The sequence below is a fragment of the Lagenorhynchus albirostris genome, chromosome 20 (genome assembly GCF_949774975.1).
Source record: "Lagenorhynchus albirostris chromosome 20, mLagAlb1.1, whole genome shotgun sequence".
Lineage (NCBI taxonomy): Eukaryota > Metazoa > Chordata > Mammalia > Artiodactyla > Delphinidae > Lagenorhynchus > Lagenorhynchus albirostris.
Window position 1 is genome coordinate 40363100 of NC_083114.1, and position 60948 is coordinate 40424047.

Consider the following 60948-nt stretch of genomic DNA (forward strand, 5'->3'; position numbering starts at 1 on the left):
AACTGAATTACTTTGCTGTACACCTAAAACTACACAACATTGTTAATCAAATATACTCCAATATAAAATAAAAATTTTTTAAAGGAATCTCAGTAATTGTGTTGCTACAGATCCCACAGTGCTAGAAATATCTGTGTTGGACAAGAATTTCATGTGAAGTCTCTGGGAAATCCCAATAAGAGAACTGCAGTGCAGACCCCTAGGGCTGGCGAACTTCTTTTAAAGGGCCAGATGGAAAATATTTTAGGCTTTGCAGGCCAAGAGGCAAAATCAGGGACATTGCATAGGTACTCAAATAACCATTCAAAGTGTACCCATTTAAACTATAAAAAACATTCTTAGCTTGCAGGCCAAACAAAAACAGGTGACGGGCCAGATTTGGCCCATGGGTTATAGTTTGCTGACCCCTGTTCTAGAGTCAAGGGCATGCTATCTACAGAAGAGAATTATTTACTGTTAAAAAAGCCACTCCCAGCATGCTACTGGGCCCTAGTAGGGAATGAGCACTTGACCACTGGACATTAAGTTACTATGCAATCAGAGTTGCCCACCCTGAGCTGGGTGTTTTCAGACTCACCACGTCATAAGGTTGGATGGGCCAAGCAGTGATTCAGTTTAGGATGAAATTGTACACTTGAGATTGGGCCTGAGGAAGGCCAGAGGGTACAAACAAGTTAGTCAGTCACCCACACCCCCAGGCCACCTATGTCTACTGCACCAGTGCCTCTTCCTCGGCTTACCCCTATAGCCTCACTGGAGGTTCCCTATGGCCAGCTCATACAGGAGGAAAAATTCAGACCTGGTTCACGAGGAGGTAGACTTGAAAAGCCGGTAAAAACTGAAAATGAACTGCTGCTGAACCACGGCTCACTCTGGGTGGCCCTGGAAGACGGTGGTGAAGGGCAGTCTTTCAGGTGGGTAGAGCTTCACGTTCTGGACCTGGGCATCCACTTGGTGTGGAGGGAGAAGCGGTTTGGTGGAAGAACACACACAGACCTCCGGGCAGCAGCAGGTCGGTCAGGGGACATGCAAGAGGAAGACTAGAAATTCCAAGACGAAGACAACTGGGAAAGAGGCAAGTAGATAGATCCATGGAGGGCGGCACAGGGCCTGTGGACTTCCGTGTCTCACACCAGTGCCCACCCGAGAGCATCCACTGAAACGACCAGGTGGTCAGGATGTCTCACCCAATGGAGGTCAGCTAGGTGCAGTCTTTGGCCACTCCCTACTTGCACTATGGGCCCATGAATAAAGTGACCATGGTGCCAGAGACAGAGGTCAGGCATGGAACCGATCGTCAATCCAGCTACTACCTCTGCTGCACATCTGACTTGTGAGCAGCAGAGGCCATTTCTGAGCCCTGGCTGTGGGACCACGCCCTTAGGGGACCAACAAGCCACTTGGTAAATTGATTCCATCAGACACCTTCCACCCTAGAAGGGGCATTGAACCATCCTGGTGGGGAGTGGTTCACGTTCTGAATGTAGGCTTTCCCTTCTGCCTGCAGTGCCTCCCCCAGCACTACAGGACGACAGAGCATCTAAGGACGTACAGCGTGTGACATGCCATCACAGGATCCCCTAAAACATGACCTCATATCACCTCACACGGGTCAGAATGGCCGTCACCCAAAACTCTACAAACAAGAAATGCTGGAGAGGGTGTGGAGAAGAGGGAACCCTCTTGCACTGTTGGTGGGAATGTAAATTGGTACAGCCACTATGGAGAACAGTATGGAGATTCCTTAAAAAACTAAAAATAGAACTACCATACGACCCAGCAATCCCACTACTGGGCATATACCCTGTGAAAACCATAATTCAAAAAGAGTCATGTACCACAATGTTCATTGCAGCACTATTTACAATAGCCAGGACATGGAAGCAACCTAAGTGTCTATTGACAGATGAATGGCTAAAGATGTGGCACATATATACAATGGAATATTACTCAGCCATAAAAAGAAATGAAACTGAGTTATTTGTAGTGAGGTGGATGGACCTAGAGTCTGTCATACAGAGCGAAGTAAGTCAGAAAGAGAAAAACAAATGCCGTATGCTAACACATATATATGGAATCTAAAAAAAAAAAAAGGTTCTGATGAACCTAGGGGCAAGACAGGAATAAAGACGCAGATGTAGAGAATGGACTTGAGGACACGGGGAGGAGGAAGGGTAAGCTGGGACGAAGTGAGAGAGTAGCATTGACATATATACACTACCAAGTGTAAAATAGATAGTTAGTGAGAAGCAGCTGCATAGCACAGGGAGATCAGCTCGGTGCTTTGTGTCCACCTAGAGGGGTGGGATAGGGAGGGTGGGAGGGAGATGCAAGATGGAGGGGATATGGGGATATATGCATATATATAGCTGATTCACTGTTATACAGCAGAACCTAACACAACATTATAAAGCAATTATACTCCAATAAAGATGTTAAGTTAAAAAAAAATTAAAAAATAAAAAAACAGGACCTCAGACAAGGGACCTGCTTTATAGTGAAGGAGGTGCAGCAATGAGCACATGACCATGGGATCCACTTGTCCTACCAGACACCATGCGACCCAGAGACCGCAGGCCTAAAAGAATGTCGGAATTAAAGGCGCAGCTAAGGCACTAACTTGGGGATGCACCCTGGAGGGTGGGGTGCAGGATATACTTTGAGCCAGAGGTTCTCAAACAATGCTTTGTCCCTGACAGCCAGAACACATGGGATAGGGAACCTAGGGGGAGAGTGGAAGTGGTCCCTATGACCACCATTGCCAGTGGCCCACCTCAGAAATTTGTACTTCCCGTCCCCACGATTCTAGACACTCCTGGACTAGAAATCCTGGTTCCTGGGGAAAGATGCTTCCACCAGGGAGAACAGTAAAGGTTCTCCTAAATCTAAAGTTATAGGGGCTTGCGAATTCCCTGGTGGTCCAGTGGTTAGCACCCTGTGCTCCCACTACGGGGGGCCCAGTTTCCATCCCTAGTCAGGGAACTAAGATCTTGCAAGCCACACAGTGCGGCCAAAAACAAAAAAACAAAAAAAGAAAGAAAAAGAAAAAAATAAAGTTATAGGGGCTGCCTGGCCATTTTTGGTTCACGTCATTAGACCATCAGGCAAAGAAAAGTCAATTATTAGCAGGGGTTACTGATTCTGATTAACATGAGGGGTTAGGATCACTGCCTCATAGTGGGGACAGGAAGGAGTATTCAGGGTCTGGAACTCAGGGGGATTCACTGAGGTGCGTCTTGGGACTTCCTGCCTGGCAATAACCATAAACAGGCAGTTGCAGTAACAATAGCCTGACCAGGGCCGATGACCAAGTGTTCAGACCTCTCAGGAATTACGATCTAGGTTACTTCACCAGGAAAGCAACCTGGACCAGCTGAAGTGCTGACCAAGGAAGAGGGGAATATAGGATGGGTGGTAGAGGAAGGAGATGAGAAGTATCATCTAGGGATTCAGGAGCAATTGCAGCTGAGGACCACAGCTTATACCATTCATCCTCCAGGTGTAATTCTTCTTCCTAAGACACTGTGACCAGCCGCCATCTTGGGCCAGAGTGAACTCCACATGGGGCTTGAGCGCATCTGAGCGGCACAAAGGGTGGACTGTAGCAGACTGTCAGTGACCTGCCCGCCTCCTCGGCACTCACCATTCTAGCACACGCTGACCACGGTCCATGACAAGCACAGTTAGTCTCTGCCAGGGGGCTTTTCCCCAGCGTATGTGTGGAGAGGCCAGAGCACCATTGAGTTAATAACCCCCGGAGCAGACCTCAGCCAATGACAAACAAAACTTGGAGGATGCCTGCCCCAGCTTCCTCGCCCCTTGGATGGGGTAACTGAAATGGGTTCTAGACTGGTGCATCTCCGACTTCAATATGCATTGAAGGTCAAGGTCTTGGGGACCTTGTCAACATGCAGATTCCGACAATATAGGTGTTGGGTGAGACCTGAGACTCTGCATTTCTGATAAACTCCCAGGAGATGTTAATGATGCCGGTCCACAGACCACACGTTGAGTTGCAACGGGCTACACTCCCTCCCAGGGTTCCCCGGTAGGACTGAGCCTCTGTTGCCTAAAACTCCCTTTCGTTAGCTTCCTTCTGTTCTCAATTCCCCACTCCCCCACCAGGAGGGCTTCCTGGGATCATCTTCTAAATAAACTACTTGGGTTTTTTTTTTTTCATGATTGAAATCTTTATTATCAATGCTCTGGAAACACCAAGAATTAGAAGGTGACTAAACCGCTCTGAGAATTGAGCTCTTATTTTCCAAAATGATAAACTCTAAACTGGAAATTGAACATGTCAAGCCAGACTCATAACAAAAGTTCTGGGACCCTCTGATCTCATACTGTTTTCTGTCCCTCTCTGCCTGCATGTTTGAGAATCCTGCCTTGGCAAGAGTCAGTCCAACAGCCTCATTTAACGGAATAAACGACGTGTTTTCACATGTTGTTCTGGGGGACCTCTGCCTAAGACAGTGGTGACTTCATTCCTGCTTTACCCTTTGCAGCTAGGCACTGAGTCAGGATCCCAGGAACAGAAAGGATCGGGGAAGGGGGCCTGCCCAAGCATGGGCTCTGGAGGCCTGAGGGCTTGGGTTCAAATCCCAGCTCCACAACCAGCTGTTCCACTCTTGGGAGGGTCACTTCACCTGCCTAGGTGTCAGTTTCATCACCTGACCACCATTTATCAGATCACCCACCAACCCCCCAGGGGTTGTTGAAATGATTATGTGTTTAATCAAAGCCCCTGGCACGTAATTCACTACTGGAGCCCATCCTCTCGCCACAGCTTTGCCGCACCAAAGTACACATGCACACGCACACATTGCACACACACACACACACACGTGCACTCCCTGAGAAAGACAGCAGAGGCTGGGCCAGGTAGCGCACAGGTCCTTTATTTCCTTCACCGGCACGTACACGGTCTGACAAGCAACAGAAGCATGAGAAGCACTGTGGGGAGGTGGGCAGATACCGACGGGGGCCTGAGCCCCCGACTCCAGGTGTTTATGAGTAAAGGGTGGGAAAGGGCGAAACATCTAGAACAAGGAAACAAGGGGCACTGAGGAGAGGATGTGGTGGGGAGTGACAGGGCCTTGGGAGGGAGCCTGGACACTCACAGGCCACAGGTGGGGAGGTGGGGAGGGCAGGGGAGGGGAGGGAGCCCTGCACCCCCATCCCGGGCAGAGGGAGTCCTCGCCCACACAGACAGATGCTTCTGGTTACACACAGCAATTAGGGACTGAGAAGAAAGAGCTAAGAACCGGGAAAGACGACCAGGTCCCTAAAAGTCACCAAGGACTGGGAAGCCACCTTTGATTGGGGGTCAAGGGGTGAGGGGCATGTAGTGACCGAGGTGCTCAAAACAACTTCCTACACCCCGGGCCTGAGCCCTGCCCCAGCTCAGAGCCGAGTCTGGTAGCTGGTGGGCCTCCCCCTGGGCTTCTTACGCCCCCTGAGCTTCTTACACCCCTGGGGCCACCAAGTGATCCAGGCCCAGCAGCCACAGCTTTTGCACCAGCTGCAGAACGAGGGCCGGGGTTCCTTCAGCCTGTCCCAGAAGAGGGTCAAGGCTTGGGCCCTCAAGTTCCGGCCCAGGTTCATCAGGACAGCGGGTGGGCTGGTGACAGATCGGGGGTTCGGTTTCTGAGCAAGGGAAGGGAGGTCTGGGGAGGGTGGGGCTTGGCCAGGCAGCGCAAGGAGGGGCCTCAGGCTGTCTATGGGGCCTCTGCAGGCTGCTGGGAAACAGCAAAGCCTGGAAAAGAAGTGGGTGGACGTGAACTGGGGGCCTGAGGACCACAGGTCTGGCCTGGGCAGCAGGCAGGGGCTACGCCTCGCCAGCTTATCAGAAAGAGACAGCCACCATTGAGAGTTATGCAGGATGTCCAGCCATAGAGGTCACCATTCAGTTTACAACCTGCACAACCTTACATGGCGACCCTGATGAGGCCACCCAGCAGTGACCAAACGGCCATCAGAGTCAGGGCAGATCAGATATAATGGTGAGGCTGCCAACAGGTTATAAACATCACAGCTCACCCAGGAGGCCAAGAAGGCACCAGGACAGGGTTAGAGGGGAGGGATGGGTCAGGGAAGTCGTTATGGCATAGCAGTGACGAAAACGGGTTCAGTGGCCTTGAACAAATTATTTTGCTCTCTGAACCTCCGTTTCCTCTCCAAATGGGGATAATACATACCTACAGGGGTGTGAGGATTAGAGAAGATAATTCGCATCACTAAATCATCTTTGATATCTCCATGAACTCCTCAAGGCAGGGCTCTCACGGCCTAGCACAAGGCCTGTACTCAGCAGGTGTTACTCCCCAACCTTTGGGGCTTCCAGCTGGGGAGAGGAGACCTTAACCGCCCCCCATCACCCTGTAGGAGCCCCTAGCCCACCTTCAGACTCACCCAGGGGACTGGTCCGACTGTGGCCCTTGCTGGCAGAGGCTTTTGTCCTAATGGCCTGGGAATGTCCTCCCAGGCCCTGGGAGGGTGATTGGCCCTTTCCTCCTCCAGCCTCCGAAAGTCCTGGGTCGGCCCCCCCAGCTGCTGCTCCACGACCCCGCCCACCATGTTTGTTTTGGCTGCTGCCCCTGCTGCAGGGTTGAGGAGCCTTGGGGATGGGGGAGGTGGGGGTGGGGGGGACGCGGGAAGGGGGCGGGCCGAGACAGGAAGCTGAGACGCAGTGAGGGGCTACAGTCCGCGCCCTGACCCCCAGCCCAGCCCCAGGAGCAAAAAGGGTGAAGATCTGGAATCCTATGCACACTCCATGTAAATAAGCATTGGGGCCACAGTTCCCACTGAGGGGGACCTGAGGTGCCTATGTAAATGATATGCAAAGTCCATGCAAATCAGCACGCTGGGTGGGGCCGGGCTGGGGTAAGTGAGCGTCTGGGGGGCTCACCTACCCTCACCTTTCGTCGGCTTGACGATCTGCAGCTTGTCCGGCTGGCCGGAGGGAGGCCCCCACGGGAGCACTCACCTTTCTGGAGCATCTTCTGCCGCAGCTGCTGCCTGTAATGGGCGTCCTGCCAGTTGGCCAGTTGCTGGAGGACATACTTCACGTCCAGGCATGAGGGGCCCAAGCCGCTGGCATCCAGGGCTGACGTGACCACATTCATCCGCGTTGCCTCATCCAGCTCGGGCTCCGCCTCTTCCCAGGCCTCAGCCTCCTCAGACACCAGCTCTGCCTCTTCCGTCACCCCCTCGTCAGCTGGCAGCGCCTCTCCTGTGGCCCCCAGCTCCTCCTCAGGCACCAGCTCCTCCGCAGGCGAGAAATCCTCGGCCGACATCAGCCCCTCCTCTGCCTCAAGCCCCTGCTCCCGCTCTCGATCTTCACTGTAGTGCAGCTCATAGCTGGGCAGGGAGACAGGAAAGTCCTTCCCTAACCCCCCAAAGCCAGAGCCACCGCTCTCCACTGCCCCAGGGCACCTCCAGCCACTGGGGCTCCTGCTCTCCGCCCCGGCCTGCACACAGACCCTGATGGTTACTCCCCAGTTCTGTCCCAGCCAGGGGAGAGGGCAGCTGGGTACCAGCCTCAAGGCTTCAAATACCCAGCCCATGACCCTGGTAGAAAGAAGAATGGTCACCAACAATGCCTAGGCCCCGCCTTCCCCCAGTAACCCCACCCTGCTGCACGGAACAGACCAGCAGGAATAACATCCCCTCTGCCCCCCTCCTTCCTTATTTAACATTCACAACCCATCCCACACCTAGTTGCCATGGGAACAAATCCATTTTAGTAAGGCCCAGACAGGTCAAGTGACTTGCCCAAGGACACACAGCCAGTAAAGGGATCAAGCTGGGACTCAGTCCCAGTTGTTTCCAGCTCCTAGGCCAGTGCCCATTCGCCTCTCAGTCCCTGGTCAGGTGAAGGGAAGGCTTCAGCTCCCACTTGGAGAAGCCTCAAATCAGATGGCCACCCATGGGGCAAAATTTGAAGGCAAAGCGGGCAGCTCCTTCCCAGAACAACTCTTAGCCCAGCCGGCCCGAGAGCAGGGGCTTCTCCAGGGTTGTAGGGCCACAGAACCAGCTGCAGGGGGTTGTCTGGCTGCTGAAAGGTGAGGGCAGGTGGGGACTTCCCTGGTGGCGCGGTGGTTAAGAATCCGCTTGCCAATGCACGGGACATGGGTTCAAGCCCTGGTTGGGGAACTAAGATCCCACATGCCACAGAGCAACTAAGCCCATGTGCCACAACTACTGAGCCTGCACTCTAGAGCCTGCGAGCCACAACTACTGAGCCCGTGCACCACAACTACTGAAGCCCACGCACCTAGAGCCCGTGCTCCTCAACAAGAGAAGCCACCGCAACGAGAAGCCCACGCACCACAACGAAGAGTAGCCCCCACTCGCCGCAAGGAGAGAAAGCCTGTCCAGCAACAAAGACCCAACGCAGCCAAAAACATAATAATATTTTTTAAAAAAAGGTGAGGGCAGGTGAAGGGGGAGCCCCTGGTCGGCGTACCCCAGATCTGAGGTCTCCTCTGGAGTCACTTCATAATTCCTTCAACATAGAAAAGGGCCTTCACTGTCCCGAGGCAACGGGAAGCTGAAAGTGTGAAATCCCTGGGACCCCATCATGCAGAAAAATCCCAGGGAGAAATGTTACACCCAGAACGTGTGCACAGAGGAAAGGTGTTGAGTGGAAGGGGCCAAGGACAAATGAGGCAGGAGGAGGGGCATGGGGTGGGGGGGGGGAAGGAGCGGGGGAGGGAGGTCAGAGCCGGGTGTGAGGTGAACTCCCTCCCACTACCAGAAAGGCTGCTGCCTACCAGGTAGGCAAGAGTGAGTGCAGGGCAGGCAAAGGTCTGGGGCCCAGAGTGCACCTTTCCATAAAAAACACAGGGTCTGAGATAATCCTCCTTGTAGACGTTCTGAGCTCCTCAGCCAGGGTCTCCTGGAAATCAGGAAGTGCTTCCTACGGTGGAGAGGGGGCACATCACCGGAAGATCCCCACAGAACCCCCCACCCATACCCCCAGGCACAGGAAAGGACTGCGGATAGACACAGATCGCACAGAGGTAAAAAGGCAGGCAGCCAGGGGGCCCTCACCAGAGGTACAGTGTCCGTGTAGTGGGTGACAGAGCCCGTGGACGCCGGGGCTTGCTGGCGGAGGGGCTTCACCTCCTCCTGGGCCTCAGTCAGCATGCTCCCACGCTCAGGGTACTTCTCCCGTAGGTCCTGCAGCTGGGAACCCGCCCCCAGGCTCTGCTGGGGCGCAGGCACACCCAGCCCAGACGCCTTGCCCACTCTCTCCCCAGGGGACGGGGAAGCCTGGGCAAAGAGGCAAGAGGCCCAGACTCTAGACCCCCATAATGATATGCAGGGTGATCCCCGGACTCCACTCCACTCAGACCCCAAATGAACTGCCACCTGCCAGGCCCTGTACCAGAGGCTGAGGGTATGGAAAGGACAGACCCAGTCCCTGCTGCGAGGAGCTTGTCCTCTCAGGAGAGCAGGCAGCTGCCCAAGGGTCCCAGGTCCCCCAGGAGCCCAGGGTAGCCTCACCTCATCCTGGAGCTGCGTCTGGATTTCTTTCTCCGAAGCCAGCTGCTGCTGCAACTTCTCAACCTCAGCCCCATACTGGAAGGACCCAAGACCAGAGAACTTCACCCCAGACCTCCCCGCTCCCGCGCACACCCTGCTTCCGGCAAGTCTTCCCAGGCTCATCGGTGAGTCTCTGGCAGCTCTTCCGAAAAGAAGTCACGTGGAATAAGGCCAAAGAACGTGGGGAGTCACGTGGCCTGTTTCCTGGAACACCCTGTATCTCTCTTTGGGCTCGGTCCCCAACTTGGGACGAGGGGACAGGATGAGGCGCTCTCTGATGTCTCCTCCAACACTGACTCTGACACAGAGAGGGGCCTTGGGCCTCTGAGCTCCATGGGGTGGGGGTCCCATGGGGCCACGACAGGAGCAAGGAGCCCCGCACACACCCCGACGCACCGCCTGGCAGCACTGCTGCAGCTTCGTGACCTGGGCCCGCAGCTGGGCAGCCTCCCTCTGCTGCTGTTCAGAGTTCTGCATCCTGAGCGCCAGCACCTCCGACAGCTCGGCCATCTGCTGGCTGGCCTCCGCTGGGGAGGAGTGAGGAGAGGTCAGCCCTGGTTCCCTGGGTCCGTCCTCAGTCTCCCAGATGCCTCCGTCCACCTGTACCCCTCAGCTCGCGCCAAGTACCCGAGGTTCCACAGGGCTTAGCATCCCTCACTCGGGTCTTCTTTTCAATAAACATTTACTGACTGACACAGAGCAGGGTGTTGGACAAGCAGTCAGCAAGACCTGGCCCCAGCCCACACTGAGCTCAAGACTAGTGTGGAGACTGAGGGAAAAAGAAATCACCATAGTGCACATTGGGTGCATCGGGGGTCACAGCTGCCGCACCCAGGCCAGCCTGGCAAGGTCTGAGATGCTAGGACCTCCCCGGGGAAATGGGGCTCGCCCAGCACAAGGGAAGACGGCCCAGGCAGGGTGTGAAGAGGCCCAGAGGACACCAGGAGGGAGTGGCTGGGGCGGTGGGCAGGGCCCAGATCACTAGGGCTGGGGTAGGGAGGGTGGGGTTTATCCTTTGGCCAATGGGGAGTTATTTGGGTGTTTTAGGCAGGGGAGTGACATAGATTTGGTTTTAGAAAACTCCTTTGCGCTGTGTGCAGAAGGGCCTGGAAGGGTAGGAGTGGAGGCAGAGAGACCAATTAAGAGTTGGCCTGGGCTAGAGGCAGCTGGGGTGGGAAAAGGAAAGAGACGTGAGCCTTTCCTAGCCTTTCCTGTTGTAGAAGCAACAGAATGTGGGGACTGGCTCCTACTCCGGGGGCCTGGGACCGGGGGGGGGGGCCATTCAGGGAACCCAGGGGGAAGGAAGGCCAGATTTGGGGTGAGCGGAACAGCACGAGTTCATCTGTTCCCACCTTGAGTATGCATCTCCCCAGCTAGGCCTGAGCTCCTCAGGGACAAACGCTGTGCCTCACTCCTCTTCAGGACCACACAGTGCCAGGCACAGCCTCTGCCTAATAATGCAGTGCCTGAGGAGGGAGGGGGGCCCCGGTCTCTGGCGGTTCATGGCTCCCTCCATTCCTCGCTCCCAGCCCCCTCCCTCCCCCTTCTCAAATAACAAAAGGAGACAAGCTTAGAGGATCCCCATAGCATCCGCACAGCTCTTTACAGTTTGCACAAAGCACTTCCTCAGCTGTAACCCCTGGAGAGGTCAGCAGGGCCAAGTTTATGAACCCACATTCTAAAGATGAAGTTTCAGAGAGGTTAAGGAACTTGTCCAAGGTAACACAGCTAGGAGGTGTCAGAGCTGCGACATGAGCTCAAGTCTCCAAACTCCAAATCCCAGGTTCTTGTCTCTGCTCCTCTGGACAGCGCCCCCTACCCCCAGTTACAAGTTCACGTACAAAACTGCTCCACACAACCCAGGATGAACATCTGTCCCTCCTCCTCAAGGTCATCGAGTTGAGAGACCTGGAGAGCGGGAGAGAGGAAGGGGCAGGGGCGTCAACACCCCCTGCCCACGGGCACGCCCTCCTCCCCCGTCCTCACCTCCTCTCGCAGCTGCTCGTTCTCCTCCTCCAGCAGCCGCAGCCGCTCCTGCAGAGCCTCCAGCTGCGGGCAGTGGTGTGCCTCTGACTCTGTCAGAGGAGTCCTAGGGGAGGGAGTGATGGGAGTCGGGGTGCAGGGGCTCGGGGGACCCAGTTCCCAGCCCACCCAGGGCTCCCCCACCCCAGGCTGACTGCGGTGGTCTCAGTTAGCTCCAGCAACCCCAGTGGCAGGTACATGGTGTCCCTGTTTGCGAACAAGGAAACTGAGGCTCGGAGAAGGGGCCGCCCAGGTGCAAAGGCAGGACACTTGCGGGGAGTTCCCTGGCGGTCCAGTGGTTAGGATTGGCACTTTCACTGCCGTGGCCCAGGTTCAATCCCTGGTTGGGGAACTGAGATCTCGCAAGCCGCGTGGCGCAGCGAAAAATTAAAAAAAAAAAAAAAAAAAAAAAAGGCAGGACACTGACGGATCTGAGGCTTCGTAGGGATGACCATGCCCCCGCTCTTCTTCTTCATCCTCCTCGTCCTCCTCCTCTTCATCATCAGAGTCTGAGTAAAGCTGAAGGAGGTCATCCCGCAGGCTCACCTGGTGTCTGAGATGTAAAATCTGGCAGGAGGAAGAGAAGCCCTGGGGCGGGGTATGGGCAGGGGCAGGCACACAGCCCAGCACAGTGGGATGGAGGCCGGCCTGAGATACGCCTCCCGCTGCCCTCCCCACCCAGGTACCTCCTCCCTGGCCGAGCCCAGCATGGCTTCCAGCTTGCTGTTCTCCTCCGTCAGAACACTGTTCTGTTTCACCAGGGACTGGCCAATGCGAGCTGCCGTGTTCAGGTCCCGCTCTCTCTGCAGAGAGACCCCCATCCATGGGGAATATGTTCCTGGTTTCTGGGATCTCCCAGACAGATGGGAGGAGCTAGCGTCCAGAGGAAAGCTAGGCCACTACTGGAGACCCTCTCCATTCCCTAGTTCTCCAAGGTACTAGACAAGAGCCTGCCATGAACCCACTGTGGGACCTGACTCAGTTTCCCCCTATGGAAAAAGAGATCAGACCGGAAGGTGCTAAGAGCTCTTGCAGCCTGGACATCCCACATCTACCTGTCTTCCGTAAGAGGGACCTCCAGCTTGGCCCCCAGAGAGGTAGCCAGGCAGGAACACTCCTACCCCTACAGACATAATTAAAACGGGAGCCTGGCTAAAGCTGGGGCTGTCCCGGGCGGGGAAGGCAGCACACACCTCCTCTAGCAAACTCAACATCACTTTGACATCTTCTTGGGTGATTTTCTTGACTGGTGGGTGTAGGTCAGGACACAGCGCTGCAAGAGAAAGCGGGAAGCCGCATCAGGGAAAAGGGGGCCCATGCTACCTTCCACCCTACTGTTTCCTGCCCTCAACAGCAAGGATCAGCAACAAGGAAGAAGACTGAGTTCCCTTTCTGCCCCCAATATCCTCTCCATACCCCCAGTAATCAGCACTCCCTTCCCTGCTCCCAGGGCCAGCTGGACTCTTGTTTGTTTGTTTGATTGATTGTTTGTTTTTTCTGGAGGGGCCTGGGAGGGGTAAGGAGATCCCAGTCCTACAGCTCGGAGGGAAGAGGAGAGGCAGCTTCTGTCTGAGGCTCCGCCCACCCCCAAGATTGTTTGGAAGCCCGATCTTGACCCCAGCAGCCAGGAGGTTGGCAAAACCTCCCCTCTGCCCACCCACCTCCCCGTCGCTGGCGCGGCGGGCCAGCGCAGGCTCAGAGCGCACCGGGCAGAGCCCTCCCGCAGCCCCCCGCCCCTCTCCTGGCACTGCGGTAGCCTCGGGAGGGGGGCACTGAGAGTGCGCAGATCTGCTGCAGCAACAGGCGTGAAGAGGGGGGCAGGGGAGCGCGAGCCCCGGGGATCTTACCCACCGACGGAAATAGGGAACGAGAGAAGGGGAGAAGGAGGTGGGGAAAAGGGGACCGGAGAGGCGCCGCAGACCATGACTTCGCAAGGGTGGGCGGAGGGGTGGGACTGAGGGCCAGAGGGGACCGGGCGCCCGGACCCGACGGGGCCCCCTCCTCCCTGCTGCTGCCCTAGTCCCACCTGCTCCGGGGGTCCGGGGACCCAGTTTACCTTCCTCCAGCTCCCGAATAAAGGAGGCGCGCTCGGGGCCCGACACCCCAGGCCGCCGGCCGATGTAGGCAGCCGGCGTCTTCCAGATGCCCGCTGCCTTTCCAGTCCCCAAGCCAGCGGCCCGGGGGCCAAATGGACCTTGGAATATGAAGCGAGTCCGCGGCGCGTCCGAGTTGTCGGGCACGGACTGGGCATTCCCCTGGACTGCCGAGAATGCGGACGCGCGCTGGACTCCTGCCTCCGATCCAGCCTTGGAGGCCGGGCGAGCTCCCGCTGAGGGTCCCGAGACGGTTGCGGATCCGGATCCTGCTGCCTGTCCTGCCGCCGGTACCTGCACAGGGGCGGGTTCAGGCTCGGCGGAGGGCTCTGGAGCGGGATTGGCTGCGGGCGGAGGAGCTGGGGTGACTGCTGCCGGATCGCCGGGTCCCGGCCAGTCGACGGCTGAACCCTGCCCCAACTCTTGCGGGCCAAGTTGACCCCGCAGTCGGCTGCCGCAGCAGGGCCTTTATAACCTGTGCCTGGATGCGCGCCCGCCGGGCCGTACCACGCGCGGGAGGGGGCGGCCGAGGAGCAACTGGTGGTGCCCGGCACTGGCGGGCGCTCAGGAGGCGAGCCAATGAGGCGAAACAGAGCGCAAAAGTAAGAGAAGAGCGAGGAGAAGAGGCGAGTGGCGTTCCAGCTGGTTCAGCGGACTTGGGCTCCGAGTGCTGGCCTTCTCTCCCCTCTCCACCTCCGGAGAATGGTTTTGCCCAAAGCCGCCGCTTCCCGGGGTTTCGGTTACCGGGACTTGGAAGTCCCTAACTGGGGGAACCCCCTCGCTCCGCTCCAGCCAGAGGCTTTTCGGCTGCCTTCCCTGGATCTGACCTGTAAGTTGGGGCCGTATTGTGTCTCTCCCGCGTGGGCTGGGAGATAAATCCAAACTCCAGTACGGCCTCCACGCGCTGCCCAGTCTGGGACATCATGATCCCGGCGCTCACACCCACGGTGTTCCAGCCGCTTGACAGACCTCTTTCTTATTTCTTAAGTCGTTTTATTGCCTTTCCTAGTGCTTTACCTCCGCCCTTATTCGCTTTGCCCACCTCATACCACGGTAGCAAACACCTGTTCTTCCGGGAGACCCCACTTAGGTGTCTCCGCGTAAAGACTCATCCGACCCCGTCCTTCTCGGCCCCAGAGCATCCTTTATGCGATGGCCGCAGTGGTCGCACTGTGTCTGTCTCCGAGACCAGACGTGCGCCCCTTCAACACAGGGAGCGTGTTCCTCAGAGCGCAGCACGTGACGGGATACCTGTGAGGGTCGCCGTAAGTCCTGAATGAACTGTGGAGCGGCAGAGGAGTCCAGTGGCCATTTCTGTGCCTTTGGACCGGAGGAACCTACAGGCCAAAAAGAAATGGCTGCGGCACTGATTCTTTTAAAGCCTTGGGATTATTCTTGGTGCCCCAATTCCCTTCTCTTCAATACCGTCAATCACCAAATCCTGCTTAATTTACCTCCTAAATAGTTCTCACATGTGCCACCTCCTTTTCAGCCCTTCTGCTCTTGAGGCCTCATTCTCTCTTCTAGATTGTTGTGAGTCTATCCTCCCACCCACCCGACCCCCATCCACATGACTCCATCTCTAACCCATCTCTCTCACTCATACCCCTATCCTAGCTAAGGAATTCCAGGAGCCCTTTTCCTACCGCACTCAAAGCCGGAGCCCAGGACAGAGGCTGTGCCCAAGGTGTGCCCCTGGGACAGAGGCTCTTCGTGCTGACAGCGTGCTTTGGGGACCAGGTGTCCATGACACAGCCTGGAACAAGAAGCATAACCCAGGAAGGAGGATCAGAGTGCCCCATCCCCAGCCGTCCAGTGGAGAAGCAGTGTGATTAGAGTATTTCCTTCTGTCTGGGTTCATTCATTCCTTTGACAAATATTTCTTGAGCACCTACTATATATACTAGGCACCGTGCTAGACTCTCAGGCTAGACCAGGGAACAAGGGAAACTAGATCCCTGCTCTCCTGGAGTTTAGAGTCTAGAAGGGGAGGCAGATAAACAAGAGAACAAGTAAGGTAGTTACAGAGTGTGGGGAGTTCTCTGAAAGAAACAAACGGAGCTGTGACTGAGAAAAATGGAAAGTGCTACTGACAGGGTGGTCTGGGCCGTGGCAGAGGAGAAATCATTAACTGCGTAGTATTTTGCGTCTCAACCCACACCTCCACCTTCACAGCCCATTCATACCCACCCCCCTCCAGTGGCAGCCTCTCTCCCCAGAAGCCTGTGTTTCTTATTCCTGATTGGTGAGTGAACCCTGGAGCCAGTTCACCACCCCTTCCCCAAATCCTGCATACCCACATGGGGATTCATCTGCCAGTTTATCAAAGGAGCAGTCTGCACTAGTTACGTTGTTTCTGAAACAGTGGCTCAAATGCAGCCCCCTCATTGGCTGGGAAGTAAGAAGTGGTTCCCCTGTGGAACCAGACCCCTCCCAACCCTTGCCCACCTGGCCCCTGCTCCCTCTTCCTCTCCTCTCCTCCCATCCAGACTCCAGGGCCCTTCTGCCAAGTTGTTAAAGGTGGCTCAGGCCAGAGGCTTTGCATAAAAAGATGGGGCACCTAAGCTCCACGGCCATTTTTTATGGTCATAATCCTTAACAACCTTAATATTTGTTGGCTTCATTTCTTCTTTCATCTCAGCTCTTCTCGTCCCCCTAACTTACCTTCTACTCCTTATTCATTCAACAAATATTTATTTATTTATTTATTATTAAAGTATAGTTGATTGACAATGTGTTAATTTCTGCTGCACAGCAAAGTAACTCAGTTATACACATATATACATTCTTTTTTACATTCTTTTCCATTATGATTTATCCCAAGATATTGGATGTAGTTCCCTGTGCTATACAGTGGGACCTTGCTGTTTATCCATTCTATATGAAATAGTTTGCATCTACTAACCCCAAACTCCCACTCCATCCCTCCCCCATTCCCCCTCCCCCTTGGCAACCACAAGTCTGTTCTCTGTCTGTGAGTCTGTTTCTGTTTTGTGGATAGATTAATTTGTGCCATATTTTAGATTCCACATATAAGTGATATCATATGGTATTTATCTTTCTCTTTCTGACTTACTTCACTTAGTATGATAATCTCTAGTTGCATCCATGTTGCTGCAAATGGCATTATTTTGTTATTTTTATGGCCGAGTAATATTCCACTGTATATATGTACCACGTCTTCTTTATCCATTCATCTGTTGATGGACATTTAGGTTGTTTCCATGTCTTGGCTATTGTGAATAGTGCTGCTATGAACATAGGTGTGAATTCAACAAACATTTATCAAGCACCTGGTGCCAGGCATTGTGACAGGTGTTGGGGACACATCAGTGAGACAAAACAAAGATCTTTGCCCTCCTAGGGCCCACATGCAATGCAGAGCTACAAATAATAAACAAAGAAGTAGAGCACATAGCATAAATGATGTGAAAAGTGCTGGGAGAAGAAAAGAAAGCAGGAGGAGGACCTGGGAGGGGTGGGTGGGCTGTGGGTTGCAAGTTTAAATATTTGGGTGGTCAGGGAAGCTCTCACTGAAGAGTCACTTAAGTCCAAAGCTGAAGGAGGGAGGGAGCTGGGGAGAATATTCACCAACAGAGGGTTCGAAGCAGCAACAGCAAATGCAAAGACTCGAGGCCAGAGAAGGAGCCACAGTTGCTAAAATGACATGAACAAAAGGGACTATAGATGAGGGAGGTGGAGAGGTAACAGCAGGGCCCGATGGGCTAGACCTAAGTTGAGTCAGTGGAGGACTTTACATCAGAGGAGTGATGTCACCTGGCTTAAGCTTTAACAGGAAGGCGCTGGCTGTTTGGCTGAGAATAGACAGCCAGCAGGGGGTGTCTTAGTCCGTTCAGATTGCTCTAACAAAATACCATAGACTGGATGGCTTACAAACAACAGAAATTTACTCCTCAGAGTTCTGGAGGCTGGAAGTCCAAGATCCAGATGCCGGCATGTTCTGTGTCTGGTGAGAGGTCCAATTTCTTGTTCATAGACAGCGCTCTTCCCTTCTCACTGTGTCCTCACCTGGTAAGGGAGCTCTCTGGGGTCTCTTTTATAAGGCTGCAGTTCCCATTCAGGAGGGCTCCACCCTCATGGCATAATCACTTCCTCAAAGCCTCCTCCTCTTAATACTATCACATTGGGGCTGAAGTTTCAGCCTACGAATTGCAGAGGGAGGTGGAGGACAAAACAGTCTGTAACAACCCTATCACTCTTTTAAAAAAAAAATAAAAGCTTTTTTGAGATATAACTCACGTGCCATAAAATTCACCATTTAAAAGTGTCCAGGGGCTTCCCTGGTGGCGCAATGGTTGAGAGTCCGCCTGCCGATGCAGGGGACACGGGTTCGGGCCCCAGTCCGGGAAGATCCCACATGCCGCGGAGCGGCTGGGCCCGTGAGCCATGGCCGCTGAGCCTGCGCGTCCGGAGCCTGTGCTCCGCAACGGGAGAGGCCACAACAGTGAGGCTCGCGTAATCGCAAAAAAAAAAAAAAAAAAAAAGTGTCCAATCTGGACTTCCCTGGTGGCACAGTGGTTAAGAATCTGCTGCCAGTGCAGGGGACACAGGTTCAAGCCCTGGTCCGGGAAGATACCACATGCCGCGGAGCAACTAGGCCTGTGCGCCACAACTCCTGAACCTGCGCTCTAGAGCCCACGAGCCACAACTACTGAAGCCTGCACGCCTGGAGCCCGTGCTCCGCAACAAGAGAAGCCACCGCAGTGAGAAGCCTGCACACCAGACCGAAGAGCAGCCCCCGCTCGACACAACTAGAGAAAGCCCGCACGCAACAACGAAGACCCAACACAGCCAAAGTAAATAAATAAATTTTTTAAATAAATAAATAAAAATAAATTAAAAATAAATAATTTTAAGAATTAAAAGATAGAACCAAAAAAAAGAAAAAATGTTTAATCTCTGGTTTTAGTATATTCACAGAACTGTACAACCAACACCACTACCTAATTTCAGAACATTTTCATCAAACCAGAATGAAACCCATACCCATTGGTAGTCATTCCCCATTCCCCTCCCCCACAAGCCCCAGCTCTATGGATTGCCTATTCCGGACACTTCATATTAATGGAATCATATAATATGTGGCCTCTGTGTCTGGCTTCTTTCACTTAGCATCATGTTTTTAAGGTTCATCTAAGGTGTAGAATATATCAATACTTCATTCCTTTTTTTGTAACCAGACTTATTGAGGTATAATTGACAATTCTAACTGAACATACTTAAAGTGGAACATACTTAAATAGGGTAAGTTTTGATAGACTTATAATACTCATGAAGCCATCATCACAATCAAGATAATGAACATATCCATCACTCCATATTTTATCTTTCAAAAAAAATAGAGTTTATATTTTAGAGCAGTTTTAGGTTCACAGCAAAATTGAGCTTAGAAAGTACAAAGAGTTCCCTATATATCCCCTCCCACAACACACGCATAGCTTTCCTCATTATCAGCATCTCCCCCCAGAGTGGGACATTTGTTACAACTGATGAGCCTAAACTGACACATCATCATCACCCAAAGTCCATAGTTTACATTAGGGGTCACTCTTGGTGTTTTACATTCTATGGATTTGGACAAATGTATGACATGTAGCCAACATTATGGTATCATACAGCACATTTTCATTGCCCTAAGAATCCTCTGCAACATGGATAGGCTCAGAGATTATCATACTGAGTGAAGTAAGTCAGACAGAAAAAGACAAATACCATAGGATATCACTTATATGTGGAATCTAAAATATGACACACATGAACTTATTTACGAAACAGAAGTAGGCTCACAGACGTAGAGAACAGATTTGTGGTGGACAAGGGGGAGGAAGGATGCGGGAGGGATGGACTAGGAGTTTGGGATTAGATGGCGCAAACTATTACATATAAAATGGATAACAACCTTGGATAACCTTGTTGTTTAACAAGGTCCTACTGTATAGCACAGGGAATTACATTCAAATCCTGTGATAAACCATAATGGAAAAGAATATACAAAAGAATGTATACATATATGTATAACTGAATCACTGTGCTGTACAGCAATAATTAACACATTATAAATCAACTATGCTTCAATTTAAAAAAAATCCCCTGGGCTCCACCTTTCATCCCTCCCTCTACCTCAACCCTGGCAACCATAGATATTTTCACAATCTCATAGTTTGGCCTTTTCCAGAATGTCATATAGTTGGAATCACACAATATCTAGCCTTTTTGGATTGGCTTCTTTCACTTACTAATATGTATTTAAGGTTCTTCCATGACTTTTCATGTCTCGATATCTCATTCTTTTTTTGCACTGAATAATATTTTATCATCTGGATGTACCATGGTTTATTAATCTATTCACCTACTGATGTCCTTTCATTTTTGTTTGATTTATTATTTATTTATGTATTTTGGCCGCGCCAGATCTTAGTTGCAGCACACGGGATCTTTGTTGCGGCATGCAGTATATTTAGTTGAGGCATGTGGACTTCTTAGTTGGGGCATGTGGGCTTCTTAGTTGCAGGAATGCATGCAGGATCTAGTTTCACAACCAGGGATCAAACCCGGACCCCCTGCATTGGGAGCGCGGAGTCTTACCCACTGGACCACCAGGGAAGTCCCCTTATGTTTTTGAAAAGAGCCTTTTTTTTTTTTGGTACGCGGGCCTCTCACTGTTGTGGCCTCTCCCGTTGCGGAGCACAGGCTCCGGACGCGCAGGCTCAGCGGCCATGGCTCACGGGCCCAGCCGCTCCGCGGCATGTGGGATCTTCCTGGACAGGGGCACGAACCCGTGTCCCCTGAATCGGCAGGCGGACTCTCAACCACTGTGCCACCAGGGAAGCCTGAGCCTTTATTTTTTAAAGATAGATACCGAACTTTTTGTATATGAAACAATGTCTGGGATTTGCTTCAAAATAACACAGGAGGGGGAAGCCGATGGGGACATAGATGAAACAAGGTCGGCCATGAGTTGGTAACTAGTGTCGTCATCATGGGATAAACACAGGCGGTGTGCAGGCTTCTCACTGCGGTGGCTTCTCTTGTTGCGGAGCACGGGCTCCAGGCGTGCAGGCTCATTAGTTGTGGCTCGTGGGCTCTAGAGCCCAGGCCCAGTAGTTGTGGTGCACGGGCTTAGTTGCCCTGTGGCACGTGGGATCTTCCCAGACCAGGGCTCGAACCCGTGTCCCCTGCATTGGCAGGCGGATTCTCAACTACTGCATCACCAGGGAAGTCCCCCACTGATCTTTTTTAAAAAAACAAAAAAAATTTCTTTCTTGTGATGAGAACTCTTAGGCTTTACTCGCTTAACGACTTTCACAGATAGCATAAAACAGTGTTACTTCTATTTATCATGTTAGACATCACATCCCAGGAACTTCTTTATCTTGTAACTGGAAGTCTGTACCTTTTGACTGACTTCCCCTACTTCCCCCTTCCCCTACCCCCCATCTCTGTTAACCACAAATCTGATTTCTTTTTCTGTGTTTGTTTTTAAAGTATAATCGACCTACGACACTGTGTTAATTCCTGTTGCACAATACAGTGATTCAATATTTCTATGCATTTCAAAATGATCACCATGGGAGTTCCCTGGTGGCATAGTGGTTAGGATTCCAGGTTTTCACTGCCATGGCCCAGGTTCAGTCCCTCGTCGGGGAACTGAGATCCCGCAAGTCCCGCAATGCGGCACCCCCCCCCAAATATATATATATATATATATATATCTCACCATGATAAGTCTAGTCACCATCTGTCACCATACAAAGATATTACATAGTTATTGACTAGATCCCTCACTGTGCATTTCATACCCATGACTCATTTATTTTGCAACTGAAAATTTGTACCTCTTAATCTCCCTCAACTTTTTGTTTCCTCCCCTCTGACAACCACCTGTTTGTATCTCTTATCTATAACCTTGCTTTCTGTTTTGTTATGTTTGTTCATTTTTTTTTTTTTAGATTCCACATATGGGTGAAATCATAGGTATTTACCTTTCTGTCCGACTTATTTCACTTAGCGTAATACCCTCTAGGTCCATCCATGTTGTTGAAAATGGCAAGATTTCGTTCTCTTTTATGGCTGAGTAATATTTCATTTTATACATATATATATATATACGTGTGTGTGTGTATATATCACATCTTCTTTATACATTCATCTGTTGATGGACACTTTGCTTCCATATCTTGGCTATTGTAAATAATGCTGCTGTGAACATAGAGGTGCATAAAGTGTGCACGTCTTTCCTACAGTTTGTTTGTCAGCAAAAAGTTTTTTATTATTTTTTTATTGAAGTAGAGTTGATTTACAATGTTGCGTTAGATTCTGGTGTACAGCAAAGTGGTTCAGTTATACATATATATATTCTTTTTCATTATGTTATTACAAGATATTGAATATATTTCCCTGTGCTATACAGTAGGACCTTGTTGTTTATCTGTTTTATGTATAGTAGTTGGTGTCTGCTAATCCCAAACTCCTAATTTATCCCTCCGCCCCTCCTTTGGTAACCATAAGTTTGTTTTTTATGTCAGCGAGTCTGCTTGTTTTGTAAATAAGTCCATTCGTGGACTTATTTACATATAAGACTGTACATATAAGTGATATCATTTGATATCTGTCTTTCTCTGTCTGTCAACAAGAAGTTTTAAGAAGACACAACCCGACCCCAAGGGCTTGCTGTGGACAGGGAGGGTGGAGAATACCAGGAGGTGGCCATGACCTGGCATCAGCACAGCCCGGACTACATGAGGCTGCAGCTCTGTCGAGTGGTTCCCCCACTAGCCACTAGCTTCCTGGACAGTCTTACTAGAGACATCTCTGTAGCTCCAACACCAAGCACAGAACAGGACATAGAGTAGGGGCCCATTTAATTTTTGCTGAATAGATGTTTGCTGAACTGAATTATCCCAGTCCTTGAGAAAGTAACCCTGAGACCCCTGGGAAGTGTGGGGTAAAGAAGAAGGAAGTGGGATGGAGAAGACAGAGTTGAAGGGGACTCATGAGGCTCCCAGGTAACAACACCCTCTAGGACCAGGCACTAGTGCCTGGCAACTCTCACTGTAGCCACCAGAGGGCAGTGCCAGTCCACATGCCCCCCCCACACCCCACCCCACCCCAGCTCCCTCGCCTGCAGGGTCATCACCCCTCAGAAGAGGCAGTGCAGGGATGGTGACTCCATTTTTCAGATGGAAAAACCAGGGCTCAGACCCGCAGTTCGTCCGCAATAAGCATTTCGGTCTGGCTGTTGGGTTTCTGCCGCTTTCTGCCCAGGTCTGCCAGGCATACTCCTCACCGCAGCCATGAACTTGGGGCACAGACACTCTGATCCCCAGCCTTGGGCGACACACACCCAGCTCAGGCCACCTCCCCTGGCCTGAACCTGGAAAAAGCCACCTGGGACAGGGTTCCCCGTGGAAAGAGCCCCTGAGGTTGAATGCAGGGACCCGGGCAGGGCCAGGCACCAGGCCTACCTTCTGCATCAGACTGGGGGGCAGGACGGAGGGGTGCCCTGGACGTGGGACAGCACAGACCTCTCACCCCCACCCCCACTCCTGCTCGTCTCCCGCAGGCCTCCGGGGAGCCCTCCTCCCTCTCCTGGTCACACTTCCCCAGCAGAACCAGGCAATGGCCACGACAGTGTAACCCCCGATCCCCCGGGTCCCTCCACCCCTCAGCGCCCCCTTTCCCTTACTCCGCTTCCCAGGATCCCAGCCAGACTCCTGGGGCACTGAGCCTTCCAAGCCCTCCCCTGAGCCGGGGTGAGGACGTGGGGATGCACTGAGGTCCTGAGCACCTCAGCCCACTGTCTTCTCGTTTCTAGGCCCTGCTGTTGACCAGGACAGTGAAGAGAGAAAAGCAAGGAGACAGGACAGAGGGGAAGTACCTGGGGCGATGGTCAGGGTGGGATGCAGGGGCTGCAGGGAGGATGGCCAGGACCTTGGGCAGAGTGCCATTTCCTCCTCTCCAAGCCCCACCAAGCTCTCTCCCACAGGGCTCTTGTTCCGTAGAACCCCTGCCACCCATACAGCCTGCAGGCTCACTCCTGCTCATCTGTCCTTCTGAGGTTGCCCTCCTCCTCTGAGAAGCCCTCCCTGCTCCGAGACCAGGGTGTCTCCTTGATCTGCCCTCTCCTGGCATCCTCGCCTGCCTCTCACTGTTCACCGTGTAAGATTGTTACCCATGAGCTGATTATTTTAAAAACAATGAGGAACTGATTCACTTTGTTATAAAGCAGAAACTAACACACCATTGTAAAGCAGTTATACTCCAATAAAGATGTTAAAAAAAAAAAAAAAAAGGGCTTCCCTGGTGGCACAGTGGTTGAGAGTCCGCCTGCCGATGCAGGGGACACAGGTTCGTGCCCCGGTCCGGGAAGATCCCACATGCCGCGGAGCGGCTGGGCCCGTGAGCCATGGCCGCTGAGCCTGCGCGTCTGCAGCCCGTGCTCCGCAACGGGAGAGGCCACAGCAGTGAGAGGCCCGTGTACCGCAAAAAAAAAAAGAAAAAAAAAAGAATGAGTGAAGAGGAGAATACAGCTCAGAGTACAGGAGACCATGTTTGCTGTCTATTGAAAAAAAATAATAAAATAACAACAATGAGGGACGTCCCTGGTGGTCCAGTGGCTAGGACTTCTCGCTTCCAATGCAGGGGGCACAGCTTCGATCCCTGGTCAGGGAACTAAGATCCTGCATGCCGCGTGGAGCAGCCTAAATTAATTAATTAATTAATTAAAATAGAAACAATGAGGCAGTGTCTGCTTTGCTCACTTCTGTAGCCTCAGGACTCTAATTAGAGCAGGCACTCTGTATTTGTTGAATGGTGAGTCTGTCTGTTGCGGGGGTGGGGGGGAGTGACCCCCAAAGGCTTCAGAGAGGGCTGACTTGCCCAGGCAAGGTGAGAGCCCAGGGCTCTGGACTCCCAGACCAGTGCTCCCCAATCCCCAGCAGAGGTGAGCCCCACTGGGAAACCTTCCAGGCAGCGCCTGTTGGGAGCAAGGGGATTCAAGGATGGGAGCCACAGACCCTCCGTGGGGGACCCCCAGCTCAGTCACCTCCCCCGAACTCTCACTTAGAGCCCCTCAGCCTGGCCCCCACTCACTTCCTCCAGGGACCAGAGCTGTGGGCCTAAGTGGGATAAGGAGCTGGCAGGTCACAGGGCCGGCCCTGCCCTGGGAGGCTCTGTGGGGAACAGCTGGGAGAGGGGTGAGGGAAGCCGCAGCACCCACTGTGAGGAGGGCAGTGCCGTCAGCCGGGTCTAGCCTGCCGGGCAGGCAGTGCTGGCGAGCCTGGGAGGATGTTCTGCTGCTCTCGGGCCTCTCTGAGCTCCCCCCAGCCCCAGGGAGGATACCAAAGAGCCCTTTGCTCCTTGACTTGTCCCCCTCTGATCCTTGGGTCTGTGTCCAGGCTCTGTGCCCTTCCAGGGGAATTGGTGGGGCTGGAGGGCAGGGAAGGAGGGAGAGGGGAGGGGCAGTGCTGCTGGGGTGGGGAGGAGAGAGAGGGCTGTGTTCTGGCCCCAGAGGAGGGGGGCTTAGCACCTCTGACCAAGGAGTGAGGATTCCCGGTGGAGGAACATGCCCTGAGGTACCCTTATCAGGCAACCCCATTGCCACTCCCGCCCTTCCGTGGAGACCTTTGTCAGTTCCTGCAGAACCCCTCCCATCACCGCCCCACCAGGTCATCCTCCAGCCTCTGCCTGGATATCTCCAGTAACGCGGAGCTCAGTAAAGTAGTCTGTGCACTTCCAGACAGCCCTCATTCTCGAAAAGTCTTCCTCAAGACTTCTGCTTAGAGCAAAGATCTTTGTAATCCCACTCCCACACGCAATCCCACTTCTTGTTCCAGTTACGCCCTCCGGGGACCCCCAGAATGAGGCTGCACCCCCAGTGCTCTGGCGCATCCGACAGGTCTTTTGCCAATGTGCTCTTCTCCAGGCCCCGCATCCTTTGGTCGGGCATGAACCCCATCCCTCCTGATCTCATCGGGGCGCCCCAGACCAGCCAGGGGTTGCCAGTGGGGCCATGGCATCAACGCAGACCTAGGCTCAGGGTCCCAGCCTTGGGGACGGGGTGTGGGTAAAGCGCCTTGGGATTAAGAGTCAGGCGTCCTGGGGACTTCCCTGGTGGTCCAGTGGTTGAGGATCCATCTTGCAATGCGGGGGACGCCAGTTCCTTCCTTGGGGAACTAAGATCCCACATGCCGCGGGGCAACTAAGCCTGCGCACCACAACTAGAGAGAACCCCCGCACCGCAGCGAAGAACCGCGCACCACAAAGAAAGATCCTGTATGACGCAACGAAGACCCGACGCAGCCAAAAAATAAATAAATATATATTTAAGAAAAGGGAAAGAAATAGAACAAAATTAAAGAAAGAAAGAGTCAGGTGTCCTGGATTCAGATCTCAGCCCAGGTGCTCACACAGCTGTTCTGCCCTCGGCACGTTTTCTAACCTCTCTGAGCCTCGGGGGCTGCACCTTGTATAATTTACCTTCATTTTATACACCTCACAGGGATGTGGGGACTGAGATTATTCAGTAAAGCACTTTGCACCTGAGGGCTCATAACTGCTGTTGTTAGTATGAGTTAAAACTACAGAGTTATAGGCAGGTCACTGGAACGTCTTTAGCCTCAAAAGTGAAATGAGAGGAAGTAGTCCTCACTCTCAAAGTTGTGAGGAAATCACTTAGCAGAGGGTCTGGTACTAAGAAAAAGGTAAATGAGTGATGATGGGTATGATCACTGACTGTTACTACGACCGGCCCTCCAAGAATGACCTCAAGACAGAACCTCACCCTCCACGTGGGGTCACTGCTGCCTTCTGGTTAAAACCTCAGTGGTTTCCCCACACACACACCCCATCTTATCCGGGATCAAGTTCACACGCTTTGGCCAGATGCACAAGGCCTTCCGCCATCTGACTTTTGCCCCATTTTCCAGCCTGTTTCTCACTGTACCGCCCCCCTCCTCTTTAAGGGCCGGGCACACCGACCCACTGTTATTTCTTGAACTCCCCACCCAGATCCCCATGTCCATGTCTTTGCTGTTCCCACTGCCAGGAATGCTGGTGCCTCCCAGTGACGGCCAGCAAATACCTCCTCCTTATTCACAATGAGGCTCAATTGTCCCCCACTCCCTCCCGGACTTCCTGGACCCACCCAGACTCCTAAGCACATGCTCCCATCCATGCCGTCCTGCTGGTCTTGGTTTACTGTCCACCCACCTTCCCCCTGGAAGACAAGAACATGGGCGTCTCTACCCACGGTGCCTTGAACAAAGCCTGGCGAACAGCAGGCCCTTAGGAAGCAGTTGATGAATGAATGAATGAATGAACGAACAATCCACAAATCTAGCCAACGCAGTGCTACTGCGTTCCTCCAGAGACAGTTCTTTCCTTGGGGAACAAAGATCCCACATGCCGCAGGGCAACTAATCTTTCCCACACGTTCTGGGTGTAGCTGAATTTCCCCATATTTCCTATATGTGCATAGATGTTTTTAAAGTATAGGATTTAGGATTCCATCAAATTATTTCCTACCTAGTTATTTTATCTTATCGATTGTACCTTTTAAGCCAACTTATATGCTTTGGAGATGAGGTCATGCAGAAATGTTTTTTAAATGTTTAGTGTAAGACTCCCTTTAATAACTTATTTTTAGTAACTTATTTTTTTAATTGACAGACGTTATTTTAAGAGCCATTTTAGGTCCACAGATGAGAACTTATTTTTAAGACTTTTTTTTTTTTTTTTTGGCCACACCATGCAGCATGTGGGATCTTGGTTCCCCGAGCAGGGATCAAACCCATGGCCCCTGCACTGGAAGCGCGGAAGCTTAACCAGACCGCCAGGGAAGTCCTTTAAAGACCTATTTTAATAACTTGATATTAATCCCACCTTGTTGGATTCTGCCCCTCATTCCGGCCCATCGCCATTTCTGGGCGGGTGGGGGCTTGGTTCGGCCATCTAGCAAGTGACCCTCCCTTGTCATAGGTGGGTGTCTGTCTGCATTGGTACTGTTGATACCAAGGTAGAGATGTTGATCATGTGGGTGGCAGAGACCTTCCTCCAGACCCTCTAGACAGACAGGGCCAGGTTCCTATTCCTTGGATGTGGGTCAATCAGGTCTGCCCACCTCACCTAGGTGTCTCTCTAGAAGAAAGCCTCTTGCCCTTTCTCCTTCTTCTTGCTGGAATCGCTGTGCTTTCTCATTTCATCCTCATGTTCGGTAGGCGGAGCAGGCATTACCCCCTTTTTACAGATGAGGATATTGAAGTTCAGAGAAGTGAACTGACTTTCTCAAGGTTGTGGGGCTCAGACAGCTCCTGCATGAAAACTGAAGCAGCAGTCAACTCACTCCATTGAGTTTAACTTGCATTGTTTCCCCTTTTGACCAGGCTGCCAGGAAGCTCAGCGTCAATGAGGAAGCTCAATCATGGCTAGTATGAACCCTTAACATGGGTGCTTTGCTGTCCCTTGCTTTCCCTTGTCCTCATTGCCTGTTTTGAGACTTGAAAGAGCAATCCTTTCTTGTAAGCCATCTCCAATTCTCTTTTGGAAAGATGGTGGGTGGGAGAGAGTTATATTCCACTGGCTTCCCCAGATCTACTCCCCACTCTGCTCTGGGCAGCAGGATACAACATGGATAGACCACATTGATGGGCTCTCTGGTTTCTGCTTGGGTTTGGCCAACAGGGAGCACCAGTAGGGAGTGAGGTCACAGCCTTCCCTTGTCAGGAACCTCATCCACAGGGCTCTGTCCCCAAGAAGCACTCCTTCCCTTCCTGCCTGAGGGTAGAGAAGGTGAGGCCCCCATAATTAGTCCAGAGTACTACCCTCTCCCTTCCTGCTTCCTATACCTGCCCACACCTTTGTAAAACTGTCCCTTTAGCAAATTCTCAAATTACCCAAATTGATTGTTTCCTATCAGGACTCTCTTATGGGCTGAATGTCTGTGTCCCTCTGAATTCATATGTTGAAGTTCTAGCCCCCAGTGTGATGGTATTTGGAGATAGGGCCTTTGGGAGATAATTTGGTTTAGATGAGGTCACAAGGGTGGGACTCTCATGATGGGATTCGTGCCCTTATAAGAAGAGGGAGAGAAATCTCTCTCTGAGCCAGCACCAAGGAAAGGTCATGTGAGCACACAGCAAGGAGGTGTTGTCTGCAAGCCAAGTAGGCTCTCACCAGACATGGAATCTACTGGCACCTTGATCTTGGACTTCCTGCCTCCAGAACTGTGAGAAGTAAATGGGGTTTAAGCCACCAGTCTATGGTATTTTGTTATAGCAACCCGAGCAGACTAAGGCAGGCCCTGAACACAGAGTACAGAAAGCGCATTGTTAAGAGACCTTCTCGTGGGAATTCCCTGGCAGTGCAGTGGTTAAGACTGTGCACTTTCACTGCCAAGGGCCCGGGTTCAATCCCTGGTCGGGGAACTAAGGTCCCACAAGCCGCGAGAACTGGCCAAAAAAAAAAAAAGACCTTCTCATGATCTCTGAAAATTCTGTTCTCCCCTCCCTTTCCACGGCCCCTCTCAGCAGAGCTCTCCTCAGCATCTCATCACCTCTCCCCTGCACCTTTCAGCTGCCACCTTACTGGGCTCCCTGCCCTGCCCCCAACACCAGACCTGTGCCACTGCTCCTCCAAGAACAAGGCCATGACCTCCCTCCACGGCCCGAGCTCCAGGCAGGTATAGAGATGAGGCAACGGATCTGGTGAGAGCAGGCCCACAGGGGCCACATGTTCCAGGCTTGGCATGTGTGTTATACTCAGCCCTCCCCAGGAAGCAGAATTTGGGGACGTGGGTGGGGGACCGTCACATAAGCTGACAGTGGCACCGTGATGGGTGAAATGAGAGCAGAGGGAACAGCATGGACAATGATCAGGAGGCAACAAACAGCGCGGAGGACGTTGGCTGAAGGGAAGGAGGGGAGGGGTGCAGGGCCGGGGGCGGGCCCACCACACACCGACCAATAAGGGGCCCGGACTCCAAGCTACAGGCCACGGCGGGGCGCGGGGTGGGGTGGGGGTGGGGTAGTGTTCTGCCCTGGAGAGATGGGCCAATGTTCATTAAGGCTGGACGGGGGCAGAGCAGGCTGGAAGTTGAGAGGCCGGCAAGGAGGCTGACCGCTGAAGAGATAAATACGGCCTGGTGTGCCCAAAAGCGGGGGCTCACCCCCCGTCATCTCTTCACCCCTCCTAGCCTCCCAAGGTTCCAAGTTGTGTGTATTAAATTAAATCAACTCCAGCTCCTGGACGGCTCCTTTCTCCCCGCTCCCCCGCACCTTGCCTTCTCCACACACAAGGCAGCCGTGGACGCTCGGGATCCAGCCGAGGAGGCATCAGGCTGCTAACGGAGCCCCGCCCCCCCACCCCTCCCCCAAACAGCCTCCACCAGATCTGTGCCTTAGTTTTATTTTCTTTGCTTTGGTCTATACAAAAAAACCAATAACCAAAAACATAAAGCGATAATAATAAAATTTTCTACTGGGACCTTCCCCAGCCCCCCACACCCGTGTGCAGGAGGTGGTGGGGGGAGTCTGAAACAGGAAGCGGAAGAGAAAGCCCCTCACCGCACACCAGAGGGGTCAGCCAAGAGCACTTTTCAGGGGGTCAGCTAGGGCAGTTGTGTGGGCGGGACAGGTGCAAGGGAGCTGCTAACCCTGGGAGGGGCCAAAGCCAACTGCGCATCCTGGGGAGGGAGCAGGCCAAGTCCTGGAGCAGGGGAGGCACTCTCCACATCTCCGCCCCATCCCCCTGGTCAGAGGATCCCTGAACTTTTCAAGATGAGCTTTGGATTCTGGGCCTTTGGGCCTTGAACCTGGGGCCTGGAGACCCCAGGGGCTCAGTACAGTTGGTGGAGTTCAGTGACCAAATCGGAGCCAGCCGGAGAAGGAACCATGGCCCTATGGAGACGGGAAGCCCAGGAGGAGGGGGGATAGAGTGGGGGCCTCAAGTCTAAAGCTTTAGTGCCAGGGCCTCGAGGGTGGGAGGGGGTGTCGGGCCCTGGACCCACAGCCCAGAACAGAAAAGCAAGAGCAGATCGCCATCCCGAGAAAGACCCTACAGAGGACCTCTGAAGGCGCAGGGTTCAGCAGGAAGTTGCAGCCCTCCTGCCCAGGCTCAGGCACTTGGCTATCTCGCCCCAACGCCCGCGAGGAGAGCCTCTCAGATGGGGAACCGCACCTGGAGGGAGGGGCAGACACAGAGGGGTCAGGCCAGCCCTGTGGCCCGTAGGAGTTCGTGCATAACCCGGCCACCATGGTAGAAGGGGCAGGACTCCTCGCCTCAAGCAAAGATAACAGAATGAGGCAGGCGAGGCACACCTTCCCTGGGGGAGCTCAGCACCAAGAGACCCCACACTTGTTCCCCCCAGAAAGGAGCCAGGGTTTCAGGGGAAACCTGAGAGGGCCTCCATGAGAAGGAGGTTCTGAAGGGAAGGGAAAGCCCGAGCCTCAGCAGCCCATAGCGGGAAGGGAGAGCTGCAAAGCAGGGCGGGGAGGGGTCGCCATACTAGGGTCCAGGCAGCTAGGCCAGCATGTGGTCCGCAGTGGGGTAGGGGGGCCTGAGGCCGTCGCTGTAGGTGTCAATGGGATAGTCCCCATCCATGTCCATGTGCATCTCCAGGGGGTCCAGGGGCACGTCACTCGAGTACATGGGGCGGTAGGTGGCATCCATGTCTGGGGAGAAGAAGGGAGCTCCGTCTAGGGTCTCAGGTTACCCTGCTGGGGGGTCTGGACAGCCCTCAGCCACACACTTTCTACCTCTGCCCGCCCCCAGTGGGTCCGCCCCCTTCCCCAGACTCTCACATCAGGAACCCGGACAGAAGTGCATGTGGACACGACAGTGGCTGTCACTGGTCCTTTGGCCCTGGGGTCACAAAGTTGCCCCCTTGCTCACACCCACACATGCACCCCCTCTGCCCTGGGCTCTGCACACACTTACCATCTGCGTAGGGTTCATTAATGGGGATCATGCTCTGGGCCTGAGGATGGAGACAAAGAGAAACATTGTGGGAGGGGAAGGGTGGAAAATGTAGGCTCCAGGCTGGGGGCAAAGACCCCTTGAAGGAACAGAGGATAAGATAGGGTTACACAGAGCTCTGATGAACTCCTCTCCTCAGGCACCTCCCCAGGGTGGAGGGTCCCCACCATTCATGCTAGGAGGCACCCTCAGAACTAGAGCGGGGAGGGGAGTGGAGGGGAGAGGACTAGAGAATGGGTGCCAGGAGCTGCCCCACCCAGGATCAGGGCAGCCTCCAGCCTATACGGCACCTTTGTGCAAGTTAGAGAAAAGCACCCCTGCCCCAACACTTCAGATTAGTTTGGACAAAATAAAATTGCCATTTTGTAGGTCAAAAACAGTAGATGGTTCAACCCACTACTTCCATCTGCTGGGGATTGTCATAAATGACCCAGTTATAAAATAAAAATCTATGAAGTTGACAGGATGGTAGAGGCCTCCCTAAGTGCAATCCTTGTGCAGTGCACAACTTGCACAACCAGACACGGCAGCCCAACCCGGGATACTCACAGCCTCCCAGGCTGCAGGGTCGTGCTTGAAGAGCGAGTTGGTGAGCTCCACAGACACACGCTTTCGGTAATCTGGGTTCTTGTCCTCGGAGATGCGGAACAAGACAGCAGCAGCGTAGGTGGCTGAGCAGAGAAAAGGACGGGCCAAGTCAGGTGCCTGCCTCCACCCAGGCCGGAGAAACAAGGCCCAGCTTCCCCCCTCGACCCCTCGCCCCCAGCCCAGCCCCTCACCGGTGCCCTCATTGTGGGAGTGCAGTAGCTCCATGAGTGGGGCTGAGGCCCCCTCAGCATCAATGACGTCGGCCGCCTCCTTGTCCTGGGCCAGCTCGCACAGCACCCCGGCGGCCACACGCTGGATGTTCTCCACTGAGGAGTACAGGAGCTGGGGAGAGGGGGCGTGGGGTGGGCGTGAGGCAGGCGGGCATGAGGCACCTCACCGCCCTGCCCATCTCTGCCTCCGTTTTTTGGATTTAACCCAAGCCCTTAGTAGAAAGCATGAAAAGTCTAAGAAAAGTAAAAAGAAATGGAAAAGCACACTGGACACAATCCCCCACCCAGACACAGCTTCTTCCATTGGATTTTTATCACAGTCATATACATATATTTGATTCCTGTTTTTTTTATCAAACATTGTAGCATAAAGCATTTTCCCACATTATTCAGTAACTTTTCTTTAAAAATCTATGGGTTCACAGGAATTCCCTGGCGGTCCAGTGGTTAGGACTCTGCACTTTCACTACCGAGGGCGTGAGTTCAATCCCTGGTCAGAGAACAAATCAGAAGCACCACAGAGCAGCCAAAAAAAAAAAAAAAAAATCTATGCGCACGTATTGATACTCAAGAGAGAAAGAGACAGAGACGTGGATGGACCTAGAGACTGTCATACGGAGTGAAGTAAGTCAGAAAGAGAAAAACAAATATCGTATATTAACTATTAATATTTGTGGAATCTCGACAAATGGTACAGATGAATCAGTTTGCAAGGCAGAAATAGAGACACAGATACAGAGAACAAAAGTAAGGACACCAAGGGGGGAAAGCAGGGGGAGTGGGGGTGGTGGTGGTGGGATGAACTGGGAGATTGGGATTGACATGTATACACTGATGTGTATAAAGTAGATAACTAACAAGAACCTGCTGTATAGGGGTTTCCCTGGCGGTGCCAGTAGTTAAGAATCCTCCTGTCAATGCAGGGGACACGGGTTCGAGTCCTGGGCCGGGAAGATCCTACATGCCGCGGAGCAACTAAGCCCGTGTGCCGAAACTACTGAGCCTGCGCTCTAGAGCCCACGAGCCACAACTACTGAAGCCCATGCACCTAGAGCCCGTGCTCCGCAACAAGAGAAGCCACTGCAATGAGAAGCAGGCGCACCGCAACGAAGAGCAGCCCCTGCTCGTCGCAACCAGAGAAAGCCTGCGCGCGGCAACAAAGACCCAACTCAGCCAAAAATAATACCTAAATTAATTTTTTAAAAAGAACCTGCTGTATAAAAAATTAAATTTAATTTAAAAAAAAAAGAGAGAGAGAGAGAAAGAGAATGCTACAAAGCAAAACAACAACAAAAAGTAAAAAAACCTCATCGATCGCAAGTGGAGGTAGCTACCGGCACCAATTCCTTACTCTGAACATTAATAATTAAAGGAAAGAAATTTCAAAAACTAAAAGTTCTTCTTCGACACCATTGTCTATAACCACATGATACAATAGACCATTCCTTTTTTAACCATTCTCTTATCATTGGACAGTCGGTTAATTTTCAATTATTGGTAGTAACACTGCAATTGTCAGCTCTGTGCATACACCTATGCCATGTTTTCAATTACATTATGCTATTTCATAAAGACAGAGTCCCAGACCTGTACTACTTGGCTGTCTATACATATTTCAAAACTGCTTTCTGGAAAGGTTCTACCACCTTATCTTCCCACCAGCAGGGTCTAAGACTGCCCATTTGATCACATCTTCATCAGCACAAAGCACTCCATTTTTTTTTTTTTTTTTTTTTTTTTTTGCGGTACGCGGGCCTCTCACTGCTGTGGCCTCTCCCGTTGCAGAGCACAGGCTCCAGACGCGCAGGCTCAGTGGCCATGGCTCACGGGCCCAGCTGCTCCGCGGCATGTGGGATCTTCCCGGACCGGGGCACAAACCCGTGTCCCCTGCATCGGCAGGCGGACTCTCAACCACTGCGCCACCAGGGAAGCCCAAGCACTCTCATTTTTTCTTTGCCAATTTGATCGTGGAAAATGGGCTCTCACTGCAGGGTAAGCTTCATTTCTTTAAACTCCTGGGGTTGAGCATTGCTTTTTGTTTTTTGGTTTTTTTAATATTTCTTTATTTATTTGGCTGCGCTGGGTCTTCGTTGCGGTACGCGGGGTCTTTAGTTGTGGCATGTGAACTCTTAGGTGTGGGATTGAATCCGGGCCGCCTGCATTTGGAGTGCGGAGTCTTAGCCATTGGACCACTAGGGAAGTCCCGAGCATTGTTTGTTTATGAGCCACCTGGGAATTGCATGTGCCTCTTCTTATATAACTACTGGGGTCTAGCACTGGGGTCTAGTATTAACGAGCTCTTTTTATATGAAAGATATTAAACTCTTGCCTGTTGTAATGCTTGCAAATATGTTCTCAGTTTGCTGTTTACTTTTCAATGCTTTTAGGTTTTGTCGGACATTAAAACATAGTTTTTATTTTCATTTGTTGGCGTTTGCTAAGTGGTCACTCCTGGTGCGACCACTTCTCTCCAAACTCCTCCAAAGACCTCTTGATGCCTGGCCCAGACCCCCTCAAACCCATGGCTGGCAACCTTCCCCTTTCAGCAGTGGGCAGAAGCAGGGGTTGGGGGAACCTCTCCTGCCCACCTGCCCCAGACTCACCTGCACAAACAAGGGGATGGTGTTGAGTCGGAAGATCTCCATGCGGTTCATGGGATCCCGGGCGAGGATGTGCAGGGCTCCGGTGCAGCCTTCCACGATCTCCTCCATCCTCACGCCGTCCTGTACAAGAGGAGCCGTTGGGGCATAGCAACAGGTAGCCCTTGGGAGTGGTCACACACCCCCAGGACGCTGGCAAACCTCACTGGTCCTTGGAGTTGGCATCAACTGCAACTCGCCTCCCTATTTACACACTCGCGTGCGCACACGTTCACACAGAGGACACTCTGACTCCCCGGGTGGAGGGTCACAGGCCCCGGCAGCTCACTTACCGTGTAGGGCTGCTGTGTGCCTGCAGCCATGTGGCGCTGGGCATCCTGGTGGGCCTTGACCAGCAGCTGGACGAGGCGGGGGATGACCGCTGCCTCCTGCAGTGGGGCATGGTTGGCTGGGCACAGGGCCAGATTCCTGATCAGGCCGATGGTTGCCTGGCAAGAAAAGGGACACTCACCAAGGGCATTTCCTGGGCATCACTTCTCCAGCATCATCTCCTCCTTCCCCTCTCATCTCTTCTGTCCCCCAGGCCAGCCACAGACATGCTGGAAGATCTCCAGAGAATGAGATCACCCCCAGCCCATGCCCCTTATTCCATACAATCTGTGGGTCCTCATGTCTAACTCTTAGAGCCCCTGCTAAAATGATACCCCATTCCAGAATATTCCATCAGCCCCCAGGCCCTGACACTGCCCCCTGTCCCCTCTCTCTTACCTCCCACTCACAGACAACATAGTCTTGCTTTTCTGATAGTTCCCAAACCCTGATTATCAGGGAGAGGGGGTCCTCACTAGGGGTGACCCCGAAGCCTCCTGCTTTGGTGACGCTCACACTGTAATCAACCCCCAGCAGGCGGCTCTGGGAAGAGGTCTCTGCCCCAGGGTCCTCCAACTCCCAGGAGCCATTCTGGCCTCCCAGGGCTCCTTGGGGAGCAATTTATCATCTTATTTGATCCTCAAAACAAGAAACCAGGAGGGCAGGGATGAAAATCACGGGGGAGATGAGGACAGGGTGGATGACCTGCCAAGGTCACTTGTCAACTTAGCTGCTGGGTCAGGGTGCAAACCCTCCGCCCACCTCGAGCTTGTGCTGCAGACCAAGACCGAGGAGGGGAGGGACCGCGCGTGCTGCCCTTTCTTTAAAATACGATATATATAATCACTTAAGAGTCATCCTTATCTGGACTGTTCTATTGTTGAAAATGTAGGCAACAGGAGCCCCTGCCAGCTGGCTGCTGCGCCCTTTGACAAGACCCCAGTCTACGGCGGCTTCCCTCACTCTCTGTCACACACACCGGTAGCTCTGCCCTGGCTCACCCTCACCTCCCCTGCCTGTGACAGGGAACAGATACACATCTCTCCTCTACCCAGGCGGCCCCCCGAGAAGAAGGCTCCACCCTGGCTCCCAGGAGCAGACACCCAGTGTCCCCAGAATCCTCTCTACCCTTTGTCTTTTTCGCAACCCTCCTGAGTTCGAGCAGGACACATAGCACAGTGCCAACATCCTTGCATCCAGATGTGGCCAAGTTGCAGAGTATGGGCTGAAGTGCTGTGTCCCACTTTCTGGTCGCTGCTAGCCCTCCCTACTTCTCCAGGGCTAAAAGGCACCTGTGGGGATGATATAGTCCAACTGTTCGTGTGAGGACAGCCCACCCTCATGACCAGACCCTCTGGCATAAGGAATGTGCTCCATGGACCACCAATATCACCTGGGGGCTTGTTAGAAATGCAGACTCTCAGGCCCACCCCAGGCCCACCGAATCAGAGCCTGCAGTTGAATGAGACTGCCCAGGGTGTTCCTGTGCATATTAAACTTTGAAGCTCTATTCTAGGAGATGGCTGAGCTACGAGATAGAAGGAGTCTGGGTCTCAGGAGCAGAGCCACTGTGGAGGTCTAAACCGGAACATGAGAGAGGAGTAAACTTTTGTCTTATCGGAGCCACTGTATTTCAGGCTTCTTTGTTACCGCAGCTTTGCCTGAACCCATACAGCGCCTAATCTGGTCTTCAGAGCTCCTCCCCTCGCTGGACCCCACCGTGCAGTGGGCGGTACCTTGACCAGCGGCCACTGGTTGGGCTGGTTGAGCAGCTTGACGATGGCCGGGATGCCGTAGTTGAGGCGCACGGAGTTCTGAGCCATCTCGGCCTCGGGGTGGCGGCTGGTGAGGTGGCGCAGGGCACAGATGGCGGGCTCTGTGATGTCATCCTTGTCACCGGCACACAGGATGGCGTGGATGAGCGCCTCCACGCCGCTGTTCTGCGTCACCAGCGTCTTGTTCTTGCTGTTGTTGCAGGTCAGGTTGGACAGAGTGCCCGTGGCACAGGTGAGGACGTTGACGTCGTCCACGCTCAGCTGGTTCACCAGAATCTTCAGCACACTCTCCAGGCCCTCCTGGGGTCGGGGGAGGCGGAGTGAGGGAGATTCCCAAACGCAGGGTCTTCCCAAGTGTACCCGGGAGAACAGATGGCCTACAGAGGTCTCCAGCCCACTCAGCTCATACTCGATGGGCCCTGTCTGTGTGTGTTCATCCCCGTGATCCTGCCAAACCCCGTGAGAAGGTAGTCACGGGGCAGCTGAGGTCCAGAGAGGTTGAGGGCCTTGCCTACAGACCCACAGCTAGTGAGCCGGATCTGAACTCAGGCCTGTCTGTAAGCTCCACGCTCTTTCCTTCCACCCGCTCCTGTCCTCAGACCCAACAGAGCTCTACTCAGGCCGAGGGAGGCCCCTAGGCCAGAAAGAAATTGTTGAGGAGGTCCATGCTTCCATGGCCCAGCTGACCCACTTTTACACGCTTCTCCCCTCTCTGGGCCTTAGCTGCTGCCCATTCAGTGGTCCCCAGGCCAAATCTGCTTTCAGGAAACACCCCTAACCCAGGAGCCTCATTCTCCCAAGGGGAGCCATGTGGGCCCTGTGATAGAACAGGAAGACCCCAGGATCTGGGGACAGACAGTCCTGAGTTCAAATCCCAGCTCTGCTGTCTGTGACCAAGGGCCGTTCCTTAACTCCCTGAGCCTCTGTTTCTTTTTTTTTTTCTGTGAAAACTTTCTTTTTCTTTAAATTTTTTATTTTATATTAGAGTATAGTTGATTTACAGTGTTGTGTTAGTTTCAGGTGTACAGCAAAGTCAGTTATACATATACATGTATCTATTCTTTTTCAGATTCTTTTCCCATTTAGGTTATTACAGAATACTGAGTAGAGTTCCCTGTGCTATACAGTAGGCCCTGTTGATTATCTATTTTAAATATAGCAGTGTGTACATGTTAATACCAAATTCCCAGTTTGTCCCTTCCCCCCCGGTAACCATAAATTTGTTCTTTAAGTCTGTGAGTCTGTTTCTGTTTTATAAGTAAGTTCATTTGTATCATTTTTTTTTTAGCTTCCGCATATAAGCGACATCGTGTGATATTTGTCTTTCTCTGAATGACTTACTTCACTTGGTATGATAATCTCCAGGTCCATTTGTGTTGCTGCCAATGGCATTATTTCATTCTTTTTAATGGCTAAGTAATATTCCACTGTGTATCTGGACCACCTGAGCCTCTGTTTCTTCATCTAGGCCCCACACTCTACCTCCCAGTACTGAAAGGGGTAAAGGAGCCAATGTCCCCGGTGCCTAGTGGAGCCCAGCACGTGGCAGGTGCTCAACAAGCAGCCGATCGATGCAATTCTTAGCAGTGACAGTCAGGTTGGAAGGAGGGACCAGAAGACTTGTCCTGAAACTGCATTTTTCCTTAAGCTGTTTTTAGGCACCGGCGACCCCCAAGCCGTCTCCTGCACACTACTGCTCCCCCCCTGCCCAGGGTCTAGGTCAGAACTGTTCCTCTGACACCACCTGAACCCCAGCCAAGAAACATCAGCCTCCTTCATCTAGTCCCCTTTCTGAATCCCTAACAGGGATTAGAGCCTTGAGCCTAAAGGGATGAGGGGTTACAGGGCACTTCCATCCCCAGCCACAGTGGAGCAAGATACAGAGGTCTCAGCCCTTCCCCAGCTCCTAAGGTCAGACTCCCAGACAGGAGGTTGGACATGGTAAGATGGAAGGACGAGGTGGCTGAAGAGGCAGACCCAGGCTCCACGACCTCCCTCACCTGCTTGGTGGCCACGTCCGAGAGGTTGCGCAGGGTCCAGAGGCAGTTCTGCACGAGGCGGGGGCTGTTGCTCGTCAGGTGTTTGCCCAGGGCCTGCATCCCACCTGGGGTGGGAGACAGGGGCACCTCAGCCACAGGGGAGCACCGCTGACTGAGCCTGGTCACTGGTCAGAGCCCCTACCCCCGCCTGCCCGGCCACATGGGCCACCCTCACCGGCCACAGTACTCACCAGCCTCCACGATAGCGGGCTTATTGCTGGGACACACGGACAGCACCTTGAGCACACGGCTGGTGGTCCAGAGCAGCTTCTCGTAACTGTAGTTCCGCATGATGTGCACGAGAGCCTGGGGCCCTCCATTGGCCAGGATGATGAGCTGTGGAGGGAGGGGGGAAATGCGTGTGAGACAGATAGGGACTAGGACAGGGAACAAAGAAGGAAGGGGGGTGACAGAGCTGTTACTACTGTGCTTCATCTAAAACCTGAACAGCTTTTGTGACTATTAAATAAGCCAAAAAGTTACAAAAAAAGGTAATACACAATGCTGGAAAGGATGAGGTGAAACTACTAACGTACATTGCCACTGATGGCATTGCAATAATGCAATCCTTTTGGAAAGTACCTGGAATTCTGCGTAAAAGCTTAGAGATATTAAAAATCCTCAGCCCCACTGATGAAAAACTTTTCCTACTCTCTGGGAAAGGCTGTGTACTTGAATATGTTCATTACAGCATCGTTCGTTCATCAAGGTGGAAAATCGGGAGCAACCTAGATGCCCTCCCTCAGAATAAAGTCTGGGGCCTCCACTTAAGTGAAATGCTATTTGCTGTTATAGAGGGTGGTTTTGCGGACAGTCTAGCCAAAAAAAAAAAATTTAATATCATGCAGAAAACAGATGCAAAGTTGTAAATTGCTATAAGTACAACTGTGTACAAATATGCCCACAGGAAAGCACTGGAGAAGCACATGGTTGTATGAGGATAATGAATTTTTTCTTTCCCTTGTCCTCAAAATATCCAGTAATATGGTGAAACATGTACATCTGTATATACATATATATTTAACCTAAATAGGGTAAGAAGGCAGTGTCCTGAAGCTGCCGCTGGACGGAGGGTGATGCCACGGGGGCTGCAGGTCTTGGTTGGGGGTGGGGTGCGGCCCACCTTGCTCTCCTGGTTGCCGTAGGCCAGGAGCTGCAGGCAGTCGGTGGTGATGGCCAGGAACTTGGGGTTGTTCTTGTTGAGCAGAGGCACCATCTTCTGCAGCCCGTCTGCCAGGCGCACCGCCATCTTGGCACCCTCCTGGTACAGCAGCAGGTTGTGCAGCGTGGTGATGGCGTAGAAAAGGACCGACTCCACGGGGGAGCTGGGAGAGGGGCAGGGGGGTCACGTGAGTCAGGTCCCAGGTAAATGTGGGCCACCTCTCAGTACTGACACCCCAATGGTGTCCCTTGAGTCCAGCCCCACTTTTTTGGGGGGGGCCACACTGTGCGGCATGCAGGATCTTAGTTCCCTGACCAGGGATCAAACCCACGCCCCATGCAGTGGAAGCGCAGAGTCTTAACCACTGGACCGCCAGGGGAGTCCCCCAGCCCCATTTTTTTTTTTTTTTTTTTTTGCGGTACGCAGGCCTCTCACTGTTGTGGCCTCTCCCATTGTGGAGCACAGGCTCCGGACGCGCAGGCTCAGCGGCCATGGCTCACGGGCCCAGCTGCTCCGCGGCATGTGGGATCTTCCCGGACCGGGGCACGAACCCGTGTCCCCTGCATCGGCAGGCAGACTCTCAACCACTGCGCCACCAGGGAAGCACCCCCCCCAGCCCCATTTTTATGCACAAAGCACACAGCATCTCTCCTCTCTCCACTGGGACCAGGACTCCTCCTGCTTTATGCTCCCGGCTGGGTGCTAACGCACGGTTGGTCCCCTCGACACCTGTCCCTACTGAGTAACTGCCATGTGGAAGGCCTCGTACTAGAGAGGCCCTGCAAGGGACTCAGGGGAATAAGATCAGTATCTCCACCCTTAGGTAACTCGCAGCCTCATATGATGTAAGGAAAAAGGCCAATCAACACTGCAAGGCTGGGAAAGGTAAAGGTGGCAAAGGACTTCGCACATGCTGTTCCCTCTGCCTGTAATACTCTTCCCTTCATCTACACCAGCCAAACCCCACTCATCCGTCAACCCCCCGCCATTAGAGTGAACAGCTTCTTGGAGCTCCGTTGACCAATCTTGGACACACCTCTGCTCTCATCTATACTGTATCCTGATAACTAACCTGCGAGTTACATGCCTGTCTCCCCTGCTAGGCTGTGAGCAGCTGAGCATCAAGACTGGGTGTGGTTCTGCACCTGGCACATAGTAGGTGCTCAGTAAATGTATGGAAGCCCAGGGACGTGGGCAGGTTGGGGAGTCCAAGGGAGGGGAAGCCCCAGGCTCCCGCAGTGGGTAGGGGTCGGTACCTGAGCATGCGGACCAGGGCAGGGATGCCACCCGACTTGAAGATGGCAAGCAGCCCCTCACGGTGGTGGGAGAGGTTGTGAAGGATGCTGGTGGTACAGCGGGCTGTGTCCAGGTCGCTGGTGTTCTGCATGGCGCGCACGACGGCTGCTACCAGCTGGGGCGAGCCCATCAGCGCCCGCCGAGATGCCTCCTTCTTCGACAGCTGGTTCACGATCATGGCCGCCTTGGTCACCACCACCTGGGGGGAGGGGGAGGATAGAAGGATCTGAGCAGATGGGCCAGGCTGGTTGCCACTGTGAGAAGGAAGGGCCGGGAGACCCCTCCACAAAGCTCAGACAGACCCGGGTCAGACTCTTCCCACTGATGGGGCTTTGGGTCAATGACCTCCCTCCACCCCAGGTAGGGCCCTCTCCTGCAGACACCTGACCTCTCCCTTCCCTGCCCCGCCTCCACCCCAGCCAGACCCCTCACAGACCGGGTCCTCATCGTTGAGCAGCTTGGTGAGCTCAGGAAGGGCCCGGGTGGCCAGCTCGGCGTCGTCCTGGTAGTTGATGAGATGCACGATGGCCGACTTCAGGAGCTGGGATGGCTCGGCCAGCCGCTGCAGGTTGGTGGTCTGTCCCTCCACCTGGGTGGCCAGCAGGCAGCTGTCCTCTCTTGTCACACCAGGACATATGGCCTCCCGCACCCGCTGGGCTCTGCCTGTCGTGGACATCTGGTAATCCAGGTCACCTGGGGGCCAACAGGCAGGGACTGAGCTGCAGGATGCAGGCAGGGGGACACTGGGGAGGAGGCATCCCATCTGGGTCCTCTGGACCGCCTCCCAGACCACCACTCATAGTTCTACCTTTAACCAGTGACCTTGAGGAGGGCATCATCACCTCAGTTACATCATCTGTAAAATGGGGCACCTCCTGTTCTGTCCGTCGCAGGGAATTCTTACAAGAATTAAATGAGATAATAGTTGTGAATTGGGACCTCCCTGGTGGTCCAGTGGTAAAGAATCCTCCTTACAACGCAGGGGATGCGGGTTTGATCCCTGGTCAGGGAACTAGAATCTCACATGCCGCGGGGCAACAAAGCTCACATGCCACAACTACTGAGCTCACGCACCTCAACTAGAGCCCACGTGCCACAAACCACAGAGCCCTCGCGCTCTGGAACCCACGTGCCACTACAATGCCCACACGTCCTGGAGCCTGCGCACCACAACTAGAAAACAGAAAATCCACACGCCACAACTAGAGAGAAGGCTGTGCACCACAATGGAGAGCCCACGTGCCGCAACTAAGACCCGACGCAGCTAAAAATAAATAAAATAAATAATAAATAAATCTTTTTAAAAAAAGTTGTGAATTGCTCTTAAAAGAAAGGATGGGGGGGGGTGCTTCCCTGGTGGCACAGTGGTTGAGAGTCCGCTTGCCGATGCAGGGGACACGGGTTCGTGCCCCGGTCCGGGAGGATCCCACATGCCGCGGAGCGGCTGGGCCTGTGGGCCACGGCCGCTGAGCCTGCGTGTCCGGAGCCTGTGCTCCGTAGCGGGAGAGGCCGCAACAGTGAGAGGCCCGCGTACGGCAAAAAAAAAAAAAAGAAAAGAAAGGATGGGGGCTTCCCTGGTGGCGCAGTGGTTGAGAATCTGCCTGCCAATGCAGGGGACACGGGTTCGAGCCCCGGTCTGGGAAGATCCCACATGCCACGGAGCAACTGCGCCCGTGAGCCACAACTACTGACCCTGCGCGTCTGGAGCTTGTGCTCCGCAACAGTGAGAGGTCCGTGCACCGTGATGAAGAGTGGCCCCCGCTCGCTGCAACTAGAGGAAGCCCTCGCACAGAAACAAAGACCCAACACAGCCAAAAATAAATAAATTAATTAATTAAAAAAAAGAAAGGATGCATGTGCCTGGCACATATTGCTAAAAAAAAGTTCAGAGATTATTCTTATTAAAAGGAATAGCTAACATCTTTTGAGTACAGGCACACCTTGGAGATACTGCGGTTTCATTTCCAGACCACTGCAATGAAGTGAATATTGCAATAAAGTGAGTCATGAATTTTTTGGTTTCCCAGTGCATATAAAAGTTATGTTTACACTGTATGTAGTGTATTAAGTGTGCAGTAGCATTATGTCTAAAAAATGTACATATCTCAATTTTAAAATACTGCCCCAAAATGCTAACCGTCATCTGCGTCTTCAGCAAGTCATAGTAGTAATATCAAAGATCACTGATCATACATCGCTATGACAAATAGAATAGTCATGAAAATGTTTGAAATATTGCAAGAATTACTAAAATGTGACACAGAGACATGAAGTGAGCAAACGCTGTTGCAGAAATGACACCGATTGACTTGCTCCATGCAGAGTTACCACAAAACTTCAATTTGTAAAAAACGCAGTATCTGCGAAGTGTAATAAAGTGAAGTGCAATAAAACGAGGTGTGCCTGTACTTATTATGTGCTTAGCAGTGAATTAAGTGCTTTCCTTATACTTTTCTCATCTAATCTTACAACAATCCTAGAACGTAAGGACTATTATTATCTCCGCTTTATAGATGGGAAAACTGAGACACAGAGAGGTTATAAGAACCCAAGCTGGGATCTGAACTCAGACAGCCTGACTCCAGAATCCAACCCCGACTCTATGCCCCTCCCTTAACCACCAGGTAGGGGTAGGATGAGACAACCTCGGTCTATTTTCAACCCTGAAATTTCACGGTTCTAATTATACCCTCATCCTCCCCAAAGGAGACAACTCTCCCATTATACGGGCAGGCAAATAGAGGCCCAGAGGGCCACCCAGTAGAATACAGCAGATCAGAGGGAAAGTCCAGACTGTGGGTTTCAGCAAGCAAGAGGGGGGCTCTCAGCTCAGAGTCCAGGCTCCACCCCCTGGCGGGTCTGGGAGTCCCACAAACAGGTGCCCCGGCTTCCCAGGCAGCCCTGCCCTGGCAGGCAGCCCTGCCCTGGCAAGTGTCCCAAAGCCCCGAAGAGAGGGAGGCAGAGGTTCCACCCTCCAAGCAGTCGGGAAGGAGAGACCATCCACGTGACTTTCCCAACCGGATGCTGTACTTGAGCTACCAACACAATGCCTGGCCCTGCCAGGCTGAGAGGCCTCTGCCTGCCGTGTGGGAGGAGCTCCCCAGGGTGGAGAGGATGAGCGCTGCCGTGGCCCAGGCTGCCAAAGCCTACCCAGCACCCTCCCCAGCTCCCATAGCTCTCTGGGCTGCAACACTTAGGGCCCTGGAGGTATCTGTGGACTACAGACAGGACTGGATACTCCTCTCCCCCAGAGAGGCAGGGCACCCTGGGCTGGTGGGGATCCCCACCCCTGACTAAGCCCCAGAACTGGGCTCTGCCTCCCCGGAGCAAGAGGACTGTGTCTCCCCCACAGTCCCTGAATTCCCTGAAGGCAGCAGTGATGCCTCCTCATCACACTGTAATTTCACGGAAGGCAAAGACTGTGCCTCTTCCTTCAGACTGGTGAGCAGGGTCTACGCTTCTGCTCCGTACCAGAGGCTCATGGAAGAGGAATCTGCCTCCCTCCCAGATGGGGGCGCTCTGAAGTCGCTGTGCCTCCTCCCTCTGACTGGTAAGTCTAAGAACAGGAGCTGTGGGGCTTCCCTGGTGGCGCAGTGGTTGAGAATCCACCAGCCAGTGCAGGGAACATGGGTTCAAGCCTTAGTCTGGGAAGATCCCACATGCGTCGGAGCAACTAAGCCGTGTGCCACAACTACTGAGCCCACGTGCCACAACAACTGAAGCCTGCATGCCTAGAGCCCGTGCTCCGCAACAAGAGAAGCCACCACAATGAGAAGCCCATGCACCACAACTAGAGAGAGCCCGTGCACAGCAACGAAGACCCAAGCAGCCAAAAATAAATAGATAAATAAATTTATATATTGAAAAAAAACAAACAAACAACCGTAGCTGTGCCTCCCTCCTCAGACCGGGAGCCCCCTGAAGTCTGCCTCCTCTGACCCTGACCTCCCTCCAGTGCCCAGCCTGGCTTTCGGCTGGAATATTCCCATGGAAGAGTCCCCAGGGATCCTGACCTTGGCTCTGGGGCACCGCCTGGGTGTAGGTGGTGGTCTTCTTCAGCATGTACTGGCGCTCACAGGCCTCGTCATCCTCCGTGACGCCTTTGCTGCTGACCGAGGGCACGCAGGTATTGACCCCCGAGTGGATGCCCGAGTCGTAGGTGTACGTCTGTTGCCACTCCGTCACCTTGATGGGTTGTTCGATCAGGTTCATCACGTCCATGGTGGCTGCTGGGGACACAAAGGAGGGGCAGGAAATTAGCTGGCCGCAGTGAGGCATCCCATCAACAGGCCCAGTCCCCACCTTCAGCCTCTCCCCAGGCCCTGCCCATCACCCCTAACCCGCACCACAGCTGCAAGGCCGTCAGCAGGCTGTGGAGGAGGGTGGGAGACAGGAGAGACCAAGCCCAGGGGGGGACTGCCAGGATGGGACACCTGTCTGTGAGTCCTGGGCTTGCATCTCTGACCTCCAGCCCAGGGTGGGGTGAACCCAATGGCGGGAGGGGTATAAAGGGCCAGATGCCCCAACCCAGCCCTCAGCTCACTCACCTTGCTGTCCCAGCCCCAAACCCCCAGAACAGGAGAAGGCATTCAGGACCTTCAACAGCTTCTAGGGTCCCGCAGACCCACCCCCATCCACTGGGGCCCCCTGGGAAGCACTGTAGAGGTGAAGCAGCTACACCCCAGGCACTGGGCAGGAAACCGGGTGGGGCAGGGAAGCAGCCAGACAGGTTTCTCTGGGAAGCCTCAGACTCCAAGATCTCACTTTCCTGCAGATGGGGCAGGATCACGAGTGACCCCAGAGGCTCAGGCCCTAAGGACCCCATCTCTCCAGCACTCCAGCTTCTAGAAGCCTTTCCCAGAATTCTGAATCCCACCAACCAGTTCAAATCTCAGCCACATACTACTGGACAACTCACCGCTCTGCTGAACCTCAGTCCTCATTTGTAAAATGGGGTAGCACCACCTCCCTCGTAGGCTGTTGTGAGGACCAGATTCATAAGGGACCCAGCCTGGTGCCTGGCACACAGTAGGTGTTCAATGTTGGTGACCATGGCCAGATATCAGTATTGCTTCTCCCTCGGGGTGGGGCAGACTACTATTCAGAGACTTGGGGCCACTTGAGGCTCATGAATAGCTGGGCCTGACTCTACCAGGGAGGTGGTGACTCCCACTTGGTCTGTCCAGCTCCCGTCTCGGTGCTGACCTCCAGAGTCCAGCAGCTGGGAGGATGGGCAAGGGAGGCTGTGCCCCCGTGAGGGGCTTCCTGGTGTCCTTCAAGAAGGCTTCCCTGGTGGCGCAGTGGTTAAGAATCCGCCTGCCCATGCAGGGACCACGGGTTCGAGCCCTGGTCCAGGAAGGTCCCACATGCCGTGGAGCAACAAGGGCCATGCGCCACAACTACTGAGCCTGCGCTCTAGAGCCCCCAAGCCACAGCTACTGCGCCCGCGTGCCGCAACTACTGAAGCCCGCGCACCTAGGGCCCGTGCTCCGCAACAAGAGAAGCCACTGCAATGAGAAGCCCGCGCACCACAACAAAGAGTAGCCCCCCCTCACCGTAACTAGAGAAAGCCTGCGCACCGTAACTAGAGAAAGCCTGCGCACAGCAACGAAGACCCAACATAGCCAAAAATTTTAAAAACAAATAAAATAAATAAATTTTAAAAGGTCACCACCCTCACAAGTGGGTTTCGAAGCACATGCTCTGCTCCCGCATTTACAGATGGGGAAACTGAGGCTCCACCCAGTAAGGAGGCATAGCAGAGAAATGACAGAGCCAGGCCCAGGCCCAGGTGTGAGTGACACCCGAGTCTGTGGCCTGTGCACACCCAGTGTGGCCTCAGATGGCAAGTAGACCCCAGGCTGGTCCACCCGTGAGGCTGGGCAGCAGTACCCAGCACCTCAAACCCACTGTCCCATTGTGTTGGGAGACCAGTTAAGGACGAGGCTGGAGTGGCTGGTGAGCCTGGTCCCACCCCGGGAACAAAGATCACCAAGGATATGTCTTCTGGGATGGCCCCAGTGCCACCCTCCAGGAGGATGACAAAGATCCTTCATGTCACCCTGCCTTTTATGGCGACCCCAGCTCCTCGTCTGCCTGTGAGCACACCTGGAACCGGCAGAGGCAGGAGCCAGACCAGCTCCCCGCAGACTCCTTCCTCTCCTCCCATCACCCCGAGTGACTCAGAGTTTCAGGCTGATAAACAGAAGCGGGCTCGGTGCCTCCAGACGTGCCCAGCTGCTTTCCAGGCACCGGCCAAGTGTGGCTATTTCAGGGGAAGCCCTTCCCCCCCGCCCCCACCCTAACCACACACTGCCCGGCACTCCTGCCTTCCCTGGACACAGAGAATACAGGAGAGTTTGGGAGGAGAAAGCCTGTCGCAGAAGCCCCAGGGAGAAAATTCAGGCAGGAGGCCTTGGACATCCAAGCACTGGAGAAGGAAGATGAAACTGCATCAGTAAATACAGTTGCATTAACCCTGTAAAGGCCACTTTGCCGGGCAGAGGGCTGAGCTGACATCTGGACGCCGAGCCTCAGTCAGATTCGCTTAGGACAAACTGGACATCTCCAGCCCTATCAGTGAAAACACGCAACCCGAGCCAGAAAAAGCTGCTCTCCAGTAGAGACCGCCGCCTACCCTGATGCTTCTGAGCCAAGTAAGAGGGATACAGGCCTTGGCCGGAACCTCAGGGACAATCCCCTCACCAGCCCCATAGCCAAAGGGACCACCGAGGTCAAGGCTGGCCATAGGAGGGGCATTTCCTCAGCAGGCCCCCCACCAACCCCCGCCAGCCCAGGCCTGGAGCCAAAAGAAGTTGAGGGCTGGACAGCTGCCCAGGGCGAGACAGAGCCCTCAGAGGTCAAAGGATCCATGGCGGAGGGGAGGCGGGGGAAGCCTTAACTAGCAAATGAATCTCATGCTTCCCTAGAAGCAACCCTGGCCGGCATTTTATTATTCCCAGTTTCTAGGTGAGGAAACAAGCTCCAGGCTGAAAAACAGTGGCGCTCTGCTCAAATCCAGATCTGCCTCACTGCCAACCAGCCTCCAGCCCACCAAGGAGAGAATGCCAGACACCCTGCTGCAGAAGACAGTGAGGGGCAGGGGGCAGGAGGGGCACAGGTGGAGCCGAGCACCTGCTGCTTGGCAATCAGGAGTCCCAGGTTCTAGTCCCACCTCTGCTGCAAACTTGCTGTGTGTCCTTGGGCAACAGCTTTCCCTCTCTGTGCTTCATCTTCAGAAAGGGTAGCCCAGGTGATCTCAGAGGAAAGTTGATATCTAAGATTCTAGGAATAAAGAGTCAGAATTCCCATGACAGACCAGAAAAGGCTGAGGGTGGGCAGGGTCAGAGGTGGAAAGCAGTCCAGAAAGGACATGCACCAGAACTCTTCTTGAAGAAAGGATGCTGGTGGGAAGCCACTCCCGCCACAGGAAAGATATAAGTCAGACCTCAGGCAGGGCTGTCAAGCAGCCCCACCTTTCTCCCCACCTACTCCCCAGGAGAACCAGGGGAATTCTTTTTTTCTTTTTTAATATATTTATTTATTTATTTTTGGCTGCGTTGGGTCTTCGTTGATGCACACGGGCTTTCTCTAGTTGCGGCCAGCGGGGGCTACTCTTTGTTGCAGAGCACAGGCTCTAGGCACACAGGCTTCAGTAGTTGCGGCACGTGGGCTTAGTTGCTCCGTGGCGTGTGGGATCTTCCCGGACCAGGGCTTGAACCTGTGTCCCCTGCACTAGCAGGCGGATTCTTAACCACTGCGCCACCAGGGAAGCCCCAGGGGAATTCTGTCACAAGAAACAAAAGTGCTGTTTTTGCAGCTCCCAGGGTGGAGGAGGCCGCACCCGGTTTGGTCTTGTCCCTCTCCGCCCTGGACCTGGAGTGACACCCGCCACAATGCCCCTGGACAGAGCCAGGGTGGAAGGAGGCGAGACAGACGCGGGCCCTGCCCCTGCACCCTGGCGGGAGCCGGGCAGAGCCAGACACAGGGCGGGGCCCTGAGTTGAATGGGCGCACTTTGTTTAGCAAGCAGTCTCTATTGCAGGAGGAAGAAGCCAGCTCAGAGATCACTGGGTGGGGTGGGGGACCTCACAAGGGACAGGAAGAGAGAAGACAGGGGCCCTGAAGAGGGTGTGCGAAGGACCCTTCCCCCACTGGTCCACACTGGCCAGGAGTCTGCAAGCAAGGGGACTGCTTTGGGGCCTACCCTGCCTGTCACTCCTGCTTCCTCCTCCGCGTGGCCGACCCAGGGGGCTGGCAGCAGGCACCCTAAATCGAAGACTGTCCTGGCAGAGTGTGGCCCAGCTCTGACATTAAAAAGAACTCCCAGGAATTCCCAGGCAGTCCAGTGGTTAGGACTCCGTGCTTCCACTGCAGGGGGCACGGGTTTGATCCCTGGTCGGGGAACGAAGATCCTGCATGCCATGCGTCACGGCCAAAAAAAAATTAAAAATAAATAAAAAGAACCCCCACCAGAGCTGCATCAGGCTTCTTCACCCTGCCAGTACCTGCCGCAGTGACGGGCTGGGCTGGGCTGCAGGACGCCAAGTGTCAATAAGACACGGGGAGAGCAGGACAGGAAATGGGCTGCCTGAGAGGTGAGCTGGGACCCGGCTCAGAAACACTGGGTTAGAGCAGTCAGGGCCCCCCAGAAGTTCCTTGGGCCAGAGGCCAGCACCCTGTGCAGACACGGATCACGGGCTCAGAAAATGACAGACGAAGGGGGCCATGGGCAGGGCGGGAGGGCATGGGGGTCAGGGGAAGGCTCCATCCAGCCCCCCGCGCTCACTGGCCGCGTGCCCTTGGGCAAATCACGCAACCTGAAGCCTCATCCCCCCTCTGTAAAGTAGAGACAATCAAGACACTCCTTTCTTCAGACGGCTGTGTGTTGTGTGGATGGTACACAGCCATGACTGTGCAAGGCCTCTGTTGGTAGGAAAGGCCCAGGCAAGCGTCCTTCTACTAGGGAAGCACAGACATGGCAGAGGAGGAAGCCAGCAGAGATGGGCCTGGCAAGGTAGCCGGTAGCCAGCCTGCTTTGTGGGACCCAGTACTCAGGGCAAGACCCAGGCTTCCTTTCCCTGACCCCTCAGATGAAGGCTAGAAGGGGAGCTGCCTCCCGGCCCTGGGCCAGAGCCCCTGGGGTCGGGGGAGGTGTGGCCGGGGAGGATGAGTTATGTCCAGGTCCTGGGAGGGGAGGCCAGGTGGAGGAATGGCGCTGCCCCTCTCCCCGGTCACACGTGCCGCCTTCTGCAGCTGGGGGCCTGCAGGCCAGTCAGGCCTGGACATTCCCCACATAGCAGCCCCAGGGGAGAGGCTGGGCTCCACAGTGTCGCCAGCCACCACCCTTCCCCACTCTGTCTCTGGCTCCAGAAGAGATCTGGCGAGCGGTCCCAAGCACAGACGGAAACAGACTCTAGAAAAGTACAGAGACAGACAGGACTGCATCCCTTGAGAGCGCTGTCTCCCCCATCAGGCTGGGGCTTCCCATCTAGGCCTCTCCCCTCAGACGGGTGGCCCAGGAGAATGTCCACCACCCGCACACTAGATGTTCCCTGGCAGAGACTGTGGTCTCCGCCATCAGACTGGGCATTCCAAACGAGCAGGGACTGAAGCGGGTACCATGTGTGGCCAGGGTCCTGGGGACGGGAGAAGATACAGAAGCCCATCCTGAGCTTCCGGAGGAAACCCCTCACTTCCAGGCTGGAGGACAGCCTGAGCTGTGGCCCAGCACTGGCTGCGGGTAGAGGTTCAGGTCAGGCCGACCCAGCTGCTGTTTATTTTCTTCCTTCTGGGCTCCTGCCCAAAGCAAACAAACCAGGGTGGGAAAATGAAGGGGACTTGGAGAAGAGGGAAATGCCTAGCCAGGTGGCGGGACCCTGGGAACCTCCGGGCTCCCCTGGAGAGGGCTCCAGCTGGAGCGCCATCCCTGCTGGGGACCCTGGGTGGGCAAAAATCCCAAACCGGCAGATGACCCTAAACCGGGACTCCTGGGAATGGAAAAACACTTCACCAGCCTCAGGAAACAACAGCTAAGGACTCACTTGGGTCGGTGACGTATCTCAATACCCAAGTGCCTGGTGTCCCCACCTGACCGCCCCCACCCAGGGGGGCTTGGGGAGTCCGTCCCCAGCTCATGTCCACTCCTCAGGGTGTGATTCCCCAGGGTTTCATTCTGCAAGGATCGCTGCCTGGCCCTCTCCTGGAAAAGCAGGGAAGACCCAACTCTTACTTCCCTGTTCAGCATTTGCTGGAGAAAACTAGGGTTCGGATAAAGATTTGGTTAAAATTTGTTATTGTATACAGAGCATAAGATTATCCAAGAGCGAGGCTGAGATGATAGGAGGATGCTAAGAAAAGAGAAGGGAAGGAAATGTTCATGGTTAGATGCCTCAACAGGATTACGGGTGACTTTTTTTCTTCTCTTGGAAACTTTCCTAAACTTTCCAACTATTTTATAAAATGATCAGATATTACTTTTTCAGTCAAGTGGGAGCGGGAGTTGTGTAGTGAGTGCAACCTCCGCTCACCCCAAAATAAGCAGTGTATTGATTGCCCAGCCCCGTCCCAATTCTCCCCTGTCCCTGCCACTCACCAGAGACAAGAATCCTCTGTCCCCACAGGGAGGAAAGACAGTCGACCTGTAACCCACACTCTGCAGGTCTTAGAAAGTTGAGCTTCCTGCCCTGAGGGCCCCCAAAGCCTGAGGGGCCAGGTGGCTGAGCAAAGGGGGAGTGGCCGGTGAGCTTTCTCTTCAGCCTAGCCAAGGAAGCTGCTGGAAATCAGGACAGTCCACGCCCCCCAGACCTCCTCCAGATTCAACCACGTCCCAGGAGGCAGGCCTCAAGGTGTCGCTTGCAGAGACACAAACCCTGATGACCTGCCCCAGGCACACTGCTGCTTCTCTTCACAGGGGTCACTGGGCCAGCGCCTCATGGCCACCTGCCTCTCACACGGCCAGGTCTCTCCTCCCAAAAGACACAAGACTAAGAGTTTCCCCAGGGACCCCAACAGACCTCAGACTCGCCCCAAAGGGTAGTGATTCCTACCTGCCCTCTCTCCTGGGGCAGCCTGGCTCTCCCCCAGCTCACACGGATGGGACCCTGCTTCATCCTCTTCCGAGAAGAGTCAACCCTGAGCCTCCACCAGGATCTCCCTCTTACTCATCAACTCAAGATCTCATCTCTAACAGGCAGGAAGTCCTTCCTCCTGTCTAGCCTCCATTCCTTTCACAAGAGTCCCAATCGCTCTTGTGTCCTCAGGGCTGTTGGAAAACTGCAAGCCTGTCACCCTTTTCACAGCAATCAGCCGGGACTGAGTTCATTCTCTTTCTTTCTTTGTCACATCAAGTCCCCTCAGCCTTCTCTTCTCCAGGATCAGTAACTCCCCATGCCTAGGGTCCCCTCCTGACCTCAAGGGACCTGGAAGCCCCGTGTCGATAGGCTCAGTACCCCGGCTGTACTGACACAGATAGAGGCCCCGTTTCCCAGGCCCGTTCCGGTGTCAGGTGCCCAGTAGGCAGACGTGACAGCAGGTCTGAGGACAGTGACACCAGCCCCTCCCTCCAGGACCCAGGCCCTGCTGACCCCACCCCAATCACCAGAAAGGCCTCCTCAGCAGCAGAAAACCTACTCCCAGCCCCCAGGGCTCCCAGCTCCAGAGGACAGCCAGCTCCCCGCCCAAGACCAGCCTGGCAGTGCTGACTGGTAGAGTCCAGCAGGACACTGGTCCGGTCCTAAATCTGACTCTCGTTTCTCTCCACTCCCCAGGCGACAGGCCCCCCTTTATCCTGGCCCAGCTCCAGCCCCCAGCAAAGCATACAACTCCCACTTCCTATACAGGGAGAAGTCCAGAACAGTCCATGGCTCGGCCCAGCTCAAGCCAGGAGGCGGCAGCAGCTTTGACCCCTGCCCTCCTCTCCCTGCCGAAACCTCCTCCACACATCCGCCACAGCCCCTGGCCTTGGGGAGACAGCCCCCTCCACCAGGAACCAAAAACCAACCCACGGGAGGGTCAGGGGTTTCAGAGGGCAGGAGGCTGGGACGTGAGTCACCCCTACCTGGCAAACCTGCCCCCGCCTTCACCAACCACACACACCACCCTGGAGCCTTTGGAATTCTCTTCTCCCCAAACTCCTAAGCAGAGACTCTCAAAAAAGGGATGGCAGAAAAATTCTTCCCAGAGCCATGGTGGGGTGATACAGCAAGATGGGCCCTGGGCTTGGTGCCAAAGGACCCAAATGCCAGCCTTGGCCCTGCTTGGGTCTCACTGTGCAACCTTGGGCAAGTTACTTAACTCCCCTTCCTCACCTGTAGAATGGAGTAATGATACTTGCCTAGAGGGATGGTCATAAAGATTAAGTGAGAACAGTTAATGACAGTGCTTGGAATCTGTAAGTAGCCCCTTACCTTTTAAGTGACCATTTATCAAGTACTTATTCGGTAGTTGGTACTATTATTTCCATTTTGCCCAGGAGGTCACTGAAGCTCAGAGAGGTGAAGTGACTTGACCAAGGCCACGCAGGTAACGAGCAACAGAGCTGGGAATCAAACCTAGCTCAGTCCAAGCCTAAATCCCTATGCTCAGAACTGCCCCATTATAACATCTGTCCAAATAATAGCCCTTCTGTAGAGAAGTCAACTGCCCCATCTCATTCTAAGGTGGCTCTTTTCCACAAGCCCTCCCAGGCCAGGGAGAGACCCCCGTCACCTGTACCTGCCCAGTCAGTACCCCTTCCTTCCCATGCAGTGCACTCTCAAAGCCTCATCTCTGGCAGCCCAAACAGAGATTCCAGAGGAAATGGGGTTGTAACTGGGGTGGGGTGGGACCGGGTGGAGGCATGGAGAGGGCTCATGTCACCCAAGCTGAGGCTTGATCTAGCAAGAAATGACCACTTGGATCCTACCTTTTTTCCCCCCTCTCCCTCCAGTCCAGTAAGTAGCCAGTTTGCACCTCCTAACAATACTTCCTCAGTATTATCTTTTCATCGAAGCCAGGAAACAGATTAGCTAACCTAATCATTTAACCAGTGTAATTAACAATGCCTTCCCCTCCTCCACTTTGGCACAGAGAAGAGGGAAAACAGGTTATTTTGCCCAAACTCCTTGCCCTTGTGACACCCACTGGAGCAGAAGAGGCATGGGACTCCCCCTGACCCAGGCTCCCCCTGACCCAGGGCACTCCATGGGGTGGGTCTGACCTCCGCCCTCACTCTCCCACCTACCCCCCACGGTGGAGTTGTAGGGTGGAAAGGGTCTTCCCGAGTGAGTCAGGGCAAGCAACCCTGATCCCCCCAATCTTCCCTTCATCTCAGGAATGGAGAACCTGGCTGTTACATCCCCCCTTTCTGTTCCCCAAGGAGGCCAGGGAAGGCGCGCTCAGGAAATTGTTGGGGGGGAGTAGGGAGGGCAGCAGCTAACGCAGCTCTGCCTGAAACCTTCCCCACTGAAGCCTTCCTCCAGTCCCACCTTCCCCATCGAAGTCTCTCCGGAAAGGGGGTGGGTGGGAAAAGGACTTCAAAAGCCTCCAGAAGGAATGCACCTTCAAAACCCAGAAATCAAATGGAAATCCAGCCCCATTGCTCCGCGCTCTTCGGACTCAATCCCCAGCCAGCTAAATAACGTGGGGGATGGGATAGAAGGAAAAAAAACACCAGAACAATCGCTCCCCCCACCCTCAGTCAGTTTGGCCCGGCCCGGCCCCACCCCCATTCCTGGGGAGGGGGGCAGAGCTCGGGAGAGCCTGTAGGGCAGACCTCCTGCGAGGGGGTGTGGTGGTCCCCGGAGACAGGAAGACAAGGAAGAAGCTGCTTCCCCTTTGGCCCGGCCCCCCACCCCGGCCCCCCCTCAGGCCCCAAGGGGCCCAGCAAACAGGATGGAGGTGGGGGCTGGGAGGACGGGGTCACAGCGCAGGCACTGCCCAGGTTCAGCCTGGCCGGCTGGGGGAGGGGGCTTTGCTCCGAGAAGGACCCCTAAAGCCTGCGGGAAGCCCCGGGCAACGAGGCAGGAAAACCCCCAGAGAAAGCCGCCGTGAATACTCCCTGGAAAGTTTGTTCGGCGTGATTTTTCCGCCAAGAAGAGGATAGAAAGGAAGGGTAGTCCTGTTCCCATATCAACACTCTGGAAGCCGCAGCTACTGGAAACTGGGCCGGTGAATTCTCCACCCGTGCACGACCCCTCCGCCCAGACCCCTATCTTGAGCCTCGGGTGCCAGACACCGGCTGGGCGCGGAGCCGGGCCCAGCACCAATCCCCCTGCCATCCCATCCCGCCTCCGCTGGCGGAGCCAGAGCCCGGCACCCACCCGAACGGAGCGGAGAGAGGCGCCGCAGGTACAGTCCCGACCGGGCTCGCAGAGCTGGAGGGCAGGGCCTCCGGACTCCGTGTGCTCACCTGCTCGGCAGGTGGGGCCCGCGTCTCTAGGAAAATGTGCGCTCAGCCCTCACAGTTGGGCAAGCCGGGCGTAGACAATAGGGCCCCACCCAGGCCTGGGGGAGTAGAGAGGGAGGGAAAGCGAGGATAACGCGTGGGGTGGGGTGACGGTGGCCCCAAAGAGACCAGCGGCAGCAAGTTTCGCAAACAGTAAATTCCTGATTACAGAGTGAGCGCTGGGACGCAGGCCGAGCAGGTTAAAGTCTCCCCCGCAAGAAGCAGGGCCAGAGTCAGGGACGCGGCGCCCAGCGAGCTCCGCGGGTCCCGGGGGAGGCGCGACCCGGAGGCACCTGCCCTGATCCCTCCCCACCTTTCTCAGACACCGGCTCTCGGAGCCCCCAGTCGCGCTCCGCGCGAACCTCGCGCCCACTTAGTCACCGCGCCCAGGACCCCAGCGCGCCCCCTGCCGCCCGTGCAGGGTGGCTCTCCCTGGCTCCCGCCCTCACCTGCCCGGGGACGGCGGGGATCGGCCTCTCGTCCGCTCGCCCCGCTTCCCTCGGCTTAGCGATACCTGCCCCGATCGTCCGCACCTGCGTTTGGAGCCTGGCCGGGCTGGGTAGGGGTCGGGCCGGGATGGGAGCCGGCGCGGGCTGCGAACTGAGCTTAGCGCACTCGGGCGGTGGCTGCTCCGGACTCTGGCCAAGGCAGCAACTCAGTAACCGAACAAAAGGCGAAAGGACCTGACAGCCAAGCCACGCCTCTCGCCCCCTCGAAGCTCCGCCCCTGAGGGAGACGCCCACCCGCTGATGTGGGCTTACTGGCTGCCTGGCCTGACTGTCCTATGGAGAGGCGGAGCCTCGCGCCCAGTCCCCTTTCACCGCCGCCTCTGTTTATCCGCTGGCCATTGGCCCCAGGGACTGCCACTCGGCCCTAGAGACGTTTTCCAACTTGAGGTTCCATCCTAACTCCTCACCTATTGGCAGATTGAGGGTTACTTCCTCCTGATTGGGCAAGGAACTGTCAGTAAGACTAAGGAAAGAACCAATGGAAGGGATGGGGTGTGTCTTGTCCCACCCTACCCCCGAGCAGGTAAGAATGATTACTCTCCCCTTCCCCCTACCTGTCCAACAGGTGAGTCAGGAGGGGCCATGGGAAAGGACAGATGACTTCACTAGCCAGCCAACTCAGCGTCAGGCATGATGCTTCTTTGGGCTCATTCACCCTTGCCTCAAAGTGGTAATAACGTATTAGTATAGCATTTCATAGGCTTTTTTTTCTGGGCTGGGATTTTTTTCCCCAAAAGATGGAGTGCTCATGAGCTTTACAATTAGAAGTCCTGGATTCGGGTTCTGCTACTTAGTAGCTATGTGATCTTAGGCAAATTACTTGTCTTTCACCCTGTTTCTCCACACCTGTAAAATGGGTTTATGAGCTACATCTCTCTCATGGGGGTGAAGGAAGTTTTGTGAAGTCACTTGGACAACTGCTAAAACTTAAAGTTAAATTAATGATGGGTTTTTTTAAAAGAATTCTCATGACAATTCTGAAAAATTGTTAGGGCAACAAAATGGTCCTCATTTCAAAGATGAGGAAACTGCTTCAGAGAGATGACAAAACTAGAAAATGGCACATCCTAAACTAGACCCCTTTTCTAACTTCAAGGTCCACCAAACCACATGCTCTCCTGGTGGAATAATAGCATAGACATAGAATGTCAAAGCAGTGGGGAGGGGCTGGGGAAAAGGCAAAAATGAATATTCTGGGGAGAGGCAGAAGAGCCACGATGTGTGTCAAAGAGAAAGTATTGGTGGGTTTGGAAAAAGTCAGGCAGCAGATCTAAAGGACATCAACACTGGCATAAAAGAAATGGGGCAGCAGGCCCCTCAGTAGTGGAAGTCTGGGTTAGTTATCAGAAAGAACTTCCCAGGGCTTCTCTGGTGGCGCAGTGGTTAAGAATCCTCCTGCCAATGCAGGGGACACGGGTTCGAGTCCTGGTCTGGAGGATCCCACGTGCCACGGAGCAACTAAGCGCGTGCACCACAACTACTGAGCCTGCGCTCTAGAGCCCGCGAGCCACAACTGAAGCCCACATGCCTAGAGTCCATGCTCCGCAACAAGGGAAGCCACCGCAATGAGAAGCCCGCGCACCACAACGAAGAGTAGCTCCCACTCGCCACAACTAGAGAAAGCCCACGTGCGGCAACGAAGACCCAACACAGCCAAAAATAAATAAGTAAAATAAATAAATTTTTTTAAAAAAAAGAGGGCTTCCCTGGTGGCGCAGTGGTTGAGAGTCCGCCTGCCGATGCAGGGGACAAGGGTTCCTGCCCCGGTCCAGGAAGATCCCACATGCCGCAGAGCGGCTGGGCCCGTGAGCCATGGCCACTGAGCCTGCGCGTCCGGAGCCTGTGCTCCGCAGCGGGAGAGGCCACAACAGTGAGACGCCCGCGTACCGCAAAAAAAAAAAAAAAGAAAGAAAGAACTTCCCAGTAGGCGGGTTGAGAAGACAAGGGTCTTTCTGTGGTTGATGAAGTGAATGCCTGCTGTACAGTGTGCCAAGGGTCTTACAGACATTCATTTATTAACACAAGTATTGGGCTTCCCTGGTGGCGCAGTGGTTAAGAATCCGCCTGCCAATGCAGGGGACACGGGTTCGAGCCCTGCTCCACATGCTGCGGAGCAACTAAGCCCATGCACCACAACTACTGAGCCTGCGCTCTAGAGCCCATGAGCCACAGCTGCTGAGCCTGCGTGCTGCAACTACTGAAGCCCTCACTCCTAGAGCCCGTGCTCCACAACAAAAGAAGCCACCGAAATGAGTAGCCTGCGCACCACAATGAAGCGTAGACCCCGCTCGCTGCAACTAGAGAAAGCCCGTGAGCAGCAGCGAAGACCCAACACAGCCAAAAATAAATAAATAAATTTATTTTTTAAAAAAACACAAGTATTGAGCACCAACTGTATACTAGACACTGGGTTAGACCCTGGTGACAGGGAAAATCAAAATGACCCCAACCCTCAAAGGGCTTCCAGAGGGCCAAGTGTAAACAGGTCATCTTAGCCACTCCATGTGTGTCGGTGTTGGAGGGGTGATTGTTCAGGAAAGGGTCCCCCGCTCAAAAAACCTTTACATCCCCAAAGCTAGCCCTCAGGATGGGCTGGATGGAGGCATGTCCATCCTTGACCACTTTCTCCACCAGAGAAAGGAATGATGGCAAAACTGTCTCACTTCTGAGGCTTGTGCCATCCAAGTCTTCCTGGAAGGGGCCAGGGAGACATCAACATCCCCAGCCAGTTACCATCCACATGCCCTGGCCACTGCCCTGTGCTTTGTTTCCCCTACTCCCCAACTTCTTTCTCCCTACCTTCCCTGTGCCCCATCCACCTGCTTGCCACCCTGCCGCGCCATGCAGCAGCCAGCCCCCAGCTTGGGAGGAAAAGAGCTCCCAATCCTAGGCTGCTGCCCCCTCCAGCGTCTCTCTTCATTCCTCTCCCACCTCCCATCTTCCCCTGCCCACTTCACGCACCCACACAAGGCGACACACAGACACACACACGTCCAGACCTAAGCCTGGCTTAACCCCTTCCTTTCTCCTGACTTCAGTAGGTTGTTTGACTGCAAAGGGGTGGAGAAGCCTGGGTGGGGTGGAGAGACAGAAATAAGGCTTCAGAATAAAGCCTGTGTGTTTGTGTGTGTGTCCTCAGAATTCTCCCTGCATGTCAGCCTAGAACATGCTGCAACAAGCTGGCCCCAAAACTCAGCCTGAGACTGGGTGGAGGCATCACCACAGCAGCAGGAAAGACTGGGCTAAGAGCTGCATCTCCCACATCAAGGGAGTTTCTGCACGTTTATTAAGCACCTACTGTTGCCTCCTAGGCACTGAGGATTCATCTGTAGGATACAGAAAAGAATCAGAAAATGAGGTTTACTAGAATCAGCTGTCTGTATAGGGGATTTGGTCTCATGGGGCAAGGAGGTGCCTAGGGATAGGGATGAGAGTCCCTGTGGCCACAGTCTCCTCTGTAGCTTGAACTTGAAGGAAAGGCCACAAGACCATCTTACCCAGTCCCCTGCCTCCAAGCCTTTAAAGGCAGGGACTTCTCTGTTTGACAAACCTCCAGGAAAAGAGATTCTCCAGCCTCCCTTATACGAATACCCTTGTCTCCTTATTCTAACACTGGTAAATTCCTTCTGGTGTCTAGCCCTCATTCATATCCCTGCAGTTTAAACTAATTTCTCTTGCCCAGAGCTCAGTGGAAGCGGAGTCTTTGGGCCACCAAGAACACATATAGTTAATTCAACCTTGCAGATTCGTGGGGCCTCAGAGTAAAGGAGGAAAGGGCATCAAGTGGCCCCTCCCAAGTCCCCCCAGAGACAGGAGTTACTGGCAAAGAGGGGCCCGTCTGATGAGGGGAGCCGGTGGAGGATGGGAGGCGTTTCCCTGGAGAAAGGGGACCGAGGCAGCCCGGCCACCCTCCTCAGCTCCTCTCCCTTCTTCTCAACCTCCACGAGGCCTCTGGGCCATATAAGGAGGGGCATGAGTCTCTGTTATCAGTCCTTTCTCTGTGGAGGCCCCTTCCCCAGACAGAAGCAAGTAGACATTTAGATCTGCACACGTTACACACACACACACACACACACACACACCCTTCCATGCTCACACCTCAGGGATATACACTCACAGGCACAGATTCATACACACAAACCCCAGCTGAGTCAGCACTCTCTCCCCAGTACACTCAAATACACACGGCCTTCTTCCCTCCTCTTCTGCCTGGCCTCGGGGATGGCCGCCTCCATAAAGGAAGACCAGGTAAACAGACGGGAAGCTAAACTTCAGGCTGATGACGGTCCCTTGCCACC

The 60948-nt window shown here is 54.0% G+C and overlaps 2 protein-coding genes across 9 annotated transcripts; both read right to left on the reverse strand.

The window, feature by feature from the left end:
- Nucleotides 1-4885: 4885 nt before the first annotated feature.
- HAP1 (huntingtin associated protein 1) lies at nucleotides 4886-14592 on the reverse strand. The gene is made up of 15 exons (XM_060135732.1): nucleotides 14495-14592; nucleotides 14089-14309; nucleotides 13769-13903; nucleotides 12768-12847; nucleotides 12261-12377; nucleotides 12032-12141; nucleotides 11539-11641; nucleotides 11394-11460; nucleotides 9949-10079; nucleotides 9514-9588; nucleotides 9058-9279; nucleotides 8778-8923; nucleotides 6989-7362; nucleotides 6415-6602; nucleotides 4886-5758 (listed from the first exon to the last, which is right to left on the reverse strand). Exons 1-15 carry the CDS (start codon nucleotides 14590-14592, stop codon nucleotides 5468-5470), a joined length of 2358 nt encoding a protein of 785 aa, XP_059991715.1. The 3' UTR covers nucleotides 4886-5467.
- Nucleotides 14593-30073: 15481 nt separating this feature from the next.
- Nucleotides 30074-56811, reverse strand: JUP (junction plakoglobin). 8 transcript variants are annotated; one of them, XM_060134724.1, is made up of 15 exons: nucleotides 56591-56803; nucleotides 45731-45946; nucleotides 42154-42410; nucleotides 41678-41916; nucleotides 40383-40584; nucleotides 39451-39595; nucleotides 39221-39324; nucleotides 37182-37520; nucleotides 35409-35564; nucleotides 35080-35199; nucleotides 32438-32588; nucleotides 32208-32329; nucleotides 31620-31659; nucleotides 31189-31354; nucleotides 30074-30860 (listed from the first exon to the last, which is right to left on the reverse strand). In XM_060134724.1, exons 2-14 carry the CDS (start codon nucleotides 45936-45938, stop codon nucleotides 31203-31205), a joined length of 2235 nt encoding a protein of 744 aa, XP_059990707.1. In that variant the 5' UTR covers nucleotides 45939-45946; nucleotides 56591-56803; the 3' UTR covers nucleotides 30074-30860; nucleotides 31189-31202. The 8 variants fall into 8 exon arrangements, with proteins under 8 accessions (XP_059990707.1, XP_059990709.1, XP_059990708.1 ...); XM_060134726.1 differs by having other exon boundaries at nucleotides 30074-31354; nucleotides 56660-56811; XM_060134725.1 differs by having other exon boundaries at nucleotides 30074-31354; nucleotides 56656-56808.
- Between the last annotated feature and the right edge of the window lie 4137 nt (nucleotides 56812-60948).

Excerpts from the sequence above, each read along its gene's own strand:
- HAP1 (XM_060135732.1), bottom strand. The coding sequence starts at position 14,592 with ATGATGTCCCAGACTGGGCAGCGCGTGGAGGCCGTACTGGAGTTTGGA. Across the intron at positions 11,642-12,031 it reads GATGAAGAAGAAGAGCGGGG|GACTCCTCTGACAGAGTCAG; the intron begins GCATGGTCATCC and ends TCCCTCCCCTAG. Across the intron at positions 11,461-11,538 it reads ACGAGCAGCTGCGAGAGGAG|GTCTCTCAACTCGATGACCT; the intron begins GTGAGGACGGGG and ends CCCGCTCTCCAG.
- JUP (XM_060134726.1), bottom strand. The coding sequence starts at position 45,938 with ATGGACGTGATGAACCTGATCGAACAACCCATCAAGGTGACGGAGTGG. Across the intron at positions 39,325-39,450 it reads GCCCGCTATCGTGGAGGCTG|GTGGGATGCAGGCCCTGGGC; the intron begins GTGAGTACTGTG and ends CTCCCACCCCAG. Across the intron at positions 35,200-35,408 it reads GCACACAGCAGCCCTACACG|GACGGCGTGAGGATGGAGGA; the intron begins GTAAGTGAGCTG and ends CCTCTTGTACAG.